This window comes from Uloborus diversus, chromosome 10 (assembly GCF_026930045.1).
Source record: "Uloborus diversus isolate 005 chromosome 10, Udiv.v.3.1, whole genome shotgun sequence".
Lineage (NCBI taxonomy): Eukaryota > Metazoa > Arthropoda > Arachnida > Araneae > Uloboridae > Uloborus > Uloborus diversus.
The window spans coordinates 35,997,784-36,069,872 of record NC_072740.1 but is presented as its reverse complement, the minus strand read 5'-3'; the positions used below and the strand labels follow the sequence as shown (position 1 = coordinate 36,069,872).

The following is a 72,089-nucleotide window of genomic DNA, read 5'->3' as shown; positions in this document are numbered from 1 at the left end:
CTCTATGGATCAGGTTCTGATGATGTTGAAGTCACTGTCACCTGATAGGCAGTACGGCTAGTCGTTCCATACTGTGCCTCGATTCGGGAACAATAGTGGCAGTTCTCAGTACAGGGTCTCCTTGATAAAGCGTCTGCATTACCGTGAGACAACCCTTTTCGGTGCTTGATCTCCATGTCATATTCCTGGAGTCACTGTATCCACCTGGCTATCTGGCCTTCCAGATTTTTGGAGTTCAAAAGCCAAGTTAACGAGGCATGATCTGTCCGAAGCAGAAATTTTCGGCCGTAGAGGTAATGATGGAAATGTTCTACAGCTTTCAATATGGCCAGTAACTCCTTTCTGGTGACGCAGTAATTTCGCTCCGGCTTTGATAAGCATTTGCTCCAGTAAGCGATGACATGTTCGTTGCCGTCTATTTCTTGGGATAAAACAGCTCCGATTCCCTAGTTGCTCGCATCAGTGTCCAGGATGAAGGATTTTTCAGGCTGAGGATAGGCGAGGATAGGCGTTGTTGTTAAAGCCTCCTTCCGTCGTAGAAATGCATCTTCGCATTCTTTGGACCATTCAAACTTTTGCTTGCTCTCCGTCAGCTTATGCAAAGGTCGTGCAATGTTGGAAAAACCCTTCACAAACTTCTTGTAGTGCGTGCAGTGCCCCAGAAACTTCGCAGCTGATGGATGTTTTCGGGACGACTCCAACTCTTGACCGCAGATACCTTTTCTGGATCGGTTTGTACACCTTCAGAAGAAATGATGTGACCAAGATAGTTCACTTCCCGGCGGAACAAACTACATTTGGACGGGCTTAACTTCAGATTGGCTTCCTTAAGCTTTTGCTGCATTTTCCTAAGATTAGCCAGATGTTCTTCGAAGCTGCATCCCACGATGATGATATCGTCTTAAATAGACCTGACAAGATTCGTAAGAGAGTCCTCTTAACACTGTCTCCATAAGACGCTCGAACGTAGCTGGTGCATTGCAGAGGCCAAAGGGCATCATTTTAAACTGCCATAAGCCTTGTCCGGTTGTAAATGCTGTCTTCTCTCTGTCATCAGGGTGTATCCTCAACCTGCCAGTAGCCGCTCTTCAAGTCCAGGGTCGAAAATCACTTGTGTCCGGAAAGAGTGTCCAAGGTGTCGTCTATCCGTGGAATAGGGTAACTGTCTTTCTTGTTGATTTCATTCAGCCGTCGGAAATCGACACAAATTCTAGTGGAGCCATCTTTCTTTCGGACCAAGACGATGGGAGAGGCCCAAGCCCAAGGACTGGACGAGGGCTCGATGACATCATTCTCCTGCATCTCTTTCAGGAGGGTCTCAACCTCTTCCTTCTTGGCGAACGGTAGTCGTCTTGGATGCGGTTTAATAGGGGGGTGTTCTCCAGTGTAGATCCTATGCTGCGTTAAATTCATCCGGCCCACATCCTCCGATGTAGATGAAAACAGATGCTTGAAGTCGTCCACCAATTGTTCCGTAGCAGTTCTTTGATCTTTCAAAAACGGCGCACTCCCAATTAACTTCGATGTCAAGGACTCAGAAGACACAGTCTCGGAGGAATTGATTCTTCTAATAATGCAGTTTACTGGAGTACAAGTTGCCAACACTTCACCTTATCGGATATTCCTTGGCCTTTCACTCACGTTGGCGACTCTCACAGGAATTACATCCCTAGAAAGGTCCACAAGCGTAGATGCTACTAGCACTCCTTTTAGGTTATTGTTTAGGTTAGGGTATTCAATGAGGCCGAATCTAAAGCTGTTGTTTTCTTCAATGGAGCCAGGTATCAATGATTCTGACCTTGAGGGAATCGATAAATCTGTTTGGGCTTTAATTTGATGAGCGGACTTTACATCACTTTCTGCGGGGAAAACGGCATGTCTTCTCTCGTCGAGTGCAGCTCATTAGTCTTGAAGTCGAGATTGAAGTCATACTTCTTTAAAAAGTCCAATCCGAAATGAAGGGGTCCGTGATATCAGTAACGAATGCCGTATAATAGTAAGTGGCATTTCCAAACACAATTTCTAAGTTTACTTTACCTTCAATCTCGATCTCGTCACCTGTCACAGTTTGGAGGGTAACGCAGGGCGGCGTCCATAGAATGTTGAGTCCAAATTGACGAGCCACATCTGTTCTAATGATTGTAACATTGGCTCCAGTGTCAATAATCAGTTCGCAATCTTCTTCTTCTTTTGGGAAATTTGCTACACTTAAACTAAGTGGCTTTATCCCTAATGATCCTGGTAGTTCGCAATGAAACCCGTTTACATATGCGTAAACAAACAGTCCATTACGATGGAATCTGGAAAACTTTAAGATGGGGCTCATTCCAATTTGGCGACCTCCACCCCGCGAGATTGCCGTGGCTTAGTTTTCCTGGACCTGAGAGGGAGAGGTGCTCTTCCCTCTGGTTTCTTGGCGAGCTTCACAGTTTCTTCGTAAGTGACCCTCGCCGCCACATTTCCAGCACTTAAGTGGTTGTCGATTTCGGTCCTAGGGAGCCGAAATCCTTTTGAGGGTTCCTGCAATTTCTTTTATTTGCTTTTCAAGTTCAGCAAAGCGTGACGAAACCGGCTCATGCTCATCAATTTTCACGCCGCGGATTGAATGGCGATCCTTGCGGGTTGCTTGTTGGGCGGCCTCTAACTTCATCGCACACACAACAGCAGAATTCAGGTCTTTGACATATCCGCCATCCGTAGAGCTTTCTGGATTTCCGGATCTCGAACCCCGTCGATGAAGTAGTTGAGTGCCAGGTTGTCTCGAACATCCGCAGGACAGTCGCAAAAAGCAAGATGAGACAGTCTCTCGACGTCCGCCGCTAGCTCTTGCAGGGTTTCCCCGGTTTTCTGGAAACGGGACTTCAACTAGAGTCGGCTGAAATCTTTCTGGCACTTCTCACCGAAGCGAAGCTCCAACGCAGATGTGAGGGCCGCGAAATCCAGGCGCTGGCTGTCCGGAAGGGTCTGGAGAATGTCCGCTGCGTCACCTCTCAGGGATGCTGCAAGATGACAGGCCTTGGTAACAGAGTCCCATCCATTTGCTTCGGAAACTATCAGGAACTGGGTCTTGTACACTTGCCACGAGGATTTGCCGTCAAATGTGGCGAGCTTAATTGACGGTCGTGCAGCTGAAGGTAGAAAATCACCAGCACCGCTTCCAGAGGCCGCCAATTTCCTTTCCATATCTTTAAAGATCTCTTCTTTAAGTAGATGAAATTTTCTATCTTCTTCAAATTTATTTTCTACAGCATTGAATCGGCTTTCAACGGTATCAAATTTTTCTTCAATAGCATCAACTCGATGCTCTATGTCATTAAATTTATTTTCCATCACAGTCTTTACCGAAATAAGGTAGTTTTTAATTTCTTCTTGGTTAGACGTTAAGTCGTTTTTCAGCACCGTTAAATCACTTTTTAATTGGTCTTGATTTGCCAACATACTTGCAGTCAGATCACTTTTCACAGCATTAATTGCTTCCAGAAGTTGTTTTAATTGGTCATCCATTGCGCGAGTAATCACCATAAAAAAATAAAATCCCAAATTCAAAGTCTTTATGAAAAAATGTCCAAAGTCACTTACTCCAAGAAAGTCCAGAAGAAGCCCCACGTTGGGCGCCAATTGTAACGGATCCGGTGCGACTTCCAACTTTTTTGAAAGGACGACACAGTTCTTGATTAAAAACACAGGAAATTTATTTACACCATGTACAGGAAAGATCGTCAACAACTGCTAAATTAATCATCAGCAATTAAGCAAATATCACACAACACCGTAAACTCAACGGTTACACACGTATTTACTTCCAAATACGAAAAACAACACAGCGAAATGCCTCGCAATAAACAGAGCTAATACACTCTCAGTACAAATTCTCAATCGAAACTAAACTTTTTATCATGCGTAACGGCTTTTTATAACATCGAAAAGTTTCCCCAATTTTCCAAATGCTTCTCGAAAATCGTAAACCGTTATTTTATTTCTTTCATTCATAAACCTTATCAATGAAAAATAGGGAACCCTATACTTCAGCCGAATGTATAGGGGCTGTATATTCATTACAGGAAACTATTTACAGGATACGTTACTACAATGATTACTATTTACAGAATTTGTAACAGTATTAATGTTAAATATTTAGTCATTGTGAAAATATCTTTCGGGATGTATTAAAATACGAAGATCATGAAATGTAGGTGAAATTAGACTTTAACGTCATTTATCTCGGACTGGAAAATTCGATGCTGACACAGATTGAAAAAAAGCTCCATGCGACTTAATTTTTGTTCGATATGCTTCAAATTTCAGAATATGCTACTTTGGTAGTAGGTTGATAAAACTGGGTGTGCATTAAGGTTTAAGAGAATTTTATGTTGCTTAAAAATATTAAAGTTTTGGTTTTTATGCAATATTCAGAACAAAAACTATTGCTTTACGCGAAAAAAAATATTGTGCAGTTAATAATGGACCAATCCTTAAATGGATACCTAAAGTAATTGGCATTGTTCTGTTTCCTGACAAAATGCAAATTGTTTGAGAAAAACGCAAAAATTGAGTCGCGTGGAGCATTTTAAAATTTTTATTTTAAATTTCAAAATTTTTAATTTTAATTAAATTTTTATTTTGTTGCATTTTTTTTTTTTTTTTTTGCTTGATATTTTGCATGCTAATAGACTTACTAACTTTGATGCCCAGTTTCATATTTCAAATTAATAAATAAAAGAAAAAGCTTTCAAGGACCACCGTCCCCTTAAATCATTTAAGATTTCAAGTGAACCTGTTATTTCAACATTTTGTATGATTCTGCAGCTGTCTTGCCCAATTTGAAGCAAAATTTAATGTTAATTCTTTGCTACATTTTCACTTCGACGACAGGAATTTGCAAGGGCGTATATAAGGAAGGGGCTAAGGAGGCCCGAGCTCCTCCAAAATCTGGAATTTTTTTTATTAAAGGTAGTTATTTTTGGTTGTAGTTCCTACAAATAATTTCCAAACTTTTAGTTACAAAAAAGAAAGAAAAAGATAATTAATAAATATGATAGTCATAATAATAATTACAATACGTTAGATCAGAGATTTCCTAACTGGGCACCGCAAGAAGATGTGAGAGGTAACCGCGAAGTGACAGTAGTAACAACAATATGTGTTACTACTGTCCGAAAAAACCTTGACACGTTTAAAAAATTTATAGAAAACCAACAAATTGTCGTATGAATTTGCAGTTTGCACCATAATACTTCACAGGTTCAAGAAATTTTATGACATCGGAAAAAAAGAAAAAAAAAATGAAAAGGGGGAAAAAAAGAAGAAGAAAAAAAGCAGTTCGCAGCCAGGGTGTCAGTATATGTTATGCTTGTAATTCTTCGTTTGTAATTTTCATTCCTTTTTGCGTTTTCCTATGTCAACAAAAACGATTTAAAAGTAACTTTTAAATCGATCTTGTTCTGTTGAGAAAAGGAAAAAAATAAAATAATAGTTTAAAAACTAAAAAAACACTCTTTAGTAGCAAAATGAACTGAAAAGTTTAAAATAATCTTTGGGTGACAAGTATATAAAGTAATTGGCCAAACACTTAATTTTACTATAATAGAAAAAAAGGGTGGGGGGCTTCTTTTCAGTTGTCTTAATTTCGGTGTATACGGGATTATAACGCATGCCCAATGATTCCCGGAGGTGGACGTCAGCGAAGACCCGCGCCTTAGATCGCTCGGTCACGAACGCTCATAAAGTGGTGGAATGTAATAACAGTAATAAGCCACTAGCTCTTAGTCCAAAGGAGAGTTGCTCACAAACATACAATTGAAGCTAATAAAAGCGTGTTAAAAAATAAGATTGGGCAAAACACGTTTTGCTTTGATTTCCACTTTTTAGTCATAAAGCTTTTTTTTTTCTTTTGCATTAATGAGTATTTTATAATAATATTTTTACATCACAGGTTTGATGCAGCAGTGAAGTAAAATATTTCTCACTTTAAAAAAATAGCATAAAAAGATAATTAAATTAAAAATTTGTGTTAAAATTATTCACTGATACAACAAAACGTTAACAATTATAAAATCTATCAATGCAAACTTTTTTTTCATGTATTTATTAACTAGAGATAATATCAGTTATAAACACATAAAACATACATTTAAGATGAATCCATGTTGATGAAACAAAATGAAAAATTATTTTGAAAACATACAAAAATAATCTTATTTACCAGGGTTTAGATTAGATGTCATGTAGCAAAAAATTAGGCAATGCATACATTGGTGTTTAAAGAATTACTGAAACACAAATGCAAATTCAGTTTTCTTTTGACAAAATCTTTACAGTCATTCACCACTTCTCATGAAAGTATAAAAAAACTAAAAGCTTTTTGTTGCCCGAAACTTTGTTGTACTTTTGATATCATTGTACATTTTGTGCTAAAATACGATTTTGAGGTGGCAATGTGCTTCGCTTGTTTGTCTAACATTTACAAATAAAAAGGGAAATTTCTAAATGACCAATTGTAAGGATTTGGGAAGACGCTCCCAAGAGTCCCTGAGACGTTCCTGTCAAAGGCGCCCACAGGGTACTACTTGTACTAAACACTTAAGATAGGTCTCGATTTATGACTCTCATTTGCAAACAGGGATGAGCACTGAATAGCTTGAAGTCGTTTTCTATGTTACTATTGAACTACGTTATCTTTCCATACAATAATAAAAGGGCGGCTTGGTTTTTTTTCACCGTCAGAAAGTCAAGATTACACGATTACAAGGCTAAATCTTTATATATTATTTCTGTAGCCTGATTTTTGTTTCTACGCGAGATCTTCCTCAATTCCTGATCGATTTCTTTGATTTACACCTTATTCTAAAGCTTATCGTGCAGGCTACTGACGAAAAATAGACCCACGGTCTAAAAATTGTTTTTTTTTCTGTCAAAAAACCTGTTTTAAAGAACCAGAATGAAGTTTTCGATCAAATTTATAACTTTACCTGGCACTGTGACTGACAGAGCTGAATAGCTTGATCGGCAGAGCGTTCGACTGGTAACTAGGAGAATGCCTGTTCGGGGCCATGTCCGGACAACCTGCATAAAAAAAATTAGAAAAATATCGCGCATTGCATGAAAGCTTAATAACAATGCATAACATATATGAGGGAATAGAATAAATGAGATGGAAACGCTCCTTGCTAGTACGAAAACTTGATGCAACATGGGGTTAAATTGATTCTAAACTGAAAGGCTTTTTTTTTTTTTTTTTTTTAAGCTTTGGCTCCGATCAGAAAATTAAAGCATAATGTAAGCGAAAATATAAGTATCAGGTTTAAGATTTCAGATTACAATACAATTGTTTTTTGTTCAGAAAGAATAATACATCGTATATTGAAATATAGATTCTTCTAATGAGTTTTTGACTCTTTGTACAAATAAAAAAATTATTACTACCTCAATTTGACGGGTAAAATATATATTTTTTCTTCTTTTTGCGAAAAAATAAATAGCCTATCATATTTTTACTACATTCGAAAAGCTACGCTTAAAAAGAACTTAGTTCAAATTATTTTGTATTTTAACCGCGCTGTTAAATGATTAACACGTGCTGCCATCTAAGCCATAACAGTTCAAGCAGCCTGCGATAACAAATTGTAAAAATTTTCAAAAAAATAAAAACATTTCTCTTCATTATCTTATCTTATATATTATGTTTGTGGATTATTTTTCTGTCGGCATGCGAGATCTTTCTTATCTCTTGAAGAAATTCCCCCCTCATTTTAAAACTTATCAGGAGGGCTAATGACGAAAATAGACTAACGGTCTAAAAATCAAGTTTTCCGGAACGCCCTTTGCTGTTGCAAAACCTTGATGCAGACTAGTTCTTATGCAATTTTTTTTCTAAAGGCAAAGTTCTAATACAATTTTCCCATTTTTCGCGTCGCTTTCGGAAAGAAAAAATTAAATTAACCTGTGTGTTATTTATTTATTTATTTATTTATCTAGTTTTAAATAAAGCTTAAAAGCACTGGACTTAGTTGTTCGGTTAAATTGATAAGTTTTTTCGGTAGAGCGTTCGGCTATAAACTATCTGAACTTCGAGCAAGCTCGGGCTGTCCGACATAATAGCAAATTTACATTAATATTACGCATTACATGTACTCATAACCTACAACAGATAACACACGTAATAAAATAAATGCAGTGGAATTGCTGCTTGGTGTTTCGACTCTTTTATGTAGGCTACAGTTATCATTCAGATGAGTTGACTATTAATCGAATGGTGTTCGTCCTTTTTTTTTTAAAGCTTTGACTCCGTACAGACCACTAAGCATAGTGTAAGCATTAAAAAAAAAAAAATAGATTTACCTCAAGGGAATCCATTTCGTGCTGAAAGACATTTTCATTGTATGCTGAAATGTAAATTTTGTTAAGAGTAGTGTTCGACCTTTTGTACAAATGAAAAAATACTGCGCCAAATTGAAACTACGAGTTTCAGCCAGTAAACCTTTAATTATTTATTCGAATACGATATATAAAACATTAAATTTATTATCAACTTCATTAGAAAGAAATCATTTTCTACTCTCCTGCTTTCGGCTGCAAAAAAAAAATACATTTTGTCTACGTTCGAAAAATTGCACTTAAAAAACGGACTCAGTTCAACTGATTTTGAATTTTAAATGTTCGATTAAAAGAAAAACATATGCGGGCACAGGGGCGGATTCAGGGGAGGTTCAAAGGGTCAGCTTACCCCCCTATGACAAGAATTTTATTATGATCATTTTAGAAGTTAATTCTTTTAGATTCGAAAAAAATAGTACGTTTAAACGATGTTAACCTTTTTTACATGATTCTGCAAAGTATTTTTTCCTCAGCGCATCATAATTAAAAGGATTGACTGAGTTCGTTTTCTCAGCTTATTGCTAATTTGAATTTTTTGTTCATTTTCTAAAAAATAATTATCTCTAATACGCATGATTAACCTGTCTGCCTGACCAAATGTAACTTTTGATGAAAATATGAGGAAATATGTTCCACATGGTGCAGGTTGCGCCATTAGAAGTTTTAGGAGAAGGGGGGGGGGGCAATTTGAAAGGGCTTTTGTCTCATTTGAGGTGGGGTGGGGGTGCTCCGTAGTATTATAAGGGGTGCTCCATAACCCTTGGAGGGATGGGTGCACCTGCTTAACTGATACTTTTTCACAATGGAAGTCCCATTGAAACTTGACCCCCCCCTTACAAAAATGTCTGGATCCGCCCCTGTGCGGGCATTTAAAACGTAATGGTTAAAGCAGCCTGCTATGGGAAATTGTTTAATATTAAAAAATAAAAACAATTATTTTCAATCGAATTTATTACTTCTCTAGAATGTTTGTTTTAATCGCTGCGTAAGATCTTCCTCATTCTTTAATCAAATTCCATGTTTTACAAATAATTTTAAATCGTATCATGCTGGCCAATAACAAAACATAGACGCATGATCTTATTTTTTTTCGGCAAAAAGCTTTTTTGTTGTTTTTTATTACGCATTCTTTCAATGAATAGCATTCGAAAAGGAAGGCGCAATTTCTAGGTTCGTTGGAGTGTCGTGCTGTTAATCAGAATGGTGCCAGTTCGAATCCGTGCCAATAAATATCTCTTTAATGTTTCTTTTTTTTCCGTTAGATGCTCACTTGGGCAGGACTGTATTTGCCACAACCTGTTTCACATGCAAAATTACTGCTTTTTCACTAGTCACTCAGCCACACTTTTAATGATATTTATGTTTGCATTGAAAATACATACAACCAAAAGGTGAGCAATGATCAAATTATCACAGCGCTGTATTTAACGAGGTTTTGTTACTGATGTCTTCAAAAGCACAGTGAAGATTCGAAGCACAGTGTGGAGTTCCGCACGGGTCGACTAGTTAAAATTTATTTTAATAAGATTACAGTTACGATTACGCATGAAAAGCCAGATTATTATTTCGATTACGATTATGGGAGTATCCCACCGACAGATTATGATTATGATTACAGAAAAACGTAAACGATGACTTTGATTACGATTACGTAATCGGCGATTGCTCCAAGCCTGTTGTGTATTATATATCGATATAAGCACACATTAAACTTATAAGACTAGCGGACATTCTTCAGACCCTTCCGGACGGCCAGCGCCTGGATTTCGTCGCCCTCACATCTGCGTTAGAGCTTCGCTTCGGTGAGAAGTGCCAGAAAGATTTCGGCCGACTCCAGTTGAAGTCCCGTTTCCAAAAAACCGGAGAAATCCTGTAAGAGCTAGCGGCGGACGTCGAGAGACTATCTCATCTTGCTTTTTGTGACTGTCCTGCAGATGTTCGAGACAACCTGGCACTCAACTACTACATCGACGGGGCTCGAGATCCGGAAATCCAAAAAGCTCTATGATGAAGTTGGCGGCCGCCCAGCAAGCAACTACCCGCAAGGATCGCCATTCAATCCGCGGCGTGAAAACTGATGAGCATGATCCGGTTTTGTCACTGTTTGCTGAACTTGAGAAGCAAATAAAAGAAATTGCAGGATCCCTCAAAAGGATTTCGGCTCCCAAAGGACCGAAATCGACAACCACTTAAGGGCTGGAAATGCGCGAAATGGGAAGATTGGGCGCCGACTATTGGGCGCCAGGAACATTGGGCGCCGTGCACTTTGGGCGCCGAGCGTTTTGGGCGCCGGGAACTTTGGGCGCCGAGCACTTTGGGCGCCGGGAACTTTGGGTGTCGAGCACTTTAGGCGCCGGGAACTTTGGGCGCCGAGCGTTTAGGACGCCGGGAACTTTGGGCGCCGAGCGTTTTGGGCGCCGGGAACTTTGGGCGCCGAGCATTTTAGGCGCCGGGAACTTTGGGCGCCGGCAAGCGAATTTTGAAACCCTCTCAATTAGAGTGCATTGGCGAAATTCGGAAGCTGCCAAAATGGTTGGCGAGAATTTCGCAGTGCTGCTCTTTGCTGCTTATGCTCTGCTCAAGCGCCTCTGCTTGCAACCTGTCCGTTTGAAAACAAAGTTCATTGTAATAGTCGCGATTGTCATAAAGTTCTGTATTTTTAAAACTCTGAACGATATTCTAGGTCTAATTAAACAATTATTTGAACACTATGTATCAAGTTTTTAAATGTTGCAAGTCGTGTATTTATATTACGCTAGTTAAATTTTGTATTGAGACTTATAAATTTTGTTTACAAATGCTCCTTATGCAGTCGTGAAAGCTTGGCTTCATCTTCATACGTTATGGCTTTCATATTTTAACTCGTATTATATTTAAAATCCTTGAAACTTATGTTTTGTCACATACAATCTTATTTTGTGAAACAACCACGAATTTTGTTAGCGTTACTAAAAAGTTATGTTGTTGACTAATATAATGTAAAAAACATATGAATTTTTTAGGATATATTTGACATTTCTTTTAATTCAGTATTGATTCAATGTATTTTAATTCGTAAATATACTTCAGTTTGATTTTTCTGTGTGTTGAAGTTACGCATAATTCAAATTGCAGACGATATTCCTTTTATATTTTCCGAAAAATATTAAAGTGCATTTTACTTATGAGTTAAAAACTAGTTGGGTTGTGGAACAGTCAAAAAATATTAAGAATTTTTCCTACCTTTCCCGCAATCCTACTGGTGATTAAAAAGTTAAAGTTGAAAATAAAGAATGATAACGGAATATCATATCAATTTATTTTAAATACTAATAAAATCTCGGTTGTGTTTCTTTAAAAAAAAGCCCTACATTGTCCCCTCAAAGCAACAGTAAGATATCTTAGTGTTATATCTGTGATTAGGTATGTCACTGTTGTTCTGAAGCTATGATGTATTTTGGTTTTGCATTAAAAAATCCGAGTTTAGACCAAAATATCTAGGACAGCATCAAGACAAGTAAAAAAAAAAAAAAATTCTAAAGATGGAATGGCAGATCTACCATGTTGCAATTGTAAGGGGCTCCCTGGACCATAAGGCTATAAAGATGATTCAAAATTGCAGCCTTTTTTTTAAATTTTTTTACGTAGTTCTATGATAGACAAAGACTTAATAAACTTTTTAGAAATATCAATATTTCGAAATTTACCAAACTAAACAATGAGATGGGCTGGTCATTTCTCAAGAATGGAAAATGACAGAGCTGCGTTGACGGTCTTTAGTGCGGTCCCATTTGGACAGCGACCAATGGGTAGACCAAAAACAAGATAGGTCGACTGTGTGGACTCTGATTTTGATTTCATTAAAATCAAAAACTGGAGGTCAACGACAAAGAGGAGGACAGCCTGGCGGGATCTCCTGAAAAAGGCCAAGGCTCGCAATGGGCTATATATCCAGCCAATTATGATGATAATTACAGAAAAAGGGGTCCCCAAAAATATATTTCAATGGGCCTCTTAAACCCATAAATCAGCCACTGAAAACTAATCTTCTGGTAACTCTGAAGTAATTTGAAGTGAATATTTACCAAATACTTGAACTACCTATAATCTGTGAAAAGGTAATTGTTTCTTATTCACAGTAATTATAACAATTGGCTAAAATCACATTGGTTTGCTCAAGACATGAATAAGTACAGAAATTCTTAATTTCTTAGTATTCCTGAACTGCTAATACTTCGTATAAGCAGGCTTGTCATTTCGAATTTTTCCAGGGTTTGAGGGGTGGGAGAGGGTGTTTACTCAATGCAAATTTTATTGCAGAAACTACAACCCCTTATATGTAACATTAATTTCTCAAAGCTAGGGGTGAGGCAATTGACCCTCCTAAATGACAGGCCTGCTTATAGGAAGTTTAAATTTCGACGGGGTCAACAAGAGGCCATGTTTGCCTGGTGTAAACCTAACCGGCAGCTCTGTAATGCTGTGATTAGGATTTGCGTAGTATTCACAATATTCCCAGGTTAGGTTTGCCCCAACTATAGTGGGCCTAGCTTGGAATCTAAGTGATATATTTATGGAGGGCTGAAAAGAATAAGGTTTTGTCAAAATTTCTTCTGTTGAAAGGTTCTTCATTCATAAGGGCGTAAGGATTGGTAGGGGCACCATGGGCTCTCACAACCCTTTGCACTGAATCTTTTTCAGCTCCCTATTCTGCACAAAGTATGAAGTTGAGAAGACGATTGAATGTCATAGAGAAGCGTGCCATATCTTGCGCTCACTTAGGCTTCAGATCTGGCCCTCACCCCAATTTTCCTTCCACTTCCACAGTGCCATGAATTCAAAATTAATTATAATGCAAGAATAATTAACTGCAAGCTCCTTCTGCAAACTTATATGGATTGCTTTGAACCTAAAAAAGAAAAACATGGGTGACTCACATGTTGTAGGGTGCTTACATTGGCTCAAGAGCCTCCCCCCCCCCCTTTCCCCCGACTACCAATCACTTCTGAAGTGCTCCAAATTCAGAATTAATTACAATACAATATGAATAGCAACCCCTTCTGCAAGTTTTCCGGATTGCTCCACATGCCATGATAAGGGAAAAAAACAGAAACGAACAAGTTCAAAGGGTGCAAGAATGCACTAGCCAAGGGCACTCACTTTGGCTCCCCTCCCCCCTCTAACTTAACTATCACAGGTGCTATGAATTCAAAGTCAATTATACAATATTTGCTGTGAACTCCTTTGATAGGGAACATTTTAATATAATTAAGATTTTGGTGCAATCTGAAAATTGTTATCAATTATCAGTTCATTCAGGCAAAATTAACAAGGCCAAAATTTTTTTTTTTTTTTTAGAGCTCTGAATATATTATTATCATTAGCATACAAATGAACTCACACCTATTAGACTATAATGATTTAGTACAGTTAAGGAGTGACACAAGCTCGGAGCATAAAACAATCGAAATGGAACAGCTTACAGTTCCTGGGGCCAATGACTACTGATTGCGAGTAGTTGGTGGTAGCCAAACGTGTGATTTCAATTTTTTCTAGGAAATGGGGAGGGGGGGGGTGTGCAAGGCTGACACTGGTCGCTCAAATTCTCACGATCCCCACAGAGCATAGGAGCAGTGTCTCAACATCTTCCCACCCATCCTTTCCGCTTTTTATTTTTTTTATAAAACTAAAAATTGAGACAGATGAAGGTGAAAATACAAATTAAATGAAAAGGATTATATTCTTTCCTGAGATAAAATGTTTTTCTTAGATCATTAAATGGTAGTATTTTTTACAGATTTTCTCACGACATTTTTATTGTTAAAAAACTTTACGAACTAACCAAAATCTTCAACATTGTTCAGAGAAAACCAATAAATTAAAACATCAACAACATAAGAGAAGCACACTCAGATCGTATTTCAGTTACTATTCTCAAGAATATAAAAAAAATCAACAGTCAAAGAAACTCATTTTGAAACAGCATGTATTATCTACCATGTTAAAATCTGTTCTGCGTCTCTTTCAATGTGAGTTTATTGCGAATGTTTACAGCAAGTAGAATTTTCCAAACATAACAACGATACAGACGTAAATTAAGATTCAGAAGAAACCCTACGAAAACGGAAATATTTCACAACACAAAAAACAGTAAATCGTGTAACACGAACTAAAACTTTAAACAGCAATATTTCGCATTGCAATTTCTACCTCACCAATTTAAAGGGGCGGCTCTGTTTACATTTTACTCGGGGTTGCTTTAATGTATCCAGGTTACCATGCGGTTTAGTAGAACGCGCTCGTTTTTATTTCTCATTTCGCCAATGTACTGTAATTGGTTTTGCTCGGCGATCCTAACCGGTCGACCACTGAGTAACCGGTTGCTAACCGCTGCGTTCTATCATCAACCGGTTACCGTATTAATATGTTGATTAGTTGATTGAAGCACGTGATCATTAGATGTCACGTGATCGAATCACCGGTAGCTACCAGTTGAGCTCGTCGAACGCAAGCATTCCTTGCGTTCGACGAATCTCACCGGTCGACCGGTTACCAACCGCAGCGTTCTATCATCAACCGGTTACCATTCTAAGCAGTTGATTGGAGCACGTGATCATTAGCTGTCACGTGATCAACTAACCGGTAGCTACCGTAACGTAAGCATTAAGAGCGTTTCAAAATTTGCCGCCGGGAACATTGGGCGCCGAGCATTTTGGACGCCGGAAACATTGGGCGCCGAGCATTTTAGGCCCCGGGAAAACTGGGCACAATATGCTCGGCGCCCAAAGTTCCCGGCGCCCAATCTTCCTAGACCGGGAAATGCGAGGGTCACTTACGACGAAACTGGGAAGCTCGCCAAGAAACCAGAAGGAAGAGCACCTCTCCCTATCAGGTCCAGGAAAACTATGCCATGGCAATCTCGCAGGGCGGAGGTCGCCAAATTGGAATGAGCCCCATCTTAAAGTTTTCCAGATTTCATCGACGAGTGGCGGCAGTAATGGACTGTTTGTTTACGCATATGTAAACAGGTTTCCTGCGAGCTGATTATTGACACTGGAGCCAATGTTACCATCTGTAGAACCGATGTGGCTCGTCAATTTGGACTCAATATTCTAGGGACACCGCCCTGCGTTACCCTCCAAACTGTGACAGGTGACAACATCGAGATTGAAGTTAAAGTGAACTTAGAAATTGTGTTTGGAAATGCCACTTACCATCATACGGCATTCGTTGCTGATATCACGGACCCTTTCATTCTCGGATGGGACTCTATAAAGAAATATGGCTTCAACCTCGACTTCAAGACTAATGAGCTGCACAGAATGAGAGAAGACATCACCGTTTTCCACGCAGAAAATGATGTAAAATCCGCTCATCAAATTATAGCAAACACAGATTCATCGATTCCCTCAAGATCAGAATCATTAATACCTGGCTCCATTGAAGAAAGCAATAGTTTTCGATTTAAACTCATTGAATACCCCAACTTAAGCAATAACCCAAAAGAAGTACTGGTAGCATCTACGCTTGTGGACCTTTCTAAAGATGTAATTCCTGTGAGAGTCGCCAACGTGAGTGAAAGGCCAAGGAATATCCGGAAAGATGCAGTGTTGGCAACTTGTACTCCAGTAAATTGCATCATGAGAAGAATCAATTCCCCCGAGACTGTGTCTTCTGAGTCCTTGACATCGAAGTTCAGTAATTGGGCCTCTCCCATCGTCTTGGTCCGAAAGAAAGATCGCTCTACCAGATTTTGTGTTGATTACCAACGGCTGAATGAAATCACCAAGAAAGACAGTTACCCTCTTCCACGGATAGACGACACCTTGGGCACTCTTTCCGGACACAAGTTGTTTTCGACACTGGACTTGAAGAGCGGCTACTGGCAGGTTGAGATACACCCTGATGACCGAGAGAAGAAGGCGTTTACAACTTGACAAGGCTTAATGGTAGTTTAAAGTGATGCCCTTCGGCCTCTGCAATGCACCAGCTACTTTCGAGCGAACGTCCTACGAATCCTGTCTGGTCTACTTAGACGATATCATCATTATGGGACGCAGTTTCGAAGAACATCTGGATAATCTTAGGAAGGTGCTACAAAAGCTTAAGGAAGCCAATCTGAAGTTAAGCCCGTACAAATGTAATTTGTTCCGCCAAAAAGTGAACTACCTTGGTCACATCATCTCTTCTGAGGGTGTACAAACCGATCCAGAAAAGGTATCCGCGTCGTCCCGAAAACGTCCGTCAGCTGCAAAGTTTCCTGGGGCTCTTCACGTACTACAGGAAGTTGGTGAAGGGTTTTTCAAACATTGCACGACATTTGCATAAGCTAACGGAGAGCGAGCAAAAGTTTGAATGGTCCAAAGAATGCGAAGATGCATTTCTACGACTGAAGGAGGCTTTAACATCGACGCCTATTCTCGCATACCCTCAGCCCGAAAAATCTTTCATTCTTGACACTGATGCGAGCATCGGAGCTGTTTCATCCCAAGAAATAGACGGCAACGAACATGTCATCACTTACTGGAGCAAATGCTTATCAAAGTCGGAGCGAAATTACTGCGTCACCAGAAAGGAGTTACTGGCCATAGTTAAAGTTGTAGAACACTTCCATCATTACCTTTACGGCCGAAAGTTTCTGCTTCGCACAGATCATGCCTCGTTAACTACACCCGCAATCGGACTCCATGGTGAAGAGATTCAACCGCACAATCCTAAATAATCTCTCGCTTATGGTCTCCAGAAATCAACAGGATTGGGACAAGAAGCTACCTTTGTTCCTGCTGGCCTATCGCAATGCTGTCCACGAGACTACCGGATATGCCCCATCTCAGATGCTCTTCGGACGAGAGTTTCGGCTACTGCAACATTCAAACAGCGTCCGCACATCACGTTCGCCACGTCAAGCGGACACACTTACGTTTTCCGAACAGGGGAAGCATTCATACATTCGAACGCGCGTAAAGCACATGTCGATACTCTCACCCAATAGCGAGAAAGCTCTCATCTCGTGGAGACCAATGAAATGCGACTCCCAACTCTAAGGACGTCAGAGTCGTTAGATATCTGGCTTCTAGGCACGTTGACGAGTCCCGCACAATACGGCTTGCTGTCGGTTGAAAACTGATTTTAGGAAGAAAAGTATACGTCGGTGACGGATGTGCGGACGCAGTGTGAATGTTGCATACCTTGTGATCTCGTCTTCGTTCGTCCTCCGGATGCGCCTTTCATTGCCTGAGGAGTACATCCAGGATATCCAGGCCCGGTTGGAAGACGTTCATAACTTCGCACGAGAGCGAATCAACATCGCGGAGGAGAAGATGAAGACACGATACGACACGAAGTCCACTGGACATGAATTCCACGAAGGTGACAAGGTTTGGTTATGGAATCCCATCCGGCGGAAAGGTCTTTCCCCCAAATTGCAGTCGCATTGGGATGGAGGATGGACCCTATAAAGTCCTTAACGACTGAATGACGTCATAGTGGATCCAAAAATCACCTAACGCAAAACCTAGGGTTGTACATTATGATCGGTTAACCCCATACTATGGCCATAGTTCAGGAATATTACGTAAACAACCATAGTTGATAACATAAAAGTTAAAGAGAATTTTTGCTTTTAATGTTTCGTAATATTTCTTGTTATTATTGTTTTTTCTGTGTCTGATTGGTTATTTTTTAATGAGTGTATTTGTAAACTTGTGATATAAGTTTGGCATCCTTTCTGGGGATTGTACTGCCCGGGACGTGCAGTCCTCAGGAAGGGTGCAATGTTACAAATTCTGTAAATAGTAATTCATTTTGTGATTAATTTGTTTAATCTAGCTGAATTTGGCATTTATTCCATTATCTTTCATCTAAAATTATCTTAGTAACGTAACCTGTAAATAGTTTCTTGTAAGAAATATACAACCCCCTTACATTCGGCTGAAGTATATGTTCCCGCCATTTCTGCACGCTAATGCGTGAATGAAACAAAAAGAAAAAAAAACATTGAGAAGCATTTCGAATTTTGTGGAAACTTAGGATGCGGTCTAGGATTTGATCTAGGAATGTGGTCTCTAGGATTTATAAATAGCCACAGTCGACGGCGGGATGAGTTAGTCTCGTTTTAGTTCTTGCTTTGGAAAGTGTGTTTTAGCCTAGCGCCGTGTTTTTGCGTATTTTGATGTAAATACGATGTTGACCGTTGAGTATACGGTGCTAATCGGTATTTGCCTAATTGCTATGGTTAATTTAGCAGTTGTTAACGATATTTCTTGTACATAGTCGTAAGTAAATCTCCAGGTTTTTTTTTTTTTTTTTTTTTTTTTTTTTTTTCTCTCAAGAACTGTGTTGTCATTGAAAGAAAGTTTGCTTGTATCACGAACTCTTAACAATATTTTGAAACTTTTGGAATTACTTCCGAAAAATTGGGGGACTTGGCCTTTCAAGAGGCTGGGAAAAATAACATGTCTCACAGATTTAATTAAGATAAAAAGTCTGTCAGTACTATATTCTCGAGTAGTTTAAGACTCAAGCTTCTGGTTTTAGTAATAAAGTGGTCAACAATGTTCTCTGACATTTTAGAGAACATGTTTATCTTGCTTCGAACGAAAATTTTCAAAATCGATTTTAAAAAATTCTCAACAGTTCAAAAGAGGTTGAAAAGATTTTAGCTAAGTACTCTTAGAAATTAGAGTTGGATTTCCTTTCTAAAAAAATGAAAACTCTTATGTGGTTCATTGATGGCAACCTTCCCCTATGTTCTCAATGCTTTTGTACCTCAGAGCCAGACTAACGTAAGTCACAAAAATCTCTACTTTGCAGAAAAGCGAAAAAACGGTCGCTTGGTATACACAACCGCTCTTATAACAGTGGTAAATTATTAAAAATCATTTATCTTTTAGAATTATGTTCATATGGCGCGATCGAAATTTTTGGATTTGCGTTAATCTGGCTCTTTTGGGTTCAGATTTTCTCCCTTGGAAATTTATCCCTGGGTCAGTGAGTAAAATGAAATATATGAAAATGTATTACAACTTTTTTATGGCACATTTGTTTTCCTTTATGTTGGTATCTACAATATTTAAATATCAATTTTCATTTGTAAAATTTATTTGGTGTTTAGATCACATCATAAAAAATCCATTTTTATTCTGCACCCAATGATTTAACATTATCTGTTCCCTTTTTTTTTAATATCGAGAACATCTCATGTTGCATAGTCAGAGGCAGATCTTCAGTAAAGAATCTTCACATATTACACGACAAGTTTCTAATTTGAAGAAACTATATTACCATAGTAAACAGGGGCGGATTCAGAATTTTTTGGAAGAGGGGTCAAGTTTCAATGGTCAGCGTGTTATACCGTATAAAAAATCAGTTAAACAGGGGTGCCAATCCCCCCAAAGGTGATGGCATATCCCATCATAGGTTACGACCCAGCCCCCCACCAAAAATTAAGATCAAAACTCTTTCAAATTACCCCGCCCCTCCCCCCAAATTTTTCAATGGTGTGAACTGTGCCATGGATCATATTCCCCCAAATTTTTACTAAAAATAATTTTTCTTTGGCTGACAGGCTGGACACGTTACCGTATTAAATAGTTGGATATATTTACATGAATATTTTATAGTACACAAAAGGTAATGGTAGTGGAAGAGTGCTCTGAAAAAACTTTAAACTCATTAGAGGTGATTGTTCTTTTGAAAATGAACAAAAAACTCCTATTAGCAGTAGCCCAGTAAATGAACTCAGTCATATTCTTTAGATTATGACGTACTGGGAAGAAAAACCTTACAGAACGTAGCAAAAAAAAAAAAAAAAAAAAAAAAAAACATTAATTCCAGATACTATTTCTTCGGATCTAAAAATTTGAAATTGGAATAATAATCATAAAAAAATTCTTGTCACGGGGGTCAGCTGACCCTTTGACCCTCCCCTGAATCCGCCCTTGATAGTAAATTTCTCAATGAGGGTTACAATACTTCTCACTGAAAGAAAAATGCCGAAATGTGTATCATTTTCAGTAAAAATATTGTAGTTCTTAACGGGAAAAATTAGATTCTAAAAATTTTTTTTTTGAAAGTTTAATACTTAGAAAATGATCGGATTCCAAATGAAAAGTTTAATACAAAACCAGATTACTCCATTTTCAAAAACGTTTAGCTCAGTGGTATTAGACATTAAAATCGTGATGCGCGATGTAGCTCTGATCTTTCAATATAGTACGTTAATTGGATCAGTTAGGGTAGGATAAATCCAAGTTTAAGTTTCGAAAAACCAGTGTTCTTTGCGTAATAACATATGAAAAATTACAAAATGTTCGGATTTTTTTTCCTGTGTTCACCTCATAACACCTTAACTATGAATTTAATGTTTTTTCAGTTCTCACCTTACCAAAACCCCATAAACAATTCAAGCTCAACTAGCCGACTCCGCGATTAAATTTTTGAGTAATCTCTTTTCAAAAACTTGTCATTTTTTCGAAAAAAAAAAGAAAAAACGAAATTTTTATGCTTTGATCTTTTTTTTTTCCGGCCAAATATTGACACAAACTATTATTTTACAAAAAATATTAATCATTATATTGACAGAGTACATTAATTATTTGATTTCATTTAAACCCGAAACGAAATCCACGCTCAGCAGTTCTTTTGTAATCGTTTAAACATAAATATTCGGAAAATTTGATTTTTGAAGAAGTGGGGTGATAGTACACATCAAATACAAATACAAAAAATTAGACTACCAGCGACAGGCTCTGGGCCCAGCTAGGTTGGGTCCTAGTCGGTTTATTAGTCCCCAATGAGGATCAATATGGCCCTCTTAAAAGCTATCCACCCACTTGCTCGTTACTTCCTCGTCCGGTAAGCTGTTCCAAGTGCCCACGGTCCAACTAAAGTGGTAATTTTTTCTAATTTCCAGATTAACCCGACATTTGAATAGCTTAAACCAATGACCCTTTGTCCTGCTGTCGGGCAAAAATTTTACCCATTAACAACTTTCATTTTGATAAATTTAAGTAACTGAATCATGTTCTCTCTTCGACTCTCCTTGGCTCTTCCAGGTTGTGCATATTATGCTTTTTAAGTCTGATTTCACAATCGAAATCTGAAAGTCCCCCTTACTAGTCTAGTAGCCCTTCTTTGAACCCTTTCCAATAAGGAAAAATTTTTCCTCAAATAAGGAAGCCAAAATTGAACAGCTTACTCCAAATGAGATCTTATAAAACTCCAATAAAAGGCAGAAGAACCTTCTTAGATTTGTTTGAAATAGATCTATCGAAAACCCCAATCATTCTGTTGGCTTTGTTACTAGCTATGCTGCACTGTTGACTAAACTTTAAATCCTGACTTATTACGACGCCCAGATCAGTAACTTTTTCTGCCTGACTAATGACTGAACCTTGCAAATAATAACTTGTACACTTATTTCCATGCCCTAAATGTAACACTTGACATTTCCTAACATTAACAGCCATACTCCATTTATCAGCCCATTCCGTAATATGATCTAGATCCTCTTGCAGCTGATTTTCTTGTTCTTCATTATTCATAATCCCCATAACTTTGAGATCATCAGCAAAACAATTCATGTTCCCAGAACTATTTTTATGAACATCGTTCATAAAAAAAATGAACAAAACAGGCCCTAACACTGATCCCTGAGGAACCCCGCTTAAAACCTCACTCCATTTAGAATAATTTCAAACTAATTTAGAATAATTTTACTTGCAATGCTGCAATGTTGACTAAACTTGAAATCATTATACCCAGATCCAGGGGTGAACTAGGTCCCCCAAGAGGGCGCCAAAAGACAAAACCGAAGCCGCGCTGATTCGGGGACGCAAAAAAAAAAAAAAAGCTAAATAAAATAAAATAATAATGGGAAAAAAAAGTTCGAGGGGGGACAAGGAAAAAAAAGAAGAAGAACTAAGGCGCTTGGCGCTTAGGTTCAAGGGGCGTAAAAAAAAAAAAAAAAAAAAGGCGCACATGTTTGAGGGAGCAAAAACAGATATAAGGGGGATAAAACGAAGGCGCACAGGTGTGTGAACGTAAAAAAAAAAAAAAAAAAAAAAAAAAAAAAAAAAAAACGAAGGTCCACAGGTTTGAGGGAGCAAAAGAAAACAAAAAAGGGCCCAGAGGTTCACAGACGTGAAAAAAGAGAAGGGTCTGCTCTGGTTCAAGAGTTCAAGAGCAAAAAAAAAAAAAAAACCCGCAGCGACAAAAAACAAAACAAAAAAAAAAAAAATGAAAGAAAGAAAAACGAAGCTGCACAGGCGGGAGGGCATATCGGCCAGCGGGCCAGTCCGCCCCTGCCCAGGTCAAGATCAAGAATATTTTCAGCCTGACTAACGAGCGAACCCTGTAAATAATACCTCGGAGACACAACACTTCCCATGACAACATGAGAGCCCTAAATAACGTAATAAAAAGGCTGATAATGATATAAAAAAGATTATAACGTGTGCTTATATAAGTTATCTGGGTCAGGAAAACTCGTCGGTTATGAAGAAAGAATCTGTTCCATGCCGATAGATGGCAGAATCTTATGCTGGTATCGCAAGCATTTCTTCCCCTACGTACCTGCACCTTTTACCCTGATGAGTTTTTGGTCACTTTTGTTTTTGTTTTTATTGTAAAGTTACCTACCGAGTTTTATTTTGAATAGGGAATATTTGGAACAAAAAATTTTCATTTTCAAAATAAAACATTTTTTTTTAGAATAAGGAAGATCTGGAGAAAAGAAACAAACTAAAATGATTCCAAAAGGGTAAAACTATATTTACATGTTACTTTCATCATCAAAACAAATAAAAAAAATCTTACAAATTAATTTTGCTCAATGTCTTGGGTAGAGAGTGTCCAACTTTGCAGCAAGAGCGAAGAACATGCTCCTAAACATCCTTTTTTGCACTAATATGAGAGAAATCTGAAAAGGATTGGTGGGGATTGTTCTTTTAGTTATGATTCCAGGAGCGGACTGGATCCCCCAAAAGGGAGTCAACTATGGCTCTCTAAGGGAGCGAAAAAAAAAAAAAACCGAAGGTGCAAAAAGAAGAAAAAAAAACCCTAACAAACAAACCGAAGGCGAAAAAAAAAAAAAAAAGAAAGAAAGAAACCTCACCAGAAAACTCGTTGTAATTAACTCGGGAAACGTCAAAATGGATATTTCGGGCGTCTATACGTTCTTAGGTACGTGTGGACGGGTCGAAAAAAAAACTCAACATTCATTTTGAGGTGAGAAAATGGAAATTAAGGCCGAATTTTGAGTGGAAATTTTTTCGCGAATACAATACTTCCTTTTTTGTAAAAGGAAGTAAAAAGAGGGAAGGCGTTCAGGCTTAAGGTTGAAAACAAAAAAAAAAAAAAAAAAAAAGAAAAGAAAAGAAAAAGGAGTACAGATTCATGGGCGAAAAAAAAAAAAAAAAAAAGGCCGAAGGCGCACACGTTCGAGGGCGCGAATAAAATAAAATATTAAAAAAAAAAATTTGAAAGGGAAGGGCGCACAAAAAAAAAGGAAAAAAGAAAGAAATGAAAAAGAAGAAGAAAAGAAAAAAACAGAACACTTATAGGTTCGAGGGCCAAAAAAAAAAAAACGAGCTGATGTGTGCATCACATGACTTCCTTTTACTCCAATTTAATGTCATTTTCTCATTATTGACAGTTTTTATATGATTCAATAGTTTACTTTCTAAATATTACCAACAGTGGCCAAATTGAAACAAGATTTAAAAAAAAAAAATAAATAAAATAAAAATCGCCAAATTTGTCGCCAAGTTGGCGACAATACTTGGCGACCAAAAGACTGGCGATATATCGCCAAGTGTCCGCCAAATTATAACACCACGTGAGTTTACATCGAAATTTACAATGATTTTCCCCCAAAAAGGAGCAAAACCCCCCTTTGGAGCATACGAATGCAACCAAAAAGAAAGGTGCACAACTAGACCCCACTAGGAGTCTACGTACCAAATTTCAACTTCCTGGGACATTCCGTTCTTGAGTTATGCGACATACATACACACATACGCACATACATATGTACATACAGACGTCACGAGAAAACTTGTTGTAATTAACTCGGGGATCGTCAAAATGGATATTTCGGGTGTCTGTACGTTCCTAGGCACATATCCATGTGTGGCCGGGTTGAAAAAAAAACTCAACATTCATTTGGGGGTTAGCAAAATGGAAATTAAGGCCGATTTTTGGCTGAAAATTCTTTCGCGAATACAATACTTCCTTTTTTGTAAAAGGAAGTAAAAAAAGAAACCAACAAAGTCGCTCACAAGCTTGGGGGAGGGGGGGACAAAAAGACGAAGGCGCACAGGTTTAAGGTTCGCAAAAAATAAAAATAAATAAAAAAAAAATGAAAAAAATGTGAGCAAAGTATTTCATGGCACAATGAACCATAAAATTTGGTAGCAAGAAGTTTATTCGTACTTGAATAGCAAAAGAACAAAAAGAAGGAACTAATCTCAAACATCTTAAAACAGCCACAGAAACAAAACTAGATGCACGTGCATTTATAGTGCAAAAAAAGTCATCCGGGTGATTGCGAATTACTTCACTTCACAAAAAAAAAAAAAAAAAAAAAAAAAAAAACGAGCTGATGTGTGCATCACATGACTTCCTTTTACACCAATTTAATGTTATTTCTCCATTACTGCAATTTTAAAGTGATTCAATAGTTAACTCTCTAAATATCACCATCAGTGGCCAAATTGAAACCAAATTAAAAATAAAAAAAAAATTTTAAAAAAACGCCAAATTTTTCGCCAAGTTGGCGACAAAAAGACTGACGATATATCGCCAAGTGTCTGCCAAATTATAACAGCCCTTGAGTTTGTATCGAAATTAACAATGATTTCCCCCAAAAAAGGTGCAAAAGACCCATTTAGAAACACCCGAATGCAACCAAAAGGGGAGGTGCACAACTAGACTCCACTAGGAGTCTACGTACCAAATTTCAACTTTCTAGGACATCTTGAGTTATGCGACATACACACTCACATACGTACATACAGACGTCACCAGAAGGTTTACATTTGCAGCATGTTCTGCTTTCATGGGGTGCTGATGCACCAAAAAGTAGGGGGCGCCACGAAATCTGATTTCCCCTTTTTTCCTTCTTTTTAAAAATAAAATTTGATTTTATAATTGCATTATTGGAATTTAATACGTTACTGATGAAATGACATCTAGAAAATGCGGAATCTGGGGTCAGAATTCAGGGCGGGTGGCTACTGTATAAACCATCCCTTCCAATTCAAAGTTTCATTCTTATGAAATAACATTAGAAAATTCTATTTATTTGGAATTTTTAGTTTCCAATCTGCCAATTAATCTGCCGAGTAAAAACTCATTTTTCAATCGATCGTTAACTTTTAACTCTGAAAAGCGATGGGGCAAGGCCCCTTTACTATTGAAATTCAGGGGGCAATTGTCCCCCCCCCCCGTATGCGCTGCCTATGGCTGCTTTGACAAGCACATGGAATCGAAGACTCGCAGGGTATGAGTGGATGCATCCTCTCCATACAGAGCAACCAATTCATCTTAGGGACTCTAATTCATCTCTCCTGCTTCGACGAGAGTCCCTAGTCGGTCCTGTCTATATCTATCTGTGTAGATATCAATTTTGAGAAAACTCTTTGAAGATCTTTCTGAATTTATCAGTCTATATCATAATTAGGATATTTTTGTGTTGCTGTCGTTTCAAAGATTTTATTAAAACGTAAGCAAATTTCAGATAAGTTAAATACAAATGATTTTTATAAAATTCATTTATTGTAAGTTAATTTTATATTGCTTTTGTTCTCAATACGTAAGTGAGGACAAAAACTTGGGATTCGGTGCCGAAAGCGAAACTTCTCAAGAAGTATCGTTTCACACGATGGACTCCCAGATAGCACTCCAGTATCTTTTTTAACTCTCTTCCTTTTTAACCAAAAATGTGCATCATTATTTAAAATTTTTTATATTCAATGCGAAACATTTTTTTCTGAGCTACGCAGTGCAACTGAATTGTCTCTGACAAATTCGAATGTTTTTCTGGTTTCACACGTATCTACGTTGTTGATATCTAAAAACTCTGAAATATAAAAAAATAAACTTCTACTTCACCCCAGTTGTAGTAAACTAGAATGCATGTCTGCCTCATTCGCCAATCAGATTACGTGCTTTCTTTCCTGTTTTTCCCTACATGAATTTTTTCTCCCGTCAGCCATTGCACCCTTATGTCCGCCATATCGTCGCTGGAGCTGACAGAGCTCATAGTAGGAAGTAGCACAGAGTGGTGTGCAAGCAGGCAAATTGGGGAAACCGAAACGCGGCCCCATGCAGACCTCGCCATACGAAATCAAAGAGAAGTTATTACAAGCTCTGGACCACGAATACAATGTAAGTGTTGTATATGCAACATTTTAAAAATATCAACAGAGGGAATCGGTAATAAATACATATATTATTTTAAAAAAGATAGTGATGCACTTCCGTGCTTGGAATAAGCGTTAGGCATAACTTTTTGTATCATCGCTCTCTCACTTTCCGTCCTGCATTGGTTATAATTATTTTATACTCCTGTTTGCTTACTTTTCAAATGTAAATATTATCGCGTATTCGATTTCTTTTGATTTGTTTTCATTTATATCCGCGTATGCTTCGTACAATGTAGCACCACGATTCCATGGAGATAATATGTGTCGAATCGCCTTTTTATCACGTAACTGCTTTGTAAACGTCAAAGCACATGCGCGGAACGATATATAAATTACAACTATGGTATAAAATCGGCGGGTTAATTTAATATTAGTTGTGTACTATAGAACACTCCTTGCGATGATGTGATAAACAGTAACGGGGATAACTATGTGGCAAAGTTTGAGCGCATCATATAAGTTATACTGCAGGAAACATTTATTAAACAATGTAATGCCCTTGATTTAATCTGTATAAATTAAGAGTTCAATGGAATATTAATTATGTAACATTTATCATTCTGATTTTGTTTGTTTACTTTTTTGTATAGGTTATGTTTTCTCCATAGCTGAAATTTTGTTTTGGTGTGTTGTCTAGGGTAGATTATTTGTTTGTGTTTTAATGATCTGTTTAAACAAATACTTCAATTAACTTCTCATGTTATATTCTCAAATAATTTTCATAGTAATTTTGTTTCAAGTACTTCTGTTACTTTATAATGATGTTGCGTAGAAGTGAAATAACTGGTTTCCCCGACTTCCTTAAAATTGTAAGTCTTAACAACTAATTAGGTGTCTAGCTATGTAGTCTTTGTATGATCAGGTAGTAAACGATATAGTGCATTATGTTTGTTTGAGACTGACATGGGGAAATCATGTTGAATGTCTCCGGTCCAATAATGAAAATGCATGTAAACAAACTATGCCAGATCTATGAATTTTCAGAACCAGGACAAATCTTGAAACTGCTGCCCTTACTCATCTTTTTGAAGTCGTGATATAGTTATTCTACAACCCCTCCCCCCCCCTCCCCTACAAACATAGGGGTGAATTTGTCATCCTGCAGAAGTTACTGCCAGGGCAAGCCTAGGTTTGCTCCCGCCTAGATTCAGGACTGTACACAAACCTAGTCTTTAGAGCTTCAGATTGATTGTTGAATAAGGTTTTGAGAAAGTAAAAGAATGAAGGAATTTAGATTTCTGGTTTTGTTTATATTGAGCCTTTCTTGTAAAAGTTTTCAATATTTGTTTTCATGATCAGACTATATGTCTTGCTGGTGGCACAGCTCCATAATTTGTAAAAGCATAGTTATTGATTCAAAATCTAAAGTTTATGGTCTTTCATGTTTCTTGCATGCAAATCTTGCCAAGTTACATTTCATAACTGGTGCATGGTGTCACATAGATAAGAGAAATTCAATCTTTAACTGTACAAATTTAGTTTAAAAAACTAAGCAATAAATATAACATCTTAAATGTTTCACATTGATAAGATGCTGGACTCAAAATCTGAGGGTTCCAGATAAATACCAAATGTGTATTTGCCTGTAAATTACTGAGGTCGGTGGCTATTCATTATTGTGAGTACAAGACTGCCACTTTCTATTGAAAAAGCAACTATGGTGACAAATTGAATGTAAATGAAAGCAGAAACTACTATTTTCTACCAGGCGTAAGAAACTGACCTTATATTTCTGCAGATTATCTGTTAAAAAAGTATGAAATTGAGGTGTGGATTATCTGTTCTTTTTTCCTCAACGTCAAAGCATCAAGATTATTACTGTAGAGGTGTTTATTTTACATAGCTTGAATTTTCCTCTTACCAGGGGCGACTTCTCACTATGGGCCGGGTGAGCCTGGAAAAAGTTTACACAATTATATAGATTATGTTAAAAAAAAACGTTTTGGTATTTTAAAAAAAAAGTGAATTAGGGGCATGAAACAGATTTTAAATCTCTGGTACACAGCATATTGCTAATAAAGTATGAAAAGTTTTCTATTTGTTAGCATTCGTGCTTGCAAGCTTTGAGAATGATTCTTCGGACCATTTTCGAGTGTGGCTCCTGCCACACCTCCACTGCTAACTAATCACGGCGATCAACCAGACGAACCAAAACAGCAAGTTGCGTCACCACGATCCCTTCTGCACGGCCACCCACCGGTTCCCTAGCCCTTGGAAAAATACCTTCACCCAATAGCAGTCAGTGCTGTGTAGTGCTGGGCGATGTTGCAGAGTTTAACATCGCGATACATCGCCAGTAAACATCGCGATATTTCGATGTATTTTCTTTTCATTAAATCAAGGGTGTCCACGAAGGGGGAGGGGGTGGGGTAAGGCGCAAGGCCTGCAAAAGCATGAGCCACATAAAAACACAGAAGATTCATTTTAATTTCATATTTTGGAAGACATTCCCCATTTCAAACAATGACCCCAGTTCACTGCGCATTTTTTGTGCGGGGGGGGGGGGGGGGGAGTCAGAGAAGGGGTTTGACTGAAAGAAAGAAGTAGCAAGGTGAAGGGGAAACGTTTTTGATTAGAGGATTCAGAGTCTTGGTTGTTTCTTTTCTTTTTTCTTTTGAGTGGTGAAGGAAAAACTAAAAAAAGGGAAGGACTAAAAAGTTTGTGTCCTAGAATTTCGACGGTCCCCACCCTGTCTACGGCCCTGCCATCGACATAATATCACGATGCTTCGCCATTGGCTGCGAGAAGCGATGCTTCGACTTCAGTCGCCGAGTCATCATAAGCCGCGATGTATTCTCAAAGGCAGTTCTTCCGACGCACCGTGAAGCATCGCGGTGTATCAGCGAGTAGTCTCGCCGAGTCATCCGCGATGTATCGGCGAAGGCAGTTCTTCCGACGCATCGTGACGCATCGCGGTGTATCAGCGAGTAGTCTTGCCGAGTCATCCGCGATGTATCGGCGAAGGCAGTTCTTCCGACGTATCGTGACGCATCGCGATGTATCAGCGAGCCGGGGAGAATCGCGAAGGCCCCGAGCGAGCGCAATCTCGCCGAATCATTATGAGGCCATTCTTCCTTCCAACGCATCGCGGTGTTTCAACGAACGCGGTCTTTCGCAAGCATCGTGGTTCGCTCAGACGTTCTGATGCCATTGGAAACATCGCGGTGCATCACGATGTATCGTGATACATCGCGTTTCACCGGGAATCGCGGTATATCGGAAGAACAGTAAATATAAACACCGGCGTGGCGATGATTGCATGACACCGGTGTTTTGCGATGTATCAATGTATCGCCCAGCCCTAGTGCTGTGTTTACGTTTGGACTTACTGGACTATCCTGCCCAGGGCGGCATGATTTGGGGGGTTGCATTTTTTCATATCAAAACATGTTAAAACCTTTTTTTTTGTTAGGCACAAGACCATAGGAGTGTTGGGCTAAATGCCTTTATTTTTGGTTCTTGAAGGATTTCACCAATATTGTTTAAAAGAAAAATCATTTTGTGACTTACCTTTTGCCATTCCGAGAGAAAACCTTGCGCGGGGAATCCCATCCACCTGCCACCAACACTCAAATGTCCGAGTTTGAATCGGAAGTGTTCGGAAAACATGCGGCATGCTAGGATTGGTTGCAGTCATTCGGCAGATGTCGGTAAACTTCCGAAAGAGCACGTGTCGATGACGTGATGAAATCATGTTGAGGTGTTAAGTGCTGAATGCCAAATTAAATAAGAATTGTGCAACCTGCAAGCTGTAGGATTACGGAGTAGTGTTGTTTTGGCAATATGCAAATCATGTAACGTCACATTGTTTCGGGAAAGGCCGAATCTGGCTATAAATACGCAGACCGGCAGGAGCTCGATCGCTTCGCTTCGTTTTTTTTACTTCTACTCGTCTCCTCGTCTTGTGTTGTCTGTGTCTCGTGAACGTGTTCGTCAAATGTCATCCTAAATTTTTGCTATTGGCCTCTTGGTGAGGTCTGGTCTTTCCTGGAAAAGCACTGATGATGTTTTAAGTTTGGAAAGCGCGTGTTGTGATGACGTCTACCAAAGCAAAGAGTTATAAGTTTCCCTGATGTGGGTCTTTTGTTCTCCTGTGAAAGAAGATCGTGTCCATCCCTGGTATACCTTTTCCCTGATGTGGTGAACTGTTGCTCACGCGGTGTGAATCGACTTGCCTGCAATTCGTGGAAATTGCCATGTTGTCCAACGACCGGTGAGGCGTCACCATGGAACACCAACAGGACTTTTAATCCATGCATGGACTTATTGTAAGATCTCTTTTTCTAATTTTTTCTTCAGGGAACAAATCATTGTGTTGTAACCAATTTTCAATATGTGTCAAATAAATGTTTTTCAGTGTAAAGAATGATTCATGTTTTATTTTCTTCGGGCAGACCACTACCTCAAATTTTTAGTTGGAAATGAGTTGCCTAATTTTCAGCTTAGCTGTAGGCCATAAACCTCAAATTATATCCAACAAGGAGTGGCCACGTTATGTCATTTTAAAAAAGCTTTTTTTTTTTGGGGGGGGGAGGGAAATCACAATTGCTAATTGTTTTCATTTGACCGTCTTTGATGTTGTGGTTCCTTTTCAGCTTGGACCAGGGGCCTCTGCAGGCGTGCCTTCTCTGGTTGACCACTGTCTCCCAGAATCCGGTACGCCCGCTCATACACACTCGCATACGTGGATGCCTTTGCACACATACACTCACGCCTACGTTCATACACGCAGGTCTACGCGTGCACACAAGCCTAGCCTACACATGCATGCAAGCAGGCCCCCCGTGGCAGAAAGCTGCCGACACAAAGACATTGTAGCAGAATGAGAGAGAGTTTGTGCAGAAACATTTTGCACTAAGGTAAAAAATAAGGTAAAAAAATGTATCTCTATTACAAATTAAAGAAAGAGCCCGATTTTCTGCGAAAAATAAAATAATTGTGACATTACTTTACAACAAAAAAAAGCTGTGGACACGGCGACATTGTCGCTGAATGAGAGAGTTTGTGCAGAAACGTTTTGCACTGAGGAGGGGAAAAAGGAAGAGGGAAAAAAAAGTCAGCAATAAAACCATTCTGCAGAACAATACCTAAGGATAGTTGTTCCTCGGTAAAAAAATGTATCTCTATTACGAATTAAGGAAAAAGCCTGATTTTCTGCAAAAAATAAAATAATTGCGACATTACTTTACAAGCAAAAAAAACTTTGGCAACCGCCTAATTGAGCGATTATTGACAGGGTTGGCTTTCTGCCGGCAGAAACTAGTTTTTGCCGTGCCACTGGCAGAAACTGGTTATAACCGGTAAAAACCGGCAGAAACTGGCAAAAACTTAAAAACATCTTTTAAGTGATTGCTAAATGATCTTCGTTTAAGTAAACTAAAAAATGAAACTTCATTTCATCATTTAAAAAAATAAAATCCTATGCTAATGCCCTTGATTTAGTTCGAGAAGGGATCTTTTCAATTGCAGATGCTCTTAATGTTTGGATTAATCTAACAAAGGACGAAAAATCATATAGGTGCTCAGGAAAGAGGAGTGATATACAGAATTAAAAGGCATTTCTGATTTTAATTTGTTCACATATATGCTTCATATAAATTGTTTGTGATTGAAATTATCACGTGCTTCAAGAAGAAAGTGCCTGAATTTTACTTGCCAATATTAACATAGATTTTGTACTTAATGTCACAGTTTAGCAAAACAATTCTCGAAACTTATTTTTCCAGTTGAATTTCTCCCACTACCCCAGTTACTACATGGTGGACCAGTTTAAAAAAAAATTGATTAAAGTTTCATGAACATTGCTTGTTCCTTCATGCATTGCCTGCTAGCTCTTCTGTTTCAAGAATATTCTAAAGTTTTTCATTTGTACATATTAGATTGAGAAACTTTAGATTTTAGAAACCACCTTTTCTAAGAAGCAACTGCAGTGTCCAAACAATGTAACATTTGATTTTAAATTGTGGTAATATCGTAATTAAATTGTGCTTTGGTTAATAGTTCTTTTTTCCGTACACTTCCTATTGCAGTCAATAATTTAATTTTTTTTTCATTTTGTAAGTTTTTGCCAGTTTCTGCCGCAAATGTGGCAGAAAGTGGTTTTTGCCATGCCGGTTTTAACCGGTTTCTACCAGTGGTTTTAACCGCCTCGGCAGAAACTTGCCAACCCTGATTATTGATGACCGTATTATTCTGCAACATCGGAGATTGGGAAATATGGCATGGATAAAAACCAGGTTCTAACCAGAACTTCTCCCCACGTGGAGTGATTTTGAAGCAACCTAGTTTGCATTCGAGGAGCTCCTCGACTGGTAGCGTTGATCAGGTGACAGCTAATGACAAAGCATTAGAGCTGATGCCATTATTTATCATGTGATCAACCGATCGGTAAGCTAGCGGTGGATCAACAAACTCAACCCTTGTGTTGATCAAAGAACAGTGGTTTTGTATTCGCCTCGCGACGCACATGTTTGTGTTTGTTTGCTTGAAAGACTTGTGCCGACTTTTTTTCGAGCTTTTTTTCACCTCTGTTGAAAAATTAATTTAAGCCCTTTAAAAAATGGCTTATTTGCGGTGTCGTAGATTGCAGCAACAGATGGAATACTTGATAAATTGTGTGGTATTTTGGGCTGACCAATTGTTATTCAGATAGGGGTGCTTATATGAATGAAAATCTTTTCTCTTTGAAGGAGCTATAGATTTTTTTCTAAATGCATATTCTAATTAAATTTTTTTTTCATCGTATGGAAAGGAAACTTTTGTTCTTTTTTTCCATTAGAGAGGGGGCAGGGTGGGATATCTTTTTTGCTTTTCATGCATGGAGTATTTTAATAAAATCCTTTTTTTCTGGTTGGTTGTTGAGTTTTCGATTTGTTCGAACTAAAATGTGTATTTTAATTAAATTTATTTTCCTTTGGGGGGGGAGGGGGATACTTTGTAATAATTGTGTATTGCATATATTAATTGAGGTTTTTTTATCGGGGGGGGGGGATGATCTTTATTTATTCATTTTTTCTCCAAAATCAAATGCATGCTTGAGTTTTTTTTTTTCAAATTGTAATGCATATTTTAATTAAATTCATTTTCCTTTTGGGGGGAGGAGGGTACTTTGTTATAATTGTGCAATGCATATTTTAATTTAGTTTTTTTTGGGGAGGAGGATGGGTGATCCTTATTTATTTTTCAAATCACATACATGTTTTAGTTTTTTTTTTGGGGGGGGAGTGTTTTTCCCCCCCAAACTGTAATGCATATTTTAATTAAAAATTATTTTTTCTTCGGATCTTATTTCTTGGAATATTGAATAGATGTTGCAACTGTGTTTTTTCGGTATTAAGAACTACTGATAAGTGCTAAGAGATTAAGAGTGAAAACTTAAATATGAGAGTGGCATCTCTGTTTAAGCAACAGGGTTAAAACTAGGTTCAAAAGTTCATTGCCTCAGTGTGTTTCGTCTCCAGTTGAAAATAAAACTCATATTTTATCTGTGACATCTTTGAAGAAATAAGTACAGCAGCTATTTTTTTTAAATGCAAAATAAAAAAAGAAAACAACATGATTGGTCTTCAGAGCGTTGCAGTCCCTCCTCCTAATAAACCAGTTATTGGGGGACATAATGCGGGATAAGACAAAGTCTTACTGAACTTAATAGTTGTTTAATCATCTTATATATAGCTAAGATTTAAAAAGATTAAGTTGATTATGGCCATGCATGCTTCTTCTCTCTAGGATCAAACATTTTTTCTTTTTTTTTTAAATGAATTTTTTATTTCAGCAAGAAAGCAAAAATGCATTGCTTTGTTTTTACGATTGAGATAGTGTTTTCGCATTCTGCGAAAAATGCGACCGTATAGCGGAAAGCAATTACCCTCTACTATAACATAAAAAAATTTACATTAGAATTACATAAATTAGTATAATAATTTACATTGCTTTTGGTTTGATTTGATTTTTTTTTCTCCACTTACCAATTGCTGTTACTATAGTGTTTGTACTATTTTTAACTATAGATTTAGTTCAGGGACCCGTTTTTTCTCTAGCGAAAACGAAAATTCTGTTGGAAGCCCTGATACTGAGCTTAATGCTTTTCGTTTTTGTATAAATGAATTTACTTAAACAAGAAGTTGTATGAAACTTGTTAATAAATAAATTTTTCACTTTTGAAATAAATTGCATTTAAGTTTGTCCATTAATTCATTTTTCACGTCACAGAGCATTTTTGCAGAAAGAAATAAGATCCAGAAAATTTGTCGCAAAAAGTAAAATAAAATTCTGCCACAGGGCGCACAACTACACATGCACTCATGCATGCCTACACACACACACACACATGCATGCTCACACACACACAACTATACACAAGTAACCGCCCAAGAGGAGAGGCAGGCTTGAGAGGACAGGAGCCATTTCTAGAAACAATAACTCCAATGAGCAGAGTCCTGCATAAACTCATGATTGCAAAAAACATAATTTGAATTAAAAATTTCAGAATTCAAATTTTTATTTTTTTAAGTGATGCCGTGAAGAGATAAACATGGACAAAGTTTAGAAAACTGGAAAAATTTAACGTAACTTATTTTTTCATAACCCAGTATGGTTCAGTGATTTAGATCAGTAATTTAAATCATAATTTAATTCAATAAAATTATCACTTGTATCAAAATTAAAAATTTACCTAAAATTTTTTTAAAAAAATGAATTATTCAAACATTTTCAATAAAGGAGAATTAATGCTTTTTTTTAATTAGTTGAAATAAAATAATAGAGCTTCTGTATCTGTGTGTTTTATTTTAATGTAATATTTTTTTTCTAATGAGTTCTTTCTTGAAAATTAAATTTTATTTTCTTTATTTTGTAAACTACAAATAAATATTTGTCATTACATATGAAATGGCTGTGGGGCGGGCTAGTAATGGAAAATGTAATTGAAATTTTGTACCAAGCTTTTAGTCCATTAATCCTACAACCTCCAAACAATATTTGTTCTATTTATGATGATTTGATGCTTTTGCGTAGTGAAAAATCATAGAATCTGACGTAGCTAAGACTTTTAATGAAAAACAAATGGTATAAGTCTTCAAATTTTATGAGAAAGCTTTAATCCTGTTCATTTTTAGCATTTCTGTTCAGTCTTCAAATGAAGACAAAATATTACACAGTAAAAGAAAAAATATATTTGCAAGTGAATTTGTAAATTAAATACTACTACATTTTTCTTGGATCATTGCAGTTCATTTGAAAGTTTCCAATGTATCCATTAGTAATGATTTGTGTAACTTGTTTGGGCTACTCATAAATGTTTGGATGTTCCACTTCCTGTCCCACGCACCTGCTAAAATCCTTCTCATGCTTTCTGTCGCAAAAAGTATCTCTAAAAATACGTGTTTTTAGTTTTCTGGCAAACCTTGTGTCTTCTATAATATCCCTATCAACTACCATCTATATTAATTCGACTTTATTTTTTACTGATCATTATTGTGTAATTTTTTTACCCATTAAAAAAAGTATCGTGTTTTTTCTGTTCTCATCGGTACTGTGAAATAATTTTGAAGCTCCCTAATATTTTTTGGAGAGTCTTTCTTTTTTTAATTAAGTTATCCGGCACTCTGGCTCAGCTACCGATATATGTATCGCTACTTTTTTCGTTATACATGGTCTATTGGTAATTCTGTATTTATATAAATAGTGCTGCAGCAGGAAAAAATTAATAACTTAATTTTGTGACATGCTGAAATGGAACCTGCGATTTTTGGAATGGAAAACATATCTTACCATTCGACAAACTGAGAAATATATTATAAAATGAAATATAATTGCTTTATACATCTAAACCTGAATTAAGTTTTTTTATTCATTTTTCATAGGCATATTTTCTTACTTTTAGATCATATTAGTTATTTTTCCTTCGAAGAGTATTACTGATCTAATGAAAAATAGTGTGTCTAGATCACCTGCAGCTTTTTTAAATGAACGAAGTAGTTGAATGAACGGATCAAAAGAATGAACGTCCCTCTGATAAACGGATTGTTAAAATGAACGACATTGTCCACCTCTATATCAAAGATAGCCTAAACCGGAAGATACACTTTTAAGATTTCAATTTCAAAATCTTTCCAAGATAAATCCTGAAACACCCTCTCTCACCTTATGTATCCAAAGGTAGTCTGAAACTAAACTTAAATTTCAAAAAATTTCCGATAGCAGCTCTCGACCACCCTAATATCAGAAAGATAGACTAAAACTGAATTCCATTTTGAAAAAAAAAATCAAGAGGCACCCAAACCCTCTTTTCACATTACCAAATATTGTCTAAAATTACGATTTTTGACATGAATTTCAAACATTTACGTTCTGCTATTGATAGAAGCCACTTTCCCCGTATCTATGGCAGCAGCTGAAAGAACAACTGAATGATCTAGTTCTGTCTGATGTCAATACAGAATTCTTATTTGTCTGAACAATTTTTGAAAAATAACAGAAATTTCAATTTTTAATGTTTTTAAACTTTTTCTGTGTAAATTTAACTATTGACCTTATGGCAGGTGAAAACACTTCAGTATTTCTGTCTCCTAGTTGAGAAAATATTTTAAGCATATTACTCATGCATGAACTTCGAGGTTATTTATCTCTTTTTAAAAATAACCAGAATTGCTATAGAGTATATTGGCGTTTTAAAATACACACTGCAAATGTGTAACAGGCAGATTTACGCCAAGTTTTCCATTGCAGTGCCCTACTTACTTCATTTTTCAGTATTTAATGAACGATCTAAAAAAAAGAGAATCTTAAAATTAATGCTTTGAAAATATTACATTAAAATAATCATACATTTTCTGCTGCATTTCAATGTTTTTTCGCAAATTCAAAGTAAGATCAAATGCTTTCAGATTTTGCCTTACTTGCCAATACGAATTATTGCTCATTCAGATGCGAATGAAGTTCAAAACTTCAACTAGTCTTTTTTTTTTGTGTGGGGGGGGGGGGGGAGGGGGCATTCAGAGTGCAGAATAAACAAAAGAGCTCTTAATAGAATAATCACTCAAGTCTTCTACGTTTCTAATGCCCGATGCCCATGTTGCAGCCTGCAAAAGGGCAGAAAGAAAATTAAAATAAATGCCACTTGTATCTCATCAGTGCTCCTGCACCAATAGCCAATTTCTTTTTCTGGTGGAAAGTTCGCATAGCAGAACAAAAGGTCTAAAACCAACAGCACACAACAACAGTTTAGCTATATGACTGATCCAGGACTTCCCTAATTTTCTCTCAAGCTCCTAGTTCCAGAGAAAGATTTTAAACAGAAAAGACCCTGAAGGTCTGACGTTCCTAGTGTCGTCGCAGTTCTTGCCGTCTACACGGAAACATTTTTGAGTGCTACAATAGACGGACTGATGTCCATGTTGCTAGTTATCACGACACAATACACTTCATTAGTCAACAAAGGCATCTGTGCTATTTTGATTTTTACCCGTCAGCATAGAAAAAGCGGAAATGGTGCTGCATGTGTATTCAGAGTTTAGTTTCAAAATCAAACATTTCTATTTACCAATGTGGCTTTGTATTGTAATATTTTAATTGGTCTTTCATTTCGCCACCCCATGTATTTTTCCCACTTTGCTATTTTTTTTTATTGCCGGATACAATTTTATAAATGAGTCGATGGTCCGAAGCTACATTTTTATTAATCTATGGGTCATTCCATAGTGACTAACGTAACATTCGCAGCTGATTTTCAAACTCTTTTCACTTACACCGGGAGTAAAAAATAAATGTGTTTTGGTTTAATATGCAGATTTAAAATGTACAATTTGACTATTTTTGATTTCTATCAAGAATTTGAAGCAAAATAAGCGCTGGCAGATGTTTTTGACCAAAAAAGGCATCGTGACTAACGTAACATTTTTGCTACCCTGAGAAACAACGCTTATGTTACGAGACAAATATTTCTGAAACTTACGCAGGCATTTGAAATTGACTGATATATTTGTAAGAGGTAAAAACAATCTATTTTTAAAAATGTACTGCAGATTTGTTACAGATGAATCTTTTTTGGTCCTTAATGGTACTTTTACGAAAAACTGTGTGTGACTAACGTAACCATCGAATAACAAGCAATGAATGCATATAAATAACTTTTTATAATTAATTTCTTGCTCTTATATTACTTTTACACTTTTAAGGTACCTTCTTTGTGTTGCATTATGGTTCTTTCTTTACTTTTTTTCTGTTTTAGTGTAAGAAATTGAATGGAAGGATTCAGTTCAATTAACTCAATTTGAATGCGAAAAAAATAATAATAATTAAAAAAAACTGCTTTTACAAACTGAATAACATTATTCTTCGACTAATTAAATACTAAATATCTCTTTTAAAAATTTAACTTTATGCAAGTTGATAATTTTACCGAATTCTAGTATTCTGCTGATATACTAGTTATCGTTATAAGAAACTCGTAGTACTTTTCAATGGCATATATATTTTTTAAAGGTTTACTGATTCATCAAACGAATAGGGTTGTGTATCCTTTTGAATTAAAATGTAATATTGAAAAAAAAAAAATTCAAACGTTTTTGCAGAGTGCATTTTAATTCCAGATATCACCGCAAATGTTTGAATTTTTAAATGATCATTCTTGCATTATCTGAAATATATGGCAGCAGCGCTTATTGTCATTGTATCATGTAACATCTTCAAATATTTTCCAATGAGCATCCATTACTTTATTTTAATAATAGGTGGAGATACATTTTCTAAAAAATAGAGACGTTCTCCTTTGTTAAGACTGCATTTCTATTATCGTAATTCTTAGCTTGGATTTTTGTGTTGAATGCACATTCAGCAAAGTACTCATTTTGATTTAATCACCTTTTTTTTTTAATAATTCTTTAAATTGTAATACCTTTTTAAAGACCTTTAAAAAAGTATTTTTCTAAGTAAACAGAAAGTCTACAATGTAATATTACTGGTATTTTTCACCCTTTATATTTTTAATCAATATAGAATGCCTACATATTCAAAATTGTTCATGAAAATGTAGATTAAATTAAATAAATTTTAAATATTATCAGTAATTTTTAAAATGTTACGTTAGTCACATGCAAACTGTTACGTTAGTCACAGCTCAAATGTTACGTTAGTCACACTAATTATTTTATATCTACTGATACTAAAATAAATATTTTGCTCTTTTTAAGTAGATATGACACTTTTTAAGTAGATGTAAGAAAATAAAAAGTGCTGTTTGGTTCAACAATCTGGTTTAGTTTTTAAGCAGAAAATAGTACATTTTCGTGACTAACGTAACGTTAATATTTTCAGTGAAATAACCAAACTAATTGAAATACTTATCTTATAATGTATGCAAAAAGAACACTCGATTTTATTCGTTCAACATCTAATCATTTAGAATAAACATAGTTCTTTTAAAAATTTGCAAAAATTTTTACATTACACAAGAAAACGTAGACGCATGTTTTTTGCACATGCTAAGCCTTTTCTACAACCTTGCACGTTTAGAGCCAGAAGAAAAACACCGAATGAAATTTTTGCAAACTGTTACTGGATTTATGTACTAGAAAGTATGCTGAATGAAATGATTGGTCACAATTAAGGCTTTGTGGAAAAAAAAAATTCTGAGGTTGAGGTTGACATTTCTATGGAATGACCCCTATTTAATTTTAAACTGAGGTTTGCCATTGGTTTCTATTAATGTACTGAATAATTATTTTTTTTAAAAAATAAAAATGTTTGAAACGTACATCTCGGCTGCTCATAGTTAGGTTATCTTGATGTGTAATACAGATTCCCAAATATTTCTAAATAATATTTTAAGATTACACATTTTTAACATATTTTTGTTTTGGTCATACTTTTAAGATGCATTTAGCCTTCTTTCATGCTTTTTTTCTTCTTCATCTGAATTTTAATGGGAAAGTAGGCCAAAAAGTAAAATCATTGATTGGGGGCCAGATGTCTGGAGAGTCTCGTGACCAGGGATTGGAAACTTAGTGCTAACAGATTGTAGTCTGAGCGGGGTACTAGAGAAGAGCTGTAAACATCTTCATTTCAACGTACAAAGCGAGTTTTCGACATCACTCCCACCTTAAAACTGGGAACGAAGGGGGAGGGAAGAGGGGCGGAAAAGGGAAACAGTGAAGGGATGAAATGTCACCCACCTGCTTTTAAATGCATCAATAGATGTTTTCAATTCTGAGGCTTCCCTAATTGCATAACAGAACTTACGCTGGGGCGTTAATTGCCCAGTTTTGTAGACTGGATTACGCCAATGGTTCCTGATCGGGAACAACGAAGTTTGTTCACTTAAATGATCTACATTTTTGTTCGAAATCATTATCTGTCATGTTTGGTCTCTAAAAGGATACCTATGTATATTTACTCTAGAATATCAAAACAGTTAAGCATTTTTTGAAAAAAATGTAAATTTTTTATGTCTCCCTGAAAATCGGCAAAAAAGCATATTTTTGCTAATTTTTGTTCAAAGCAGTAACTGCAAAATAGAACTAGTTTTTCTTTCAAAAAATCGGGTCTATTTTTGATAATAAATAGAAAACAAATTGTCCTCAAAAGGAAAAATTCATTTTTAACAATTTTTTAAAGTTGATGTTCCCACTTGGGAACGTTAGCGCTTAGAAGGTTAACATTAACACTAAATTAACTCTAGTATTAAACCTTTTGCAAGGACTTAATTGGAAAATATTCCTAACAATTTAACAGCTTGGCAATTTTTGAACCTTTATGGTGTGATATTTTAACGTTACCTTGAAAGAGAAATTATATTGATTTTGAACTTTTGATGCTAACAGGGGTGCTTGTATACGGGTTATAAACCAGAATTCCTGTATTAATACCGGGAATCTGGTATTCTCTGTAGGTTATGCTACATCTCCCCACCTGGTTTTTTTCTTTTCTTACTCTGAATTTTCGGCGAATTGTCAGTCAGTGGTTATTAATAATATTCATAATGTAAACCTTTTAAAATGTAATTTTAAAATTGTTTTACTGAAATAAACTCTTTTATCTGCAGTTATTTGCTTTTGATGCCTTAATTTTGAAAAACGCAATCTCTTTACATCCGGTATGAGAATCGAGCCTTTATCATTTTTCAAGAATGTGACCTCTCTCAAAAATCAGGACTGAAGGGAAAACGTAAACTTACCCCTTCCAATTCAAAATTGCATTCTTATGAAATAGCATAAAAGTCCATTTATTTTGCAATTTGTAACAAGAAAATGAGCTTTCTCGACTCGAGTATTAGGACTATCTTATTCCCATACAGGATGTACTGGGCGGACCGAACTGTTTTTCAGCAAGACAAAGCGCTTACTGATGCATCCAATTCAACAAAGCTGTAGTTCAACATGAATAATATTGATGTCATTGAATGGCCATCAGTTAATCCAAACCATGGGCGGATTTAAGGGGGGCACTGCCCCCCCCCCCAGTCGTGGGAGGACTTTATACACAGTAACAACACACCTTCCAAGATCTTAAAAGAAAAAATCAGTTTGTTTTCTGTTTTGAATAGTTCAGAAGTGAAAATGAGGAGAATAGCGATTGTCCTTTTCTGATAGGGGAGGGGGGGACCCCATGCACTGTATTACAAGTAGTAAAGCTGTCACTGGATTCCTGAAAATGTGTAAAAAGCGACTATTTTGAACTGAAATGATTGGGGCAGATATATTAAGAGAAGGCAGAAGGAGCTATATGATCAGCTGCAATACTTAAAATAATCGGTTATGTCAACAAATTAGAAGCTAAAACAAAGATTTAAAATGATTGGATTTACCAATCAACTAAACAAGTTATAGCTTAGGACACCCGCTTTGTTGAAGGCCCTGAACTCCCGAAAACTTCATGATTTGTTCCCCCCCCCCCCCCAAACAAGTAAGAAAAGTGCTTAAAAAATAAATTTCACTTTAAAATGCATGAAAATTTGAAAAAGTGTGGATACAAAGCATATCTTTTTTAATTCATAACAAATGGGGGGGGGGGGAGAGGGAGAAATGCCGAAATATGTCAAATTCAGCTCCTTGCCTCATCCTGCATCAAAAATGTAAAAATCACAGTTCTCACGTTTCTGTAACATATTACTAGAGATCATTTTCTGTGGCTCACATGTTCAAAATCTTGGTGTTTATTTACCTGAATGCAGTATTTCGGAATTTTTTTTGTATTGCATGCCTTTTTCTTTCTTCTACTGCATATTGTTAATCTGTTTAGGCAGGAAAAAAAAAACCCTCTAATTCTTTTTTTTTTTTTTTTTGTTTTCTGTATACTACTTGTAACTAAAAAAAAAAAAATTGTAATGGGAAATCTATAGTTTTCTTTTTCTTTCTTTTAAACGTAAAATAGTTGTTTCTTACAAAGCTAGAACAATACTGTGGAACTGTACAATCTAGCACTAAATTTCGGAGACTGGAAAGGGAAAATGAAGTACCTTAAATAATCTTAACTTTTCTCTGATCCTTGAAAAGAATTAAATCAGTCTTTGAAATTCCTAAGCAAGTGTGCTTCAATTTTATTTATCAAGTGTATAAACTATGAATTGTCCAGATGGGCAGCATGTTACTCTCTTGTTACCTATTTTCAAAATCTGTACACCATTTCTTTTAAAGTATTTTTTACTATTGATCATTTTGTATTTAATTAATTTTTGTATTTGTGGGTGGGTTGGAGGCATGATCAAAAACTAATTGAATCGAACCAACAGCCGTTGTAAGCAAATAACAATGCATAATCTTCTCTTCTCCCTTGCCTTTTCTCTCTGAGAACTGCTGTCATTGACTTGTTGACCAGAAAAACAATTTTTACTGTGTATTATCGTAATTTGCAAAACAGTATGATTGCCAATTTTTTTCTGAGATTTTTGTAGTTCCAATTACTCCTTATAAGGCTTCAAAATGCAGATTTTTATATCTATTAAAAAAAAATTCCTCCTGAGGAAAAACCCTTGGACCCCTAAAATTGGAGACATTCTATACCCTAATTACAAGGGATGCCATTTCCCCTCTTAAGTTCAATTCAAGAAAGACAGCAGGCAGCACATTAATGAAACGACACAAAAAAAATAAGGCATGACCTTATACATCACAGGAAACAAAAACAACAGCATAGGTACTTTATAAAATGACCTTTTTTTGCCACCGACAAAGAAGTTGTCTAGACTATAAAAGAGACCCAAAACCTGAAATAGCTTTGGGTCACGTTAAGTCTAAATCCAGCCTTGATTACAACTAATGTTGCTCAAAAAAAAAACAAAAAAAAACTGCCCCCCCCCCCAAGAACTCAGTCCTGAATCCGCCTGTGATCCAAACTTAAATCCAGTGTTAAACGTGGGGCAACAGCAAGGATGGATACAAGGGAGGGGCGATCCCTCCTCCCTTGAGGAACCCTGCACCGGCAATTTTTCCGAATTGAGGTTCAGAAACGATAACGTAGGCCATCATTGATATGATTTTAAGGAAAGGAATATGGTTCAAATCCCCCCCCCCCAAAAAAAAAAAAAACTTATTGGAAGAAAAATTTCAAAAGGGCTATTTTAAACAGTCTTTGGTAATATCTGGAGAGAAAAATAACATAATTATAGCACAAATTTACTGATTGTTTATTTGTGCTAAAATTACATTGGTTTTCCCCAGTTTTTTCTCAGCACAGGATTATTGCTCGATTTTTTGTGATGTATGGAGGCCTTCCGCCAAGCATTTTTCAAAATTTAAGTCTTGAAAGATGGAATTGTATATATCTCGGGTAGTGTTAGGGGAAGGAATGGTTTCAGTGACTTTCCTCTAGTAATTTTTCGAATCTGAAGTTCCAAAAGGCGCAATTTTAGACGACCTTCGATAATGTTTGGAGGAGGGGGATCCGAAACATTTCTCCAGGATTATTACAAAATTGAATTTTTAAAACGCAATTTTAGAGTAGGTGTAGATATGATAAGTTGGAGAGTAATGATAAAAAAAAAACAATTGCGAAAATTTTGTCTCTCCAATTCCGGTGTTCCCGGCACCACAGAGAACGCCTTCTCCGATGGGCAGGCATTAGAGGTACACCGTATAGGGCGTCGTGCAAACAGAACACCACCGTGCAGTCTTCTGGCCACGGTAAAACGCGATATCGGTCGTCCAGTCGCCTGTGTCGTGTGTCTAGCGATTTCTCCCGCTGTCTGCCGCCTGTTTCTTCTGGCCTGTAAGACAATATACCCGTCATCTGCGGGTGTAGTTCCTCGTGGACGACCACTACTGAACCCCCGGATAGCTGTTCCTGTAGTTTGAAATTGTCTCCAAAGTCGTAAAACGATGCTGTGAGCAATTCCGAACTCTGCAGCCACACTTGTCACACTGCGGCCTTCCTCCGACTTCCCAATGATTCGACCTCGAGTAAAAGCTTCCAGATGTCGTCTAACAGATTGATTATTCGCCATTTCTTGCTGAGGCAGCAACTCGGTGTGATTTTAACGGCTATACGGCGTGCAATCTCTTTGCAAGAAATACTGATCTTACACCGACAACATGCTTTATACTACTCAGACACTCCCCCATTACGTCTGCCTGCATATCTGCGTATGTGCTACCGTACATCACCTTACTTAATCTCCTGATTGGTCTTTCTGTCCGCTCTGCCTCTTCGTTCAGCTGATATGCTAATTTTTCGACTTCGTCCTTAATTTTTGCATACCAGTGTATATATATATAAATTTAGAAAATTTTCTGTGAATGGCTTTCGCATGTTTGTCTATATAATCTAGGACTGGCCACCATCATCCCCATTTTGAAAAAAGATAAAAACAACTTTAAACAAGCTTGATGTTGAAGACCAATTTCTCTCACATGCTTACCAGTTTAACTGATGGGACAAATGGTTACGAAGAGATGAAACTGGTTCTTGATTAACTGAAAACATTTTTTCCAGAGAAGAAGCTTCAAAGAAAAAATCAGTCAACCCCTAAACAAGTTGCTCGTTGAGCCAAGCTAACAACTCCTTGGACGGAAGGAATGTAATGACAGCAGTTTACGGTGGACTTCAAATCTTTTTATGACCAAGGGTGGATTCAACTTCTGATTTTGGAGATGGTCATTTCAGAAAGGGGAGTCGGAAGTTATTTTGGAGCATAACTGAGGGAGTTTGAGTATTTGAAAAATATGTCCCCTAAGTGCAGTTTTAGGTGTTCTTTAGTTTCTTATAGGCGGATCATGACCCTCCCTCTGAATCCGTACCTGCTTATGATGTTTCGAGGGAAAATGTGGTTTTCAAGCTTAAAAATCTCAAAAGTTTGCTACATGATGTTGAACTGGTTGGGTGAATTTTTGGGCCAGAGAGTCTGTAGGGTATGTTATGGAAATACTATGTCAAACCGATATTTAATCCCAAGCTGGATTGTCACAAGGAAGTTTTATGTTAAGTCTTCATTGACGATTTAATTTTGTCCATGAAAGCAGTTGGTTTTAGTGCCTGTTTGCATACAATCTTGTTTCATTTGTTCAAAAAAAAGTGCAAAACTCAAATTTAGAACAAATAAAATGATGAACTTTATATTTTAAAGAGTGGTGTGAAAGAAATGTTAGTAAATTCAGCAAAGACGACTTCACATACTTCCTCATGCATCAGAATATCTCGAAGAGATTTATTACATAGGCTTCTGCCCTGGAAAACAAGGATAAATGTAAAATTGTATTTATTATATTTAAGTGAGGTTTTTTTTTGTTGTTTTTCGGTATAACATGTACTGAACTATAACCTTTGCAACCCCCTCCCCCCCCAGAAAATTTTAAATTCTTCCGGGAATATATTGATATATCAAAAATATCGATATTTGGAGAGCAATATATCGCAGAATTAAAATTCTGATATAGCCCAGTCCTATTCCCTTCACTCTCACACATTATCCCCATATGCCACCTGATAAGATTCCCAATCAGACCACTGTCTTGACCGCTTCTACACACATGTGATTAGATCATAAGCATCAAGACTGAATCAAAATTCTTCATTAAAGATCACAGGTCTTCTATCAACCTCAATCCAGTGTGCCAAGTGAAGCGAAAATCAAATCTGCTCTACTTATGATGTGGGGTTAGGGGTAGGCTTCGTAATGGATGCCGACTTGCGATACCAGCCTCTTCCTGGCATCTTCTAATGGGTTTTTTCTTGATACCCCCAGATGCCTGGAAGGTGTTAAATGCCATCAATCCGATGCTAGTGACGTTGTTGGTTTGGAATAGGCTACTCTTACAATTGCGTGATCATCACTCTCATTTGTGTTCCTGCTATGCCCTAACCGTCCACAAAGGTGGACTACCTTTTGCATGATCCATTGCCGCCAACACAGAATTGCTACCATATTGCCCCGACGAAAATTGCAGCCGATATGCCTGTACAACCAACCTGCTTCTCTGAAACCTGCTGTTCTCAGGGTTCAACAACTGATCATATTGCCACCTGTTACCTCTCAAAGGTCGTCCTAGTCACAATTGCCTCCATACAAGTCGAGGGTTTCATTTGAATAACGCTACACCACAAACAATCCCGCTTTCCAACTTTCCTATCTACTCATCTCATGTGCCCCAGGCGCTCCAACCCTTGACTCACTGGTGATGAAATTTTGCATATTTCTTACCAGATTACAGTCCCGCTGAGTTTCTTGGTTGTAGCCCAATTTCTTCTTCAAGTCATTAGTGTAGAGGAAATAATGTCTTTATCATCAAATAAAAGAATATAGAGTCTTTCATGACAAATAATTTTGACATTAGCCCCCTTCTCCCCTCCTGCAATAAACATATTTAACGAACACAAGCTTTGCAATAAGAACATAAGTAATGATGAATGAGTAATAATTCAGATGTGCCTATAAAGACTTATGTTAAAAAATTGCTCGATGTTGTCAATTATGGATTCTTGCACACATTTTTTGGGTTTTTTCTACATAGGTGTCTGTTAAATGTTCGGTTGGAAACAATTTTGATTGGTAAATTTTTGTTACTTCTATAAAATATAAAAATTCCTACATCAATACAAAAAGTTGATTTTGGTTATAAGAAGAGATTTTAAAGTAAACAGTGAATTTCCACAAAATGCTGAACGATCCATTTTATTTATATTTTTCCTCATTTGGTGGAACTTTAACAAAAAAGTAGCACTTGAACAAAAAATCGGGACATTCCAATAGCGGCACTTATGAGAAAAAAAGTGGGACTGTCACACCAAAATCAGTACGTCTGTTCACTTTAACTTTCAATTACCAAAATAGTTGAAATGAGATGCAGAGTTAAGATAACTGAAAGTTGAAGTGAAAAAATAAGATTTTTAACTCTGTATCCTAAAAGTGATATTTATGGAAATCATAAGAATGGGTTAGTTTGTAATTAGCTTACTATAAACACAATTGTAGATATTTTTTAAACAAATATTTTTAATAATATTTCATAGTTTGCTAGCAACAAATTTTTATCTTAAAAGTGTTTATCTCATGAGAATGATAATTGAAAGAAAACAATTTACCAGTATCAGATGTTGTATAAAACACTCAGTTGACAATTTTTTAATTTATTTAAGAAACTGCAGATTAAAAGGGTTTCTTCATAACGGAAGATCAACTACACCCGCTGAAAATTGCCAGGCGAGAAAATATTGATTTTCATGAAATACCCCACCAGCTCAGTCAAATCCAGCCTAGGACAGCTTTTTCGTGCTTATTAGCACTCATCGGCCTGGCATAGGAGTGACTGAGCTAAAAGTGGAAAACCTCTTAAGGAAGTCAAGAGTGCCAAACAAACTGTTGCTAATACTGGTAGCTGTTTGGCACTCTTGGCTTCCTTAAGAGGTTTTCCACCTCCAGCTCAGTCACTCCTATGCCAGGCCAATGAGTGCTAAGAAGCACGAAACTGCAGTCCTTGGCTGGAATTGATTGAGCTGGTGGTGTATTTCATGTATTTCTGCCTTAGCCCTGGCTATAGGGCAGTAACTTACTGAACATATTGATTTTGTTTCCTTTTATTTCATTTTATTTTAGGTGGGGCAAAATGGGTCATAGTTAGGTTTAGCTGATTTTTGTTTAATATTTGGTCTATAAATACATTTATTGGACAAATCACGCTTGCTGATAGCTCGGAAAAACAAATAAAAAACAAAACAAAAAATAGTGCATTGTTTTGCATTTCCGGAAAAAGAGAAGATTGTATTGTGAAAAAAACTTAAAATAGTTTTAAGCTTTGACTTTCAATCAGCATCAACATCTTTTTAGACCCTGAAAATAAAATTGTTTGAATTAATATTTTGTGTATGTTAGTAGTTACATAAATAATAAACAGGTCTGCCAATATTCTAAATCAACAGTTTTCACACAATGACCTATTTTACCCCACACTACTAAAATAAGTCCACATTTTTGGGGTTATTTTTTGTTGATTTAAAATTCAGAAGAGCTTCCTAATGTAGTGTCAAAATGAAACTGTTTTGTTGCTATAAAACTTTAAATGAAAATTGGTCAAAAATGACCCATTTACCCCATCCTACCCTATGATAAATTACTTATCAGAAAATACTGTAGTGTTTGTTTTTTTCCCAAAACGCTAAGACAGAAATTTCTCTCTGACAAACGAACTGAAATTTCTTAAATGCTAAATATAACTCATAAAGAGAATTTTTATATTTAAATTTCTGAAACTACTTACTTCGTTGTTGCATTTGCAATCTGTAATAATTAAATGAATAATTTCTTTGTAGGTTGTGGACATGGCTGCAGTTATGGAAGTTATTACTGCCTTGGAGAAGGTTATTATTACTAAGGAAGCTTTAGAAGTAAGAACTATTAGAATTTGAGTCGACACGGTGGAGCTTTTGACTAAGTGTATACCTTCCCTTGCTTGCTAACTTTTATGGATAAGGCATAAAATTTACACATTTTAGATGTTTTTGCACTTTTACCTGTTAGTCCCTCTTTTTTAAGCACTTTGAAATGAAATTTTATGTGCCTCTGTAAAATTCTCCTGTTTTGGTGTGTGCTACTGCATGGCTATCCCTAGTTTTGTGTTTGTCATTATTTTAAACTTTTTATCTCGTGTACGTCGAAACTACGCATTTATCTAACTTTCTATGCAGTTCACATCTCAAAGAAAAGAACTATGCAGTCATCGTAATCGTTCTTTTTTTTCCCAACTGACTTTCCCAATCCGTGTTCTGTTTCATTGTCAATCCCAAATTTTGCCTTTTTTAGTCAATTTGAATAATGATCTAGCTAAAGGACAAGATTCACAGACACTACTCTCCTCGTGGCGACCTAGTTTGAAAAAGTGGCAACTCAAAAAAAAAAACTTTTTCAGTCGTTAATTTTTCCTTCTTTCCCAAGAAAGAATTCCGGGGGTGAACAGGAATTATGCACTAACTCAACAGGGAAGAAGACAATTTATTGCTTTGGAAGCATAAGCCTGAGGAAAAACACTGCGGGTTACGGTCGAGCGGAGAACATAGTTTTTTTTTTTGATCAGAAAGGCGATACAGTAGAATCTCGAAAATCCGATGCGATTGGGGCTGACGCCACCTCGGATTATCCGAAAAATTCTTATCAATTATAATTTTACACTATTTAGACTACAAAAGTGTGTACATATCTTTCAGTTCATTGTAAAAAGTATAGGGAATATTGTAAGGATGAAAAGATTTCCCCTAAATTTCCATTTCAATATCCCATAAATCTATTTTTAAAAGTGATCCAAGATGTCTACTAAAAAACGTGTGAGCAACTAAAAAATCCAATTAGGCTAACCTCGAGTTAATTCGATTAGTTTCGTTGCATGTTTTTGACTCTATTCAAGTTAAAATTTCACGTCTCTTAAAGAGTGCTTGCTAGCTGGCGACACAGCCGTTGCAATCATTCTTTGTGACTTAACTATATTGGTCATTCTTCAAAAAGTGTAACTTTTCTGTCACATGCCTTTTACAGAAAAAATTGTAAGGAACAATAAATTTAACAATGCTTTTTAATTTCATCAAAAATATATCTATTTAAACCTGCCAACAATTTTTTGATAATTTTTATTTTAGTATATTTTTGGTTCACAACATGTAAATTCTCACCTCCGTGGCATGTTACACACCTTGTGTGACTGTTTATATAGCTTAATAACTTGTTTAATTAAAAATATGTACTTATTTATTTATTATTCCTTTCACAAGTGTCTCAAATACTAATTGTTTAGGTATATTTATTTTTTAAATGTTTTAGTTCGTTTTGGTAGGACAAGAAGTCGTGTCACTCAATAAATTCTGACCTCCGTTAGCTAAACACAAAATGTCATTCCTCATTAACTCGTGGCAGTAATGACATCAAATTTTATTTTCCATGATACAAAAGAGCCTCCTTGGTTATTTTCAGCCATAGTTGTAGTTGTGAGAATTTTTTCTATAAACAAGAAGATTTTGCTTTAAAAACTTAGTGTGGTTATTCTGACTTCTCACCTCGGTAAACTTGAATTTCAGGGATGTAAATTAATGTAAAAAAAAAGATGTGAATTCATTTTCATATGCTTAACATGTGCAGATTGTAGCAACGAAGAAAAAAAAAATTTCCTTGAAAAATGTGTCTATAAGGCCTATATTAATGTCAAATTCCTCATCTCCGTGAATCTCACCTCTGTGACAGACCTTATCAATGTCATTATTTCTGAGGTGAAAATAAATGATGGAGGGAAATACATCAATAATAGGGAATATTCCAAAATTATAAATTGCCAGTATATCCTCAGATTTACTAAATATTTTTTAAGACACATTTAAAACTACTAAGTAGGCCGTACTTTAATTAAGAGAGCTTAATATTATATCCCCACTAATCATTAAAATAGTTGATTGGTTGCACAATTAACAAAATTACTACTTTGACATTAAATTGGCAATTATATTTTTAAATATTTTAAAGTTTTTTTTCTTTTTTACTTCCATGAACAAGGCATTTTTAGTTTTTTTATTTGAGTAAAATAATTAGAACTTAGCTAGGCCATTGTTTATGGTTACTTCTAGTAAGTGAAACTTTCATGTAAGAATGAAAAAAAAAAAAAAAAGAAAATAGGTTTCAAAATTGAAAAATATTTGCATTCAAAAGTTTTCTGGTGAATGACCCATATAAGCAGTTAACAAATTTTTATAAGAAGTAAAACCATTAATTTGTTGGTAACAGAAATCATCTTTAGCTATTAAAAATGTTTCTTACTTACAAGGAAGGCGTAAAAGGAAGGACCTGATGTAATTTTCACATCAGATCGTTTTCTTTTACTCTATAAATGTAAGGAACCAAAGTGTGAGGAAAATGTGTAGAGAATGTAGTTACTAAATTTTTTGCTACATTTTTCTTTTAAGACATCTAATGGGAGTAAACGAAAATATGTGTGGTTCCAAAATGTATTTGCTTCCATCAAAAAAAAAAAAAAAAAAATGGAGGGAAAAAAAATGATACCTGCTACCGAGGGAAAAAATCGAACTTTTTGATAGCTCGAATTAAGCGGAACCTCGGACTTTTGAGACTTGAATTTTTGAGGCTCTACTGTACATTAGTATTTCAGCTACGTGTACGATATAGCCATCATATTTGGTCATTCGCAAGATTGAAGTTGACAAGATGCTTTAGTGCCTAAGTTTCCAAAGACAAAGAATTGAAATTTTATGTAATTGAAAACTTATGTAACTAATGCAAAATGTGCTGCAAAGAGTATTATAAATAACTTTCTTGAGAAATGAAAAATTTTATATTTAAAACTTAATCTTATTCTCATTGTTTTAGATGCAAACGTGGTAAAGACTTTTCAACTAAATTGTAGTTTCATGAGGATTTTTATTTATTTTCATGCTATAAATTCAAAAATTTATGTCTTAATTTTTGACGTAGTCTCCGTATTTAGTTATTCCCAAGATGGAAGTACAAAAAACTCTAGTGCCCAAGTTTCCAAAAACGGAATTGGATGTTTATTGGAATACAAAATGGGCCTTTTTTTTTCGGATAATTCTTTATTATTTCTTGAAAAATGCAAAATTTTTTCTTTTCTTCAGAATATTAATTTATCCACATTGTTTTAGATGCTAATGTGCTAAAAACTGACAATTTTGTCAAAATTGTAGTCCCCCCCCCTCTCCTGTATAAATAGCTATGTATATAACAAAATGTGTACTATATATATATCGCTTCAATCCCTGGCCCCACGGGGCAAAGCACAGAAATAGAATTAAACATGTGCTTTCCAATATTCTGTAATGTAAACAAATCTTCCACCCCCAATAAAAAAATCAATTTATGACATGCGCCACAATAATAGGATGACGAAAATCCCCCTCCCATGAAGGAAAAATAACTTTAAAATACTTAATGCAATTAGAAAATAAAAACATCATGGTTCCCACCCAGTGGCCTAGCTACAGTGTTTGCCGCCCGGGGCGGATCCTCAATTTGCCGCCCTTTCGTTGTGAAATAGCTAATACAGAAAACTGTCAAACGTGTTTAAATTAAAACTAGAAATTTAATGGAAGAAAAAATAAGACCTTATTACTCTCTAAATACTTTCAAAAGAAAAAAAAGGGGGGGGATAAGGGCCCACACTTGGAGAAAATTGCTAAATTTAAGTCAAAAACCGAAATTTTAGTAAAGTTATTAGAAAGAGTGCGTTGGGTTTGCTCCCGATTTTTTTCAAAATTAATCTCTTTTTGTGTTTCTTTGTTGACGTTAGGGCAACAAAAGGAAATTTTACGACATTTTAAAATGCAGCTTAGGCTACGTAGAAGAAGTCAAGGAAATTGGGAATGGTCAGATACTCAATGTGAAAATTTTAAGCTCTGAAATATGAAATTTTAGGCTATCTTCGGCAACGCAATTGCATGCGTATACTTACGCAGTTGTAGGCGTTATGGTAGAGAGAAGCGCTGAGGCTTCTTACTGAAATGTTTTTTAAATTGAAATCAATTTTAAGGGTATCTTTGGTGGTTTGATTGAAAGGGGAAGGTTCGGGTTCTTTCTTTGGAAATTTTTCGGCACCGAAGTCTCAAAACAGAATTCTAGGCTGTCTTTGGTGACGTTGAGAAGTTCCCTAATGGCTTAAAAAATGTTGCGAAGCCAAGCAGTTCTCTCCTGAAAAATGTCCGTAATTGACGTCCGACTTTGGGCTTTGTTTTATAATGTTAGGAGGAAGAGGGGACAGAGAGAAGTTTCCCTCTAAAAATCATTCTTAAAGCTGAATACTATTTTAGACTATCTGTCAGAAAGAAGGGTTATGGAGCTCTCCTACTCACGCAAATTTCTAAGAAAAGTTTTTTGGGATATCTTTGGGACGTAAGGAAAAGGAGTAAAGTGTTCTTTCCTCGGAAATTTTTCAAAATTGAAGTTTTAAAAACAGTTTTAATCTTTTGAGACGTTAGGTGAGAGGGGAGGGCGACTAAGATATCTGTCTTGGAAAAATTCCAAAATTGAAGTCCTAAAAACGTATTATAGGCTATATTTGATCACTTTAGGAAATCAAGGACAGTCAGGGTTCAAATGCTGTTTTCACAAATTGATGTTGAAGTATCCAAACTTTAAAAATGTAATTTTAAGCTAGATGTTGAGACTTTAGAAGAGAGGGTGGGAGTTTTCTCCTGGAAAGTTTTCAGAATTAAATGCCTAAATATATACTTTTTGGCTGTGTTTGCTATGTTAGAGAAAACGGTAGGGTTAGGCGCTCTGCCTAGAAATTTTTTGAACATTGAGGTCTAAAAACGTATTTCTAAACTACCTTTGGTGATATCAAGAAAAGGGATAAGATATTGTTACAAATCCTGTAAATAGTAATTATTGTAGGAACGTAACCTGTAAATAGTTTCCCGTAATGAATATACAGCCCCTTTTTTTCATTCGGCTAAAGTATACGACCCCTATTTTCTTTCTTTTCATTGATAACGGTCTACGCATTTCGCGAAGAGGTAAGAATGTTGTGGAAAATTCTTTTCGGTGTATTTAAGCCGTTAGCGATGGATAAACAGTTAGTTTCGATGGAGATTTCGAACTGAGTGCATTTTTGCTCTGTTTATTGCGAGGCAGTTCGCTGTGTTGTTTTCGTATTTGGAAGTAAATACGTGTGTAAACGTTGAGTTTACGGTGTTGTGTGATAATTGCTTAATTGCTGATGAATAATTTAGCAGTTGTTGAAGATCTTTCCTGTACATAGTGTAAATAAATTTCCTGTGTTTTTGTCAAGAACTGTGTTTTCATTTCAAGAAAGTGGAAGTCGCACCGAATCCGTTACAATTTGGCGCCCAACGTGGGGCTACTTCAGGACTTTCTTGCAGTAAGTGTGACTTTGGACATTTTTTCATAAAGACTTTTTAAATTTGGACTTTATTTTTATGGTGATTACTCGCGCAATGGATGAACAATTGAAACAACTGCTTGATGCAATCAACTCTGTGAAGAGTGATATGGCGGCTAATCAAGAACAATTAAAAAGTGACTTGACTGCAAGTTTTACAGCTAATCAAGAACAATTAAAAAATGATATGGCAGCTAATCAAGAACAATTAAAAAATGAATTGGCGGCTAATCAAGACCAATTAAAAAGTGATTTGACTGCAAGTTTTACTGCAAATCAAGAACAATTAAAAAATGATATGGCGGCTAATCAAGAACAATTAAAAAGTGATCTGACTGCAAGTATGTTGGCAAATCAAGACCAGTTAAAAAGCGATTTAACGGTGCTGAAAAAGGACTTAACGGTGCTGAAAAAGGACTTAACGTCTAACCAAGAAGAAATTAAAAATGACCTTATTTCTGTAAAGACTGTGATGGAAAATAAATTTAATGACATAGAGCATCGAGTTGATGCAATTGAAGAAAAATTTGATACCGTTGAAAGCCGATTCAATGCTGTAGAAAATAAATTTGAAGATGAAGATAGAAGATTTCATCTACTTAAAGAAGAGATCTTTAAGGACGTGGAAAGGAGATTGGCGACCGCGGAAAGCAGCTCTGTACAGTTTGGCGCTCCCACATCGGTTGCTCGACCGTCCATTAAACTTGCCACATTTGATGGGAAAACTTCGTGGCAGGTTTACAAAACTCAATTCATGATAGTGGCGGAAGCGAACGGATGGGACTCTGCTACCAAGGCCTGTCATCTTGCAGCATCCCTGAGAGGTGACGCAGCGGACATTCTCCAGACCCTTCCGGACAGCCAGCGCCTGGATTTCGCCGCCCTCACATCTGCGTTGGAGCTTCGCTTCGGTGAGAAGTGCCAGAAAGATTTCAGCCGACTCCAGTTGAAATCCCGTTTCCAGAAAACCGGGGAAACCCTGCAAGAGCTAGCGGCGGACGTCAAGAGATTGTCTCATCTTGCTTTTTGTGACTGTCCTGCGGATGTTCGAGACAACCTGGCACTCAACTACTACATCCACGGGGTTCGAGATCCGGAAATCCAGAAAGCTCTACGGATGGCGGATGTCAAAGACCTGAATTCTGCTGTTGTGTATGCGATGAAGTTGGAGGCCGCCCAGCAAGCAACCCGTGTGGATCGCCATCCCATCCGAACTCTGGAAGCTGAAGAGTCTGATTCCAGGTCGCCCCACCTCGCTGAACTCGAGAGACAACTCGGTGACTTGGCAAGACATCTGAGCAGCATAACAGCCCAAAAGAAACAGGAGCAGAAGTGCTGGAAATGCGGTAGTGAAGGACACCTGCGAAGGAGTTGTCCGGCTCGCCAAGCTACGCGAGGGAAGGAAATCACCACCACCAGAGCTCTGCAGATTTCCTCTTCTAGTAGTGGCAGTGATGGACTTTTCATTTACGCCCATGTAAATGGGAATCCTTGCAAACTGATTGTCGACACTGGAGCCAATGTGACAATCGTTAGGACAGATGTGGCTCGTGAATTTGGATTGAAACTGCTGTGGACATCGCCACGCGTAAGTCTCCAGACTGTGACAGGTGACAAAATCGAGATTGACGGTAAAGTGGACTTGGAAATAGTGTTTGGGAATGCCACCTACCATCATACGGCATTCGTCGCTGATATCACGGACCCCTTTATTCTCGGATTGGACTTTTTGAAGAAATATGACTTCACTCTCGACTTCAAGACTAATGAGCTGCACTCGATGAGAGAAGACATAGCCGTTTTCCCTGCAGAAAGTGATGTAAAATCCGCTCATCAAATAATAGCCCAAACAGATTTATCGATTCCCTCAAGGTCAGAATCATTAATACCTGGCTCCATTGAAGAAACCAATAGTTTTCGATTTGGACTCATTGAATACCCTAACCTAAGCAATAGCCTAAAAGGAGTGCTGGTAGCCTCTACGCTTGTGGACCTTTCTAAGGATGTAATTCCCGTGAGAGTCGCCAACATGAGTGAAAGGCCAAGGAATATCCGGAAAGGTGAAGTGTTAGCAACTTGTACTCCAGTAAACTGCATCATTAGAGGAATCAATTCCCCCGAGACTGTGTCTTCTGAGTCCTTGACATCGAAGTTAATTGGGAGTGCACCATTAACGAAAGACCAAAGAACTGCTGCGGAACAATTGGTGGATGACTTCAAGCATCTGTTTTCATCTACATCGGAGGATGTTGGCCGTACGAATTTAACGCAGCATAGGATCTACACTGGAGAACACCCCCCTATTAAACAGCATCCAAGACGACTACCGTTCGCCAAGAAGGAAGAGGTTGAGACCCTCCTGAAAGAGATGAAGGAGAATGATGTAATCGAACCGTGATCCAGTCCTTGGGCCTCTCCCATCGTCTTGGTCCGAAAGAAAGATGGCTCCACCAGATTTTGTGTCGATTACCGACGACTGAATGAAATCACCAAGAAAGACAGTTACCCTCTTCCACGGATAGACGACACCTTAGACACTCTTTCCGGACACAAGTGGTTTTCGACCCTGGACTTGAAGAGCGGCTACTGGCAGGTTGAAATACACCCTGACGACCGAGAGAAGACAGCGTTTACAACTGGACAAGGCTTATGGCAGTTTAAAGTGATGCCCTTCGGCCTCTGCAATGCACCAGCTACGTTCGAGCGTCTTATGGAGACAGTGTTAAGAGGACTCTCTTACGAATCCTGTCTGGTCTATTTAGACGATATCATCATCGTGGGACGCAGTTTCGAAGAACATCTGGCAAATCTTAGGAAGGTGCTGCAAAAGCTTAAGGAAGCCAATCTGAAGTTAAGCCCGTCCAAATGTAATTTGTTCCGCCGGGAAGTGAACTATCTTGGTCACATCATCTCTTCTGAGGGTGTACAAACCGATCCAGAGAAGGTATCTGCGGTCAGGAGTTGGAGTCGTCCCGAAAACATCCATCAGTTGCGAAGTTTCCTGGGGCTCTGCACGTACTACAGGAAGTTTGTGAAGGGTTTTTCCAACATTGCACGACCTTTGCATAAGCTGACGGAGAGCAAGCAAAAGTTTGAATGGTCCAAAGAATGCGAAGATGCATTTCTACGACTGAAGGAGGCTTTAACATCAACGCCTATCCTCGCCTATCCTCAGCCTGAAAAATCCTTCATCCTGGACACTGATGCGAGCAACGAGGGAATCGGAGCTGTTTTATCCCAAGAAATTGGCGGAAATGAACATGTCATCGCTTACTGGAGCAAATGCTTATCAAAGTCGGAGCGAAATTACTGCGTCACCAGAAAGGAGTTACTGGCCATAGTGAAAGCTGTAGAACACTTCCATCATTACCTCTACGGCCGAAAATTTCTGCTTCGGACAGAGCATGCCTCGTTAACTTGGCTTTTGAACTTCAAGAATCCAGAAGGCCTGATAGCCAGATGGATACAGCGGCTCCAGGAATATGACATGGAGATCAAGCATCGAAAAGGGTTATCTCACGGTAATGCTGACGCTTTATCAAGGAGACCCTGTCCTGAGAACTGCCACTATTGTTCCCGAATCGAGAAACAGTATGGAACGACTAGCCCTACCGCCTATCAGGTGACAGTAACTCCAACATCATCAGAACCTGATCCATGGAGTGATGACCAAGTTCGAAAAGATCAACTTGAAGACCCCGACATAAAACCAATTTTAGAGTTCATGGAAAGTGACAGTCGACGCCCTAGCTGGCAGGACGTTTCCATCTTCAGTCCTGCAACAAAAAGATACTGGGCTTTATGGAACTCACTCCATTTACGGAACGGCGTGCTACACCGGAAATGGGAATCTGACGACGGCAAGACATCTAGGTGGCAGTTACTACTTCCTCGATCCAGGATTTCAGATGTTCTGAAAGAAATACATAGTAGTGCGACTGGAGGACATTTTGGTGTCTTGAAAACTCTCAATAAAGTTCGGGAGCGCTTCTTCTGGAGCAAGGCGAAGGATGACGTGGAGAAGTGGTGCCATTCTTGTGACGCCTGTGCTGCTCGTAAAGGACCGAAGAAGAGAAGCAGAGGGAAGCTACATCTGTACAACGTTGGAGCTCCTTTCGAACGAATTGGGATCGACATCCTGGGTCCTTTACCAAGAACTGCTGATGGGAACAAATACATTCTTGTTTCCATCGACTACTTCACCAAATGGCCGGAAGCATATCCCATTCCAGATCAAGAGGCTACTACCGTAGCAGAGACTCTAGTCCAACATTGGATCTCGAGATACGGAACACCTTTGCAGATTCATTCCGATCAAGGGAGGAATTTCATCTCTGCTGTGTTTAAGGGCCTATGTAAAATTTTCGAAATTGAGAAAACTAGGACAACACCACTACACCCACAGTCGGACGGCATGGTGGAGAGATTTAACCGCACAATCCTAAATAATCTCTCGCTTATGGTATCCAGAAATCAACAGGATTGGGACAAGAAGCTACCTTTGTTCCTGCTGGCCTACCGCAGTGCTGTCCACGAGACTACCGGATTTGCCCCATCTCAGATGCTCTTCGGATGAGAGCTTCGGCTACCTTGTGATCTCGTCTTCGGTCGTCCTCCGGATGCGCCTTCATCGCCTGAGGAGTACATTCAGGATCTCCAGGCCCGGTTGGAAGACGTTCATAACTTCGCACGAGAGCGAATCAACATCGCGGCGGAGAAGATGAAGACCCGATACGACACAAGGTCTACTGGACATGAATTCAACGAAGGCGACAAGGTTTGGTTATGGAATCCCATCCGACGGAAAGGTCTTTCACCCAAATTGCAGTCGCATTGGGATGGACCCTACAAAGTCGTGAACCGACTAAATGACGTCGTAGTGAGGATCCAAAAATCACCTAATGCAAAACCTAGGGTTGTACATTATGATCGTTTAGCCCCATACTATGGCCATAGTTCATGAATATTACGTAAACAACCATGGTTGATAACATAAAAGTTGTAGATAATTTTTGCTTTTAATGTTTAGTAATATTTCTTGTTATTATTGTGTTTTCTGTATCTGTTAGTTATTAATTAATGTGTATATTTGTAAACTTGTGATAGAAGTTTGGCACCCTTTCTGGGGATTGTACTGCCCGGGACGTGCAGTCCTTAGGAAGGGGGCAATGTTACAAATCCTGTAAATAGTAATTATTGTAGGAACGTAACCTGTAAATAGTTTCCCGTAATGAATATACAGCCCCTTTTTTTCATTCGGCTAAAGTATACGACCCCTATTTTCTTTCTTTTCATTGATAACGGTCTACGCATTTCGCGAAGAGGTAAGAATGTTGTGGAAAATTCTTTTCGGTGTATTTAAGCCGTTAGCGATGGATAAACAGTTAGTTTCGATGGAGATTTCGAACTGAGTGCATTTTTGCTCTGTTTATTGCGAGGCAGTTCGCTGTGTTGTTTTCGTATTTGGAAGTAAATACGTGTGTAAACGTTGAGTTTACGGTGTTGTGTGATAATTGCTTAATTGCTGATGAATAATTTAGCAGTTGTTGAAGATCTTTCCTGTACATAGTGTAAATAAATTTCCTGTGTTTTTGTCAAGAACTGTGTTTTCATTTCAAGAAAGTGGAAGTCGCACCGAATCCGTTACAATATTAAAGCGCTCCCCTACCTAAAAACATTTTCGCACTGTTCGACTACAGATTAGGGGTGGGACATGTTCCCAACCGGAATTATTTGAAACTGAATACTTTAAAACGCATTTTAGACTATATTTGGATAAGTTGAGGGTCCAACCCAAATGTTGAAAAATGAAATTCGCTTACCTTCCATAAGGAACAGATTAACATGTGATCTAAAATTGTCGGATAGATTATCTACTCTCAAAAGCGAGGAAATGGAAATCCTTTAAACTTCGTTTAAAGAAGAGAACTCTTGTAAAGAGTGGGAAATCAAAGCAAACCCTGAAACATATGAAGTGTGATGAGCAATAAATTGTTTCGTGTAACATTTTACACCTCCCCCTCTTTTTCTTACTCTTGTCACCATTTTCCTGAAGTTAAAAAAAAGGAAATTTTTGTTTCACGAGCAGGCTTTCAAGAAACTCTAAACTAAAATCCTGTATTAGCTTTTTCTTAAAACAAAAATTGGAAAAGTTCATTGTTTTCGTCTTCCGGAAGTTAACGTCTACAGTCTAAATAACAGATTTTAAAACAATTACTATGTACTTTTCATAATGCACTGAAAAAGAGAAAATAACTTTTCTGGATCAGAATGGAATATTTAAGTATTACTTTAGTTTTCAATTATTCCAATAAAATAACACCTCAAACAAAGAAAAAAGCGGCTCAAGTTCGGTATAGAATTTCTTATTATTATCGAGCTTCCAATCATAAATTTGAGTGTTGAAACACGCATTAATTTTCTGGGAAAGTTTGGTTTGAAATGACTTGAGCCGCTCTTTTCAACGTTTGTGGTGTCACTTTCTTGGAATAATTGAAAATTAGAGGAATACTTAAACTGTCCATTATGCCCCAGAAAAGTTATTTTGTCCATTTGAGTGCTTTAAGAACAGATTTTCTTGCATGCAGTAATAGATTAAAACCATAATTTCCTTATTTGGAAAATACATTTAAATTTTCCACATCAAAAGGGCCAATTTGCCGCCCCTAGAAAAGTGCCGCCCGGGCCGGACCGCCCCCTCCGCCCCCCCTTAGCTACGCCACTGTTCCCACCCTCAGGTGACTCATTATGAGGGGTCAATTGCTCCCCTCCTCCTTGGCTTTTACTGATAATTGAGCATAGTTTTTGTTGCCCCCTCCCCTGCAAAGAAAGAGAGATTTAATTCAAGTATGCAGGGTTGTCTACCAAGGGGGACTCATGGCGCAGGCTGCATTTAAGTAAAAGGGGTCTTAATTTTAAAAATCCCCCCCCCCTTCGATGTGCTCTTTGAAACTTTCAGGTGATTTTTCATGAACTCACAATCACACCTGAATATTATAGCCTTTCTAAATTTAATTTCTTAATTTCAACAATAACCCATTTTTTCCCAAAATATAACTACTTTTGTCAAAATGTATGTCATCTTGTGAATCTTTTCACATTTGGAAATGTAGCTCTATGAATCTGAACTTGCACATTTATTGACTATATCAAGTTATTCTGTAAAAACAGGCTCAGATTTACATCCAGAGTATTTATCACTCCTTAAGCAGCTTTTGCAAATTTTGAGGTGTGGAGACTGGACTAGGGACTTTCATAAAATGTTTTTTTTTCTTACTAATTTTTAAATTTACTTAAGGACAAATTTAAGTATTAGCTTACTGATTCTAGGAAATATACTACTTTGTGAATGTGAAGATTGCAAAAATAAACCTCATGGGATCTGCTCATCTTTGTGACCAAGCTTTTCACACATTTTCAAAAAAACTTTCAACATTTTAGATCTTTTATCAAAGTGTCTCTTGTTGTAGAAAATTCTATTTTGTTTTCCTTTACTCTTCTACATTATTGCCTATTATTTATATATTTGCATTAAATGAAATCTGCATACAAAATTTTTAGTACAAATTTAACATATTGCCTTGAAAAATAATTTTTGTCCTTGAAAAGTGATTGAATTTTTTCCTTCCTAATGGGTGAACCCGGATCCTTTTGCACAGTGTAAATATTTTAATTATTATTAAAGTTGGAAGTCATTTTAACATTCTGGCCTAAATGTATTTATTTTCATCGTCTTTAACAAGACATTATTTTTTTCAACTTGATGCAGTCCTTATGGAATTATTGGTAATTAACTATTCTCGGAAGAATATAAGTAGTAAAACTTTTGTTGATAAGTATCAATCAAAGTTGATCGCTCAATCTTTCAAGATTTTATCAAATAATATGAAGTATCAGATTTTGTTTAACTCGTTCGGGGCAAACAACCCAAATATGAGTCAACACCGGATGCCCTTCAGAGCCAAACCATGCATCCTTGCTTTGCAGTGAATCCTACGCAACAGGACAATCACCACACATTTATGTTGTCTTTTTGGAACTGAAATATTTACCATCAGATGGCGTATCCATGTTCCATTCAAAAGATTGCTCTCTTGCATTACTTTTTTATTTCTCTAACTCTCTATCTCTCTGACGTCAGAATAGGGTTTGTTAGTCAAGTGTCTGCGATTTATTGGATTTCCGTGAATGTAAAAATTAACAGCACATGCTAGCTCAGGAGCTGCGCTAAGGATTTCGAATTGTTAGCCAGTAAATTAGCCAAATTTTAAAAGTGTGAGCCTAATTTCAAAAGTCTTAGCCACAGACTAACTGATTTTAATGTATTTTTGTCTGAAGAAATATTGAATCACAGAATAAAGTATAGCTTAATTTTTGACAATCTTTTGAGGTTATCCTCAATCAGGGCAGGGATCAATCCAGGAATTTAAGTCGGGGTCCTTTAGGAGTTTTGTGAAGAAAAAAATGAAATTAAGTACCGTTTTCCGACAAATCATATGTAATTTTTCAAAAAAACTAAAGTCCTTTTCCTTTAAGAAAAATAATAATAAATGATACTTCAAGCATGTTAGGAAAGAAGAAAGGATTTAATCGAGCAACAGTATCTGATTTCACTCACTTCTCATGCGCTTTTTGTTCGAAAGTTATAAAATTGCCAAGAAACATGATTATTCAGACTAGTACAGTAAAATGGAAGAAATGGCTAAAAACAACTTAAAGTGATATTTATCATTCTTTAATAAATCTGAGAGTAGAAATAAAAGCTTTCAATAAAGTAAAGGCTGTATTCCTAGTCTGATGTTTCCAGATGTCGAACACAATGAAACACGCCATTCAACAAGGCAACAAGTCCGCCAACAATATCTACTTGGTAGCCATGCTGCCTGAGGTATAAAACAAAAACTACCAACATGCATGTGTGTGTGTGTGCTGCACACTTGAAATCCCTCCAATCAGCGAGAGGCGCAAGTCAAAACATCACCCTTCCTCCAATGCTAATGCACGGGCACTCAACTCGTTCCGCTTGGAGTAGCTAGATGGTCAGAGGATAAAATGACTTTCAGTGACCGCTAAGTCTGCAAGTTTTGTGAAAGGTTCATTTTTAGGGGGTCGGTTTTTAGGGTTCGAATTTTGTGAAGGATCCATAAACGAACCTAATTTCTATCTACATTGACCGCTGAAGGGAATTATTATTTTTTCTATCAAAATTTCGGAGAATTTTCTGTTTGCCAATAAATTCCCCAAATTAGATTTTTTTTGTTGCTGCATTTACGATTTTATCGCATTTGACCCACAGCGAGAATGTGGAGGAAGCTCTTTGCTCGGCTTGTGGTGTCTCCATTTTCTGTCGGCTTTTTGTCCACGAGTCAAAGGAGATCCCCCATAGTTTCTCCTTTGCTTGGGGTTAGAGAGAGGCCAAAGCTTCGGCCATTTTATTCCACTCTTCATTCAAAACGACCATACGGTTGCTGATGCCGATTGTACACAGTACCGTAGATCCAGCCACATTTATTAATCAAAAGCAAATACTGGCCCTTTTAAATTATTCATGCGACAAATAGTGCAAGTAAACTATTTTTGCAAACGAAAATGCAAGACTTCATGTATTTTTGGTTATTTTACACTAGCGTTCTTTTTGTTCTGTAGTCTAAAAATGCAAAACAAACATTATTTTGAATGTGAATCATTTGAAGAGCTTTTTGCACCAAAAGGTGTGTTTTAAGTTGTAAAAAAGTTCAATAAAGTTACTTAAAGATCAGTTCAAATAGATAAAATTTTATTCACTTAAGATTGAGTACTGATACATTTTTTTTTCGTTCGACGTTATTTTCCGTCATAATTATAATGCAAGCTGCTGAGACAATTCAGAACACATTACTTAAAAGTGACATTGATGGGGGGGGGGCGCATTTTTTCCAAGTATGAAAGACTAGATATGTTTTGAATGGGAGAAAAAGGAGAGGGAACAAAATTTCGTATGCCTCTTAACTGTTTTTTAGTTGGTACTATCTTTCACTAATTTTGCCGATATTTGTCATTAACAAAATATTAGATTTAAAAGAATAAAAAAAAAAACGAATAAGAAATACAGTAAAAAAAATTTCTTAAGTCAATTAAAACATTTTCCAGAATAAGCAACAAAAAGTTTATTAGAACAATAATTTAAAAATATATGTTTGAAGCACTAGGAGCAATAAAAAAAATGCATCTATGCTTTTCATGTAACCAAAAACCTCTGTTTAAATGAAAAAAGGCTGGAGATTTCATCAAATTTGGTGTTAGTTGTCATAATCAAAATACTAGAGCAAAAAAAGAAAAAGAAAAGAAAAAGTATAGATGCCAAAGTTTATTTAAACATCTTTTTCCCAGATGGATTTTCAACCAGAAGTACACACATCTTTTGCATTAAAAAACATGCATTTGTGACCTCTAAAACACGTGTATGCATATTTTTATTTATTATTATGTATTATTGTCATCACTTTTAATTACATTTTAATTTTTTACAGGCACATTCATAAAAGATTGCTATTTATTTATCAGAACAGTAGTTTTTTTTTCTCTTATTTCATTGAAGTTTTATTTGTGTCTAGTTTAATAGCACACATGATTTCAGTTTTGTGAGTGATTTGTGTGTTTTAAATAGTCAGTACCAAAATAAATTTATGAACTAGTACTCTGAATGGAGGGTAGGATATTTTAAAAATCAGTACTTATGTTTACTGTACCAGCCAATAAAGGTTGAATTCCATTGCTGGGTTAAGGTGTGTCAAATAATTCATTTCTGTTTAATGGTCAAAACGAGAGAGGTAGCAAGGGGATACAAATTCCCAGAAGATTTGACTTTAAGTAATATTACCGTTTCTATTGTATTTTTTTCAGTTGAACCTTGTTTATCTAGCTCGTTTCTCCGGATCTCTGGTTTATCCATATCAAATTTTTGGAGTTGAATTTACTTAAATAAAATTTTAAATCATGATTGCAATAACAAAACTATAAATACGCTAAATATTCTGTTTTTGTTTTCATTAAAAACATACAACTGAAGCCCAGTGGTTCAGTGGTAACGTTTTGCACTTCCACACTATAGTTCTGGGTTCTATCACCGGGTCGGGCATGGTCAACTCGGCCGTTCATCCCTTCAGTAGGTAGATAAAATGAGTACCAAGCATGCGTGGGAACTGAACCCTGCAGGTTCCACGTTATGCTGACCATCTAACTGTAACATCTGCCCAGCATCCCAAAATGCTTGGTCAGGAAGACTGAGATTTATTTTCAAACATTCTATGAAAATGAAATATTTTTCAAGCATGGTAATATAGATGTGTGTAAAACAAGAAGTCTGAAGACGAAAAGCGGCATCGATTGATTAAAAGCAAGTATCATTGCCTTTGACCAGAAGCCTCAACAACAGGGTTCGTACGCACACTCCTTATAAACTCCTGCTTTTTAAGAGAAAAAAAATAAAGGCCCTTAGAACTCCTGAATTTTGCTATTATCTCCTTACAAACTCCTTATTTTTTATTCTACATGACTTTATAGATTTTCTTCTATGGCCAGTGCGATACGAGTGATTATGTTATACCGAATTTTACCGGAATTCCGCTATTTTTTTGTCTGTTAATACCCAAAATCCGATTTTTTCGTTAGACTATTTTCTTCCCCTCATCCGAAATTTTTTTCCAAATTTCTGACGATTATGTCGATAATTATTAATAATATAACATCTTGTAGACTTGTTAAATTACCATTCTAAAGTTTTTTTTGCTTTAATAATTTTTTTTATTTGCCGTTTTTAGGCTTTTGATGCTTTCATTTTGATTAAAGCAATCTCTTTGCATCCGACATGAGAATAAAATTTTTCTGATTTTTGATGCTTAGTATGCTTTTTTGGAGGGCAAATAATTGAAATTTCTTTTTATTCCTATAAAAATCACAAAGTTTAAATTTTCAAGATAAATTCTGTGTCCTTTATGAGAGTTAAAAATCTAAATAGCTTGTGCAATTTGATTTTTGCTTCAATTATGTCGATTGTTGTCAAAAATACGTTTATTGTAGAGCTCTAAAATGCAATTCTAAAATAATTTACTTGAATAAATTATTTTTGCTGTTCTTTATACTTTTAACTCGTTTACTTTGAAAATCACAATCTCTTTACATCCGCCATGGGTATAAGATTTTTTGCATTTATGATGCTTACAATTCCTTGTGAAGAGGCAAGGAAATTAAGTTCATTTGTATTTTTATTAAAATCATTAAATTGAAAAGTTTGTAATGAAATTCATGCTCTTTTAGAGTGTCGACTGTTAGCAAGTTAAGTACGTATTTTTTGTTTCAACTTCTTTAAGTGTTTTAATACACACATAGCATTTGTAATTGGTAAAGTTTGATTTTTTAAATTAAAAAAATTAAAAAATCAGGCTTTTTTAAATTTAAATCTGTTTTTTTTTTAATTTTAAAAGATTTGTAGATATTAATTACAAAACATGAATAAACATAACATATTTTACACAATGGATGAAACAGAAACTTAATAGCTAAACAGTAGTACCATTATTTCCTAGAATTATAATTTCCATACTTTTTTAAAGAAAAATTCTTGAAATTAGTCAGTTTTCTATGTTTATCAGCTAAGGGTCACACAAAAGTTTTAAAATGGTCTACAAAATTTTTATCAATTTTGAAGATTAAAATAATTTGTACAATTTTTTCTTAAGGATCCCTAATGTTTGAATTGAATGTTCTGTATTTTAATCTCTTATTAGTAACCTTATGTTTCTACGCCAAAATCAAACAGAAGCTTCGTTGAAAATTGTTTGTTGTGTTTCAAGTTTGTCCTTTTGTATCCTGTAAATATTTGAATTATTTTGATAGTTGGAAAATATTTTGGCCTCTACTACTTTCAGTTGGCTTATTTTAGTTCTTATTTTAGCAATTAGTTTATTTTTTAAAGTCTTTTTTTTTTTTTTTTGATTAGAAATTATTTTTACGTGTTTTGTTTTTGAGACAATACTAATTTTTAATCAATACTTTTATTCATTTTCAAAATAAAACATATTTCAATGGTTACACCCCCCCCCCCCCTCCTTTCGTATTTGAATTTTATTCCGAGACAGCTTAAGTCTTAAGAAGCAGTAAATGCATATTTTACTATAAATTTAGTATGTTTTTGCATTCAATTTTTTGTATGAAAGCAAAAATAAACACTAGAGTTGTACATGTTTTTTCTGAAATACGTTTTAAAAAATAGGAACTCCTGCAAAACTCCTTAAAAACTCCTTACTTTTGATTTTCAAAGTTGAGTATGAACCCTGAACAAGATTGGATTTTTTAGACAAGACTAACATTTTTAGTGCCATACTAAAGTTTATTCAGTAGTGGTTTCTTCAGTGATTGACATGTACTTTTTCTTGAGCATTATAATATTTAAAAACTTTTTTTGTTAATATTAAGTCTTGGCGGTAAATTAAAATGAGTGGCAAGCTAAAGAGGCTAAATGATTTTTAATGAAGAAAGTATGTTAAATTAAAAACCAAAGAACAAAAAAGGAGTCTTAAAAAAGTTTTTAAAATGTGATACATATTTTCAAAATGAGCAGTTTTTAAAAGCAGAATCTTTGGGCTTTTTGTAATATAATTCAGTAAGAATTTACAAGTGACCATCAAGCAGTGAGGAGTGGAAAGAAACTCAAGTGAGGGAACGTAATATACAGAGGAAATCATTCAAACAGTTGATTCGTAGATGAAAAGAATTCTCAGTTTTCCGAATGAAGTCCCCAGTTTACCGAATGATAAAATACAAGCGTGCACGAACATCATACATACATAATGCCTAGTCAGAAGGAACGTTAGGCATTATTAAAAAACAATTTAAAAAATTCAAAAACAGGAAAAAGAACCTCAATGTTGCAACATTGTCTCCACATTTTCCAAGTAAGGAATTTTTTGAGAGGTCAAACTAACCTCCCACCAAGGACTCCTGAATGTAAAACACCATCATTTCTTCATAAGCTTGACTGTTTAAATTTGGGGAATGTTTTTTGCTTTTTTTTTAATCATGGAAATTTTGCTTCTTTTTTTTGGGGGGGGGGGGCAGATTTTAAATCTACCTATTAGCAGCTTGGTGCTTAATTCGGCTCTGCCAGTGGGGGGAACTCAGCTGACAAAATCTAATCCCTGTTATTCCCCCCCCCCCCTCAAAGCAATAAGAGCTAAAACAGTGTTGTCATTTGAAATTCATATCCTAACATATGTTTTCTTGCAAAGATGACTGACACATTCTAAATAACGGTGCAGAGTTTCAAAATATTACGATGCTTATGATTTTTGAATGGAACGCTGGAAAACGATTTACTCTACTAATCCAGTGGACCACTAAAATTTATATTCTGCTAATCTGATGAATGTTTTTGTTTTCCTGAACCAGTTGACCCCTGTTAATTGTAAGCTCTGCTGCAATATTCAAAAATTCAAAAGAGCTTCAATGTTTTAAATATTTATGACACAATTACGGAATTATAATTGCCAATGTTTTGAATTATGCCAAAGCGTGGCTTGCAAGCTCTTTTTTTTTTTTTTTTTAAATAAAAATGGCCTCCTTATTTATTCTAGTATTTGAAATAAAGAATGTATAAACCCTATTATAAAGAAATCAATTAACTTTATAACTTTGCTTTATGTGAGAGACTTACAAAAAAAATTTTTTTTTCATGCTTTTAGTGTAAAATATATTTAGATCAAAATCAACAAATTCTTTTACATTTACCTCTTTTCATCTTTTATTATGGTAATATCTATTTATTTGGTAATATTCCTAAAATTGAACTTCAGTTTTTAAAAAATTGTAAAGGTTTTGGTTATTTTGTAACAAAACTCATTTATTTTACTTTTTTTGCATCAGTTTCTTAAGAATGCTGTATTAGATTTTTCTGCATGAAGTATTAAGAGTGAATGTGATTCTTTAATGTTTTTTATTTATTTAGAAAACAAGAATTGGACGATATATAAATGAGCTAAGGAAAAGGACAACAAATGAACAACTTGCACGCAGAGCTAAAGATCTTGTTAAAAGTTGGAGAAAACTATTACCACAGACGCCTCAAAGAATAAATGGTGAAGAAATAGTAATCAATATTAGGCCATCACCTGGCAACATACCTGTTTTAGGTCCAGGTCCTGGTCCAGGTTTTGGGCCAGGACCTGGACCAGGAAATAGGACATCAAAAAACACACACACATGTATTTCAGTGCCTGGAACTCCACGATATAAAACTTTAAGTCCTTCAATGATGGGGGGTGAACGATCTTCTAGTCCCTATTTCTCTAGTGCCTCGAACAGCCCATTATTAAATTCTTCTGTACATCAGGGATCAAGCTTACCATCTATGCCATCTAACTATGCACCGGTTAAGTTTGTTTCTTGTAATAGTGCAACAAAAGAGAGAGGAGAGAAAGTTAATTCTATTAATAAAAGCTTACTTAATAGTAGTAATCAAAGTAAAAATGTGACTTCAAGTCATATGTTTCAACCTGTTAGTCCATCTTTTGCTTCAGTTAAGGAAATTAGTAGTATTGAATACAATAATACATACAGTGGTACAATAATATTGCCTTCGACACAAAGGATTGATAGTCCTAATCTCAGTCCTGGACATAAAACAAATTCTAGTTCTAGCAGTCCATCAATAACTATTGTAAATTTATGTTCTCAACCTGCAACGCCTACAATTGCATGTTCTGCAACGCATTCCACCTTGGACATAGCAAAAACAAATGTAGCCAATAAGCGATTACGAAAAGAGAATACTTTTAGTAATTGCACTTCTCTCTCGCTTAAAGAACTTGACAATAGTAATTCTAATTCAAAAATTGGTAATGGTACAAGTGACATTGATGAAGTTATTTTAATTAGTGACAGTAATGCATTAACTAATGATAATTTCATGAATTCTGATTCTGTTGATACAGATGTTCAAATCATTTCAAAGACCTCCAATTCAAAAACTCCTAAGAGGAAGAGGAGCTTAGACAAAATTGAGCTTCAAGAAAGTCGTTTAAACGAAATGATAGCTTCCTTGCCATCAGGCTCCAAACATCCAAAAGTAAAAACTACTCAACAACTTATTGCTGATTTACAAGCAAAAAAAGGTTTTAGTTCTCTATTGTCTGCTGATAATTTATCATCAGTTGATTCTCTTCATGCTTCTGATGCTGAAGTGTCTCGAACAAAATCTGAATTATTGAAGAAATTTTTGATTGCTTCTCAATCTGTTAGGCATGATAGCAATCATGAAAGCCCAACTGATGAATCAAGTGTTTCTATAATAAGCGATTGTGGGTCACATTCTGTTCCAGATGTATCTTCTGTGATAAATACAAACTTCGGTAATAGCACCAGCATTTCTCATACAGATCCTGTTGATGAAGATATTAACAGGATACTTTCAGCTTTACCCCCTATTAATGTAAGTGAAATCAACATTGAAGATGAAATGCCGTCGCCTAAGAGACCTGTATCTGTTTCTAGTGATGATTTAAATCGGTTATCAAAGCCATGGGAATATGTGACTGGTGTCTTTGATTGTGATGGTACATGGAGACCCTGGCAAGAATGTACCGAGCAAAAATCAGTTGGGGAAAGCTTTAAGATATTGCCTTATGTAAATATTGATTAGATAAATTGTACACTGCATTACTGTTTAATTTTTTTTAAAGAAATATCTTATGTTCAATGTCTGATCAGTTGCTGATTGTTTTCTTTCTTGTAGACATATTTAAGCAGTGAAATTGTTTCAGTTCCTGATGTTTTCCACTGAATTTGTAAATTTAATTTGACTGAAAGAAAAGCAAAATATTTTCTTACTTGATCTAGGTTCTTTTAATTAAATCATTTGATGTGTTATTGGAGTAATAGTTTATTTCAGAATAATGAACTGCATTTTATGTGGCAATTCCAAAATTGCTTCAAAATGTGTAACTGT

The 72,089-nt window shown here is 36.4% G+C and overlaps 1 protein-coding gene across 1 annotated transcript; it reads left to right on the top strand.

Annotated features, from left to right (window-relative positions):
* Positions 1–26,603: 26,603 nt before the first annotated feature.
* On the top strand, positions 26,604–71,783 carry LOC129231652 (mediator of RNA polymerase II transcription subunit 26-like). The gene is made up of 3 exons (XM_054866016.1): positions 26,604–26,742; positions 49,515–49,589; positions 70,092–71,783. The coding sequence occupies exons 1-3, from the start codon at positions 26,680–26,682 to the stop codon at positions 71,781–71,783; spliced, it is 1,830 nt and encodes a 609-aa protein (XP_054721991.1). The 5' UTR covers positions 26,604–26,679.
* Positions 71,784–72,089: the final 306 nt, after the last annotated feature.

Coding starts and splice junctions, on each gene's coding strand:
- LOC129231652 (XM_054866016.1), top strand. CDS start 26,680: ATGCAGACCTCGCCATACGAAATCAAAGAGAAGTTATTACAAGCTCTG. Junction 26,743..49,514: donor CTCTGGACCACGAATACAAT/GTAAGTGTTGTA, acceptor ATTTCTTTGTAG/GTTGTGGACATGGCTGCAGT. Junction 49,590..70,091: donor TTACTAAGGAAGCTTTAGAA/GTAAGAACTATT, acceptor TTATTTATTTAG/AAAACAAGAATTGGACGATA.